Source organism: Phoenix dactylifera, unplaced genomic scaffold (genome assembly GCF_009389715.1).
Source record: "Phoenix dactylifera cultivar Barhee BC4 unplaced genomic scaffold, palm_55x_up_171113_PBpolish2nd_filt_p 000488F, whole genome shotgun sequence".
Classification (NCBI taxonomy): Eukaryota; Viridiplantae; Streptophyta; class Magnoliopsida; order Arecales; family Arecaceae; genus Phoenix; species Phoenix dactylifera.
The window spans coordinates 333415-390218 of record NW_024067908.1 but is presented as its reverse complement, the minus strand read 5'-3'; the positions used below and the strand labels follow the sequence as shown (position 1 = coordinate 390218).

Genomic DNA, 56804 nt, shown 5'->3' with positions numbered 1-56804 from the left:
ACAAATAATCCTGGGCAAAACAACTCTCAGCCTCTGTACCAGTACCTTGGCCACTACTTTGTGCAAAGTCGTGCACAAACTAATAGGCCGAAAGTGGCTCGGCTCTACTGGATCATGTCTCTTCGGGATCAAAGTGATAAAAGTCCGCCTCCACTCCGTAGGCATCGAAGCCGATGCAAAAAACTGCTGAACAGCCTGTAGAAACTCCTGTCTAATGATCTGCCAATACCTCCTAAAGAAAAGTGGGGGAAAGCCATCCGGCCCTGGGGCCTTATCCTCCCCTAGAGACCATAGGGCCTCCTGAATCTCCATATCTGATACTGGTCTGCTCAAAGCTGCATTCTCTCCCTCGGTGATCTGCACCTCTGGAACCAATCCCCACTCATAGCCATCACCATCCAGTCGCTCTGTGTCAGTCCATCTGGCATGAAAAAACTGCAATAGTGTCCTCCTGACAACCTCCATATCCTCTGACTCCTGCCCCACTACTATCCCTGATCCTGCGAATCCTGTTCTGCTGCCTCCGCATGATAGTCGACTGATGAAAAAATCTCGTGTTGCGATCTCCCTCTCGGATCCACTGAACCCTCGATTTCTGTCTCCAGAACACCTCCTGCTGCTTGAGTAGAGAATGGTGCATGGCCAAGAGTCCCCTAAGCTCCCCCTGGTCCTCCTCCGACAATCCTCCACCACTATCCTCTTGGGCCTGCGCCCTAGTAATAGATGCTTCAACTTCCTCCACCCTTCTGAAAAGATTCCCCACTTCCTCCTTATTCCACCGAATCAACCGGCGTCTAGTCAGCTCAAGCTTCCGAGACACCCTGTACATTGCACTCCCACGAACAGGCGTTCTCCAGGCCTCCCTCACTACCTCCCACGACCTCGGGTAGGATAACCATACCTTCTCAAATCGAAATGGAGAATGAGACTGAATAAAATGTGAAGTACTCACCAATATGGGGCTGTGGTCAGAGGCAATCCTAGGCAAACGGCGCACCCAGTAATCTGAGAATCTCTGAATCCATCCAGTCGAGGCAAATACTCGATCGAGCCGCTCCCAAACTCTGGCCTGACCCTGCTGGTTGTTGCACCATGTAAATCTTGGGCCGGTGAATCCAAGATCAGCTAGCCCATTAGACATCAAAAAGTTCTGAAATTCCCTGACCTCAATTTTATTGGTGAATGCCTTACCGCCCCTCTTCTCCACTGGACTGTCAATGCAATTAAAGTCCCCTGCTACCAACACCGGGTGCCCCAGCTGTATAAGGCTTGTGGCCTCCTCCCACAACACTCTCCTCTCCCTATAGTCCGTACTAGCATATACTGCAAGTAAAACCCATGGGGGAGCATTACCCTCTGATATCACTATATTCACCTGCTGCCTACACTGGTGGAAAACATCAATGTTGCACGACCCCATCCTCCACAACACAATAATCCCTCCAGATAGCCCCTGCGCCTCCACTGCATAGGTACCCCAAGATCTCGGGATAACATGTCTGACCCGCTCCAAACTACCTCCCGACAATCTTGTCTCAAATAAGATACAAATCTCGGGATCATGAAGACTAACCAATCTCTGGAAAGCCGGTTTGAAGGACGGCTTCCCCGCCCCCCTACAATTCCACAATAGGACCTTCATAAAAACAGCTGAACAGTGCTTGGTGGAGTCTCAGATGCCTGTGACCCATCCACCACCCGTGGCCCCTTCTCCTCTGTGGACGACCCATCCTCCACCTTCTTTGACAAAGTCTCCCTCATTTGTTTGGCAATCACTGCAAGAGCCGAGCCGCCAGCGTTGCCTCCTCCCCCATCATCCGGACTGACCGATTTCAACTGCACACCGTCGGCCGGCAAGGATCTGTGGTCTCCCGTAACCGTGCTCTCCCCTCCTCCAGAGCAGAGCGAACCATCCACTGGAGGCTCCGCCGGGATCCTGCCGCCGGCCGCCGATGAAGAAGCCGAACTTGAGTTCCCCGGCCGATCCACCGCCTTGACGTCGCGGCCCCCCTTCACCGTACCACCGAACACGGCAACGAAGGCCTTCCCATTAGTTGGCCGGACTCCTCCCACAACCGCCGGCGACAAACTCCGGCTGCGGAAGCTCCGCCGGTCAGCTCCCCGGCCTGCCATCACCAGCCGCGGCACGCTTGGCACGGAAGGGTACCGTGCCAGCCGGGCCGTGCCAGTCGATTTCTTGGTTGGGCTACGAGCCCGTTTCAGCAAAACAGGCCCCGCCTCGGCCCGATGAAAGGCCCGATCCACGTCCAGTGGGCCTGGAGATATGTTCGGCCCGCGAATCTGACTTGGGCCTGGATCTTGGGGTCTGGTTGGCGATTCCGGCACTCAGTCCTGGTGCCGAGTCAGCTCAGTCGTCTGGACTCCCTCCGCCACGCCGGGTTCCGGTTGCCCCGACCCCTTCCCCGGCGACCCTCGCCGGGCGACCTTCTTTGGCTTACGCCACCCCTCAGTGTCCGGTGAAGAGTCAGCCAGATCAACCTCAACCGTCTCCGGGGTCGTCTTCACCAAGCTTGCTCGCCGAGCCGACTCGGCCGCCTCCATCGTCTTCTTCACACCGCCCGGGGCGCCCGTGTTCCTCCAGTGCCTTTGCCGAGGCACCGTCATCCACGGACCAAAAGTCATCTGCGGGGGAGCTTCCGATCCACTAGCAGTCTCGCCCTGCCCTACCCGTCCTCCGCGCCTTGGCCCTCCGCCTCCGTCCCCAAATGCGTTCCCGGAGCCTGGTAACAACAATCACCGGCAAGGTGGTCCAAACGGGCGCAGCGATAGCATAGCCCCGGCAGATCTTCATAGGCGAAGGTCTGCCAGAACCTCGCCTGCACGCCCTGGACAATGGTCCCCGGGATCAGTGGTTGCCGGACGTTGATCTCAACTTTGACCCTGGCATACCCGATGCGCCGCCTCTCATGGGAGAATCGGTCGAGCTCCAGGGGGTTCCCCACCTCCGCCACAATCACCCTGATGGCCTCCATGTCCCAGTACTCAACAGGGAGCCCGGGCAGCCGGACCCAGACTACCGTTCGATTCACCGAATGGGTGCCCGGAATGAAATCGGGAACCCATTTTTTCCATTGCCAAGAGCTGCCCCGCCACCACCCACGGCCCAGCAGCAAGCGCCGCCGCCCGGTCGTCGCCCGATGCAAACCGGATGGTGACGAAGCCCTCCATCATAGGTAATACCTCAACTTCATTCTTCAGCTTTCCCCTGCTTCTGAGCTCCCGTGCCACTAGCTCCGGGGAGACTCTCCGTCCCAGGCTCTTAGCAATCACCGCCGTTTCCCTCCATTGGTTCCTGGCTGCCGCTACCCGCTCCTCCGGGACCACCGCCACCCGAGGGAACCTCCGTTGTAGATCCTCCAGTTCACCCGCAGTGAGACGATGACTGGGTTCCTCCGGCCGACGCACTGCCCCTCTCGCCACCTCCGACCACGTCGGCGTAGTCTTGGCCTGTCCAGGAGCAGTGTATGAGGGTCGGCTCCTACCCGGGTCGCCTGGCACCGCCGTGCCCGGGGTCACCATGGCCGCCCACCGGTTGTTTGAAAGTGCTTTCCCAACACCGTCTAATGCTGCTGAGCTCCCTTCGCTCCCTACACACCTCTCGCTTGCTGCCGGTCTTCCACGCCAGGGCCCTCGCGCCAGCTGCCGCCCCTCGCCGGAACCCTCCTATTAATTCTTCAAAACGGCCTATTTCCGCGTCCTCCAAACTTCGTCGGCATCGAAGCCAAAAGCGCGAGCTCTCTCTCTACAAAACATGTTTACTGTTCAGCAAGTAACAGTTGAATCCCAAATCCAGACTTTACCACCAAAATCTTTTCAGAATGATTTTTTATAAAAAAAACAAAAAGAAATCAGTGATAATCAATTCATCCCCTTAAAACTCATGGCAAGGCATGATGCTTCCAAACCGGAAGTCAGGCATCTTTAGTGAAATTAATATCTGTATGCTTAAAAACCTCATCTTAAAGAAACACGAATCTTGTCGTCTCATTTTGAAACTACTCACACCACTATGAAAAGAAAACCCTTTTTTCCTTTCTAATCAAAACAAAAGGCCCACATACATATCATGCCTTTGGATCTTAGGAAAATGAAGGTTCAAAATAGAGCCATCGAGAACGTTTATTTCTCCAGCCCCCTCGGGCATCGATTCACCAGCATGCTCAAATATCTCTTCGTATGGTTTGATACAGAGATATTTGCATTGCATTCTCGCTCCCTATGGAAGACTTCCGACTTATATTGGATCAGTTCCCTAACTGCGCATGGTCAAAATCATCAAGTACACAATTAATATCTTCATTCTTCCAGTACACAGTTAATATCCTTTAGTACGTAGTTACTAGATATATGTACACACTTAATATACCACCGTACATAATTAATATATCACAATGCACAGTTAATATAACAAGTACATAGTTAATATGCCATAATATGCAATTACTAGATATGCGTGTATGCTTAATGTACCACTGTACATACTTAATATACCATAGTATATAATCAATATACCGTAGTATATACTTACGATACCACAATACACAGTTAGTAGATATTTGTACATAGTTAATTACCACGGTGCATTGAGGATGATAGTGTTATTTTGATGATTAACAAGCAATTATCTAGAGTATGCTATAAGTTAAATTGATACTTCATTTATAAGTTCATTACTCTCAGTATATTTGGTTAATTGAAAATAGATACATGACCTTGTTCATTTGAATGAATCTAACCTTGAGAATGCAGCAAAGTGTGGATTGAGTCGACCCAAAGGTTGATTGGGTCAACCCCGGCACATCAAGAAATCATTTGGCACATTCCTGCAAAAATGGCACAAATGAACAGTGAGTTGGGTCGACCCAAGGTAAGCATGAGTCGACCCAACCTTGAAGAACCTCAAAAACATAACTGAAGAATGTTCTCTGGATTTACTGAGAGGGTCGACCCAAACAGTGGTTGAGTCGACCCAAGCTTGAGTCGACCCAAACCCTGAGAGGGTCGACCCAAAGGCAAGACAGAAAGACAGACAGAAATTGGTTCTCTGGAATTACTGAGAGGGTCGACCCAAGAAGAGGTTGAGTCGACCCAAGTGGACTTTGAGTCGACCCAAAGAATGGTTGGGTCGACCCATGGGAAGGAAGGCTGAAATTGAGGTTTCTGTGGTTTCTGAGAGGGTCGACCCAAGAAATGGTTGAGTCGACCCAAGTGAAGGTTGGGTCGACCCAAGGACAGGTTGAGCCGACCCAAACACGGGCTGAACATAACGGCTAGTTGTGCAGAAATGCTTTTTGGACTCCCAACGGCTATAAACGGCTAGTTTCTTCAATCCAACGGTCAGAAAGGACTATTTGGAGGTTGGAGAAGTATTTAAGAGGGAGTATTCATCAGAGGAAGCAAGCTTTGGGGAAAATACATCAAGTGCATTCAAGAGAGAACCCTAGCAAGACAAGCTTCATCAAGAGCTTCATTCAAGAATCAAAGAAAGGGATTGAGCAGATTCAAAGAGGCATTAAGAGCTCCTTCCCCCATTGAAGAGTGAAGCTTCCTTGACCAAGAAGAGCAAAGCGACTTCAAAGCGATAATTTCTTTCTAACTCTTCTTGTTGTTCATATTGCTTTATATGCTCATCTAGGAGTTTAAATCTTTTCTTTTCATTTGTTAAACACTTTGTAAAGGTTCGTTGGTGAGCCCGCAAAACCAACAAAGGTTTTTGGTGAACCCGGAAAACCAAAGTACAAAGGTTCGTTGGTGAGCCCGCAAAACCAACAAAGGTTTTTGGTGAACCCGGAAAACCAAAGTGTATAGGTTCGTTGGTGAGCCCGTAAAACCAACAAAGGTTTTTGGTGAACCCGAAAAACCAAAGTGTATAGGTTCGTTGGTGAGCCCGTAAAACCAACAAGGTTTTTGGATTGTGAGCCCGGAAAACAATCCAACTGTAATCCGCGAGATTATAGTGAATTCCCAAGGGGACGCTTGGGGAGTGGACGTAGGTGCTAAGGAGAGCACCGAACCACTATATATTGTTGTGTTTGTGTTGTGCTTGTGTTTCCGTTTATTCTTGCATCATCTTCTATCTTTGCACTAGTTTAAATCATTCTAATAGCTTAAGAAAGCATCCACCGCACTTATTTGAGAAAACGTTTAAAGCACCGAAAATTAGAAGAAACCAATTCACCCCCCCTCTTGGCTTGTCACCTTGGGCAACAAGTGGTATCAGAGCAAGGTGCTCTAATAGTACTCATTGATCTCACAATCAAGAGTTAAAGATCATGACAACCCAAGTGGGATGTTCTATGAGTGAGGGACAACTAATTGATAGACCTCCACTATTTGATGGTATAAACTACACATATTGGAAAGCACGCATGCGCATCTTCATTCAAGCACATGACTATGATTTATGGAGTATCATAGTCAATGGACCACACACAAGCACTAATCATGATAAGAAAATGACTCAGCAAAATGCAAAAGCCATGAATGTGCTAGTTTGTGCATTAAATGATAGTGAATTTAATTACATATCTTCTTGCATAACTGCTAAAGACATATGGAATATGCTAGAGATTAAATATGAAAGCACTAACATTTTTAGCAAATCAAAAATTAGCTTTGAAGAAGATGAGAGGCAAGCAGATATTGAAAATCTATGCCTTGTGGGACACAAGAACGAGGTATGTGTTGAAACACAAAGTGTCTCCTCTTCTGAATATGAAGTATATGATAAAACTGAAGATGATTTTACATTCGATGAACTTCATGATGCTTTTTCTGATTTGTATTTAGAACATAAGAAACTTATTTGTAGGAACAAGAACTTGAAGAATGAAAATCAAATTCTAATAGATGAAAAACTAAAACTAAATAATAAAATTGAAATCTTAATTAAAGAAAATAAAGAACTAAATCAGAGAAATCAACTTCTCACTGAAAGCCATGATAAACTTAAGAAAAACAATGGATTGCTTTCAGAAGATAATGAAAAATTAACTAAAGAAGTTGATAATTTGAAACCTACTGTTGAAAGATTCACTCCCAGCTCTGAAAAACTGAATTTAATGATAGAAAACTCAAGAGCTGTATATGACAAAGCTGGATTGGGATATCAACCTTGGTACACTCAAAAATCTTTCGAGAATATATTTCTTAAATCCTCCACTATTCATCCTAAAACGATTTTTCACAAATCTGGTGAAACTAATAAACAAAAACTGAAAACTGAAAATTCATTATCTATTTTTGCTAAATCTATGTTGTTTAAATTTAGCAAGAGTATGCAGAAGTATATTACTTGTACTCCTAAAACCTGCAAACTAATAGACAAAATGGTAATTAAGAGAATATGGGTTCCAAAAGGAACAATTATAGCTAACCTGCAAGGACCCAAAAGAGCTTGGGTTTCTAAGTTGAAAACATGATCATTGTTAGCAAATGTGTCTAGCTACCCAAGATTCCAATGAAAGATGTTATCTGGACAATGGGTTCTCTAGACACGTGTTAAAGAATAGAACTTAAAATATAATTAAGAAGAGTGACCAAAATGGAAGAAATAATGAAATTAGTAATCCTTGCATCCTCTCATATTGAAATTGTAGCTAGTATTAATCATTTCTGTGATATAGGCGATACTCTTGGTATGAAATGAAAATATATCCAAATCACTCCATCTTCCTATATTATGCTTCAGTTATTGATGGATAATTTGCTTAATCAATACTCTTAGAATAACTCTTTGAATTATCTATATGCTTGATTGAGAGTTGTTATCCATGGCATTATCCTTTATTGATCATAAACATAAGAATGTCTACTTGGTATTTTTTTTAAATATATGTATTAAGAATACCAAGATTAAAGAGTCTAGTTTTGGCATATAAAATCAACTCATACTAGTATGGACTTAATCTCAAAAGACCTTGTCATTGGTTCACTTAGATTAATTTTTGCAAGGTCAAAGTTTGCTATGTATGTCATCTAGAAAAACAAACTAGAATCATTTCTAAATCTGAAAATATTGTTTTCACCTTTTAGCCTTTGAAAACTCTTCATAAGAACTTATTTGGATCTCTAGGATTGTGAACCCAGGAGATAAGCTTTCTGATTTTGTAATTGTGGAAAATTTCTCAAAGCTAATATTGGTTTTGTTCTTGGCACTTAAATTAAAATATTTTCTGCATTGGCACAAACTCACAAAAAGGGTTCAAATGAAAAAGGTTTGCAAACTATGAAAATAAAATTGTATCATGGCATAGTTTTGAAAACCAATTTCTTATTGAGTTGTGCACAGAAAATAATATTGAATACAATTGTTTCTACACCAAGAACACCATAAATAAAATAGAGTTGATAGAATCCTTGAAGAAATGAAAAAGACAATGTTGTATGATAGTCATCTACTTAAATGATTTCTGTTAAAAGCTATCATCATTGCTTGTCATACATATGGTTTCTATTAGAAAACTCCTTTTGATCGTCTGAAAAATAGAAAATGATATATTGTATATCTTTTATATTTTTCAGTCATACATGTCATGCTTGATATATTCTTATGAAAATAATGTCAAATCTGGTAAAACAAATATTTCTTTGGATATTACTCTTCAAGCAATGCATATAGAATATTCAATGAAAAGATACTAGTTGTAGAGATATCAATTCATACTATTCTTATTAAAACTAGATCCTTTATTGAGAATATAGTTTATCATTTTGATTCTATGTAACAATCAGAATTTTGATAGACACAACTATTTAAGATAATTTGATTAAAACTTAACTGGTATATCTTATTAATAATTATCTTAAGCAAATAGAATCTAAGCTAAATTGCTTCTGACAATAAGAAATTGATTTGATCTTGATGAATCTTTCTATTGCCTCACATGCTTGTCCTTGAACCATTTTACTTAATGAAGTTATCTCTTTAGTTCAAGTGACTTGTGCTTGCTTATATTTAGGCAATCTCTTGAGTAAAGTGACTCAAATTCAATTATTGTCATGTCTCATGTTGAGTCATCTAGTTAAGAAATATGTTGTATGAATGTTTTTGTATCCTAGAGAACCTAATGAATTGCCTTCAAGAAAAGAAAAAGATTTTGCTAATGATACAGGATTTGTGAGCAAGAAATTTCAACTTGAAGGACACCTCGATGAAAGATACAATAAACATTCCCTTGGAAACAAAAAAAAAAAAGAAGATTTTCTTCAGCCAAGGGAATAAAGAATCTAAAAGGTATTTGGCTTGAAGAATGCTAAATGCACTGGTAATCTAAACTCTTCTCTTGTGAGTTAGTTGAGCAAAATCAATAATCTGAAATTATATGGTAGCATGATTAAACCTTTAATTGCTGATCATCTTGATATCATGCTTCATTCTCATGCTAGTGATGATTGTTTCATGGTGTGATTAAATTGAAGTTTACTTTTTCCTATATAATGCATAACCATGAAATACACAAGTTTATGCCTCAAATCTCTAATTCAAAATAACTTGTGATAAGCTATGAATCATTGGGCATAATGAAAATGCTGTTTGCATGATATATATTTATATGCAGCATATTAGATTAATTCTTTATTCTGCTCTTTCATGTAACTACTTGAAAATAACAAAAAGAGAGAGAGATAAAGAAAAAGAAAATGAACATTGCTCAGAAGAAGTAAAAGCTAAGTAAATACTCCAATCTTAAGTAAAAGCAGCACAAGCATAATATATTCAGCATATTTGTGAGACTTGTGTGAACATTCTTTTGGAAGGGATAAAATTCGTAATTAATTATATTTAAATAGGAAGAGTTTGGAGTGAATATCTTGTTGCTAAAGAGAATAGTTTAACATTTCTACATTGCTCATTATAGGGATGGTGCCAATGGAGAGGCTAGTGGTAGTACCCGGCACTATTTGACCCAACTATTCGGTGCAGGGCATATTAGGGACGGCACAAGAGGGAGGCTAGTGGTAGTACCTCGTGCCCCTTCCAACTCCACCGGATAGGGAGCAAATAGAATATAGAGCATAGAAAAGTAAAACCGAAAAATAAATGAAGATAATCAAAATGTTCATTGAATGGTTAAAGAAAGAAATTAAAAATTTGGGGAATGAATGATAAATAAATAAAAATATATAAGAAGGTTGTGAAAAATCAAATGAAGTTTGAATCACTTGAAAACACACCTTAAGGATAAAATCAGTGCTAAATTGTATTTAAATAAAGGAAATTTTATTTGAAAAGAATTGATTTTGATCCATGACATGCTTGTTATGTTTTGCATATTTTGAATTATGTGTTTTCAATATTCAAATAGCAAAGATCTTTCCTAGATATAACTTGTAATGCTTTATGCCTATAAATTTTGATTGAAACATGTTATTACCAACAACAACATCATTTTGTTTTAATGAATATATTTTGAAAAATAAAATAAAAAATTTAATTTGAATTTGCAAATTAGGCAAAATGGATTGATTCTGACATATCTTTTATCTTGCCTAACATTAGTACATAATATCCTCCAATTTGTACCAAAAATTCAATATGAATTACAAAGATTCTGGATGTGCTCTAATGTTCTTGAAATATGTGTCTTCAATCTTAATAATTTAAGATGAGCTACAATGTAGAAGATGCATATCTCAAATTATAATCCTGAAAGGCTCCTTGAAAATTTTTATGAAATTCAGAATCTGATGTTGTATAAAAGCTTAAACTTAATTTAAAAATGCCTCTATCATTGTATTTTTGTAACCTTCATTATATGCTTCAATGATTGCATCATTTTGGGGAATAACTCAATATGAATTTCTAGATAAAATTACAGCTTAAGAAAAATAGAATAATTCTGATGCCTTGATTGCTTGCCCTGATACGCATCTGAAACATATCATTTCTTATCTTCAAAGTGTACTAATATTGGTCTGAATGATGTGTCTTTTGATGATCTTGATTGCAAACAAATATTTTTTAATATATGATTTTATTTTGATATTGAAAAGATTTATTGTGCTTCATATATACATTGCTGAAAAACCTTGATTAAGAAATTGAGTTCTATAAATACATATACTTCAATGGTCATCTATATATTTTTTTTTTTCCTCTCCTACATTGTTAAAGACTTTCATCAAAATATATATGTATATATATTATTAAAAGAGTGAATGATCTCAAGTCTAGAAATATTTCAGCTCACTCAAATGATTTTTAAAAGAAAGAAAATGTAAATGCTCTTGAAAGAATTTGAGCTTCAAATGAATCATTTTCTGATTAATATTTCAGTACATTTTCTCAAAGATTAAGAGGAAGCATAACTTGTTCTTAAAAGATTAAAAAGAGTGATTGCTATAAATTTTGAATAACTCTAGATCACTCTACATTCTTGATATCATAAAGGTTCAGTTTTATTCACGTTTATCATTAAAATCTGAAATTCAACTAAAGATAAGAGAAAGAATACTAAATGTAAAGTGGTATTAAACTTTGTGCTTCATTGAATATCTTTTGAAAGTTGGATTTTTATCTGTACTTAATTGGTAAATCACTTGTTTTGAAAACTAAGTGAAAAGGATTCCATTTGTCTTAGTATTGGAAATTTACTTTGGAATCTACTAATGAGCTCTTATTGGCTTGCACTTTAGTGTTTCAATCATGAGCCAATTCATTTTAATTGATTTTGATGCTATGATCTTTAAAGGAGTAAAAGAAAGTCTTTAAGAGAGGTTTAAAAGAACTTTCAATGCCCTGAATTTTATATATCCTACATTGCATAAATTCATGTCTTGGTATCTATGCTCCAATACTTTTATATCATGAAAGAACTTTGAAGTCATTAAGAATTAAGGATTCAACATAATCTTATATTTTTTGAGTATATAAGTTTTGATCTTTATCTGCTCTTATACTATACTCTAAAAATTAATTAGATTGCTCTCATGTTGCTATATACTTAATATATTAAAAAAAAAGAGGAGGATATTGGATTTTCATTCGTGCTTTCTTTGAATATTATTCTTGATACTCCTTGAAATAACTTGAAAAAGATTCCATCTACACTTGATTTCAAAACTATCTTTGGAATCTACATTTAGAGATCACTTCTGGCTTACATTCTAAATATCTCATTCCTAAAGCCAAACACATAGAAATAAGATATCATTTTATTAGGGATCATGTGCAAAATGGAAACATATGAGCATATATGCACTGAAAAACAATTAGCCGACATATTCACAAAACCCTTGAGTGAAGATAGATTCTGCACGCTAAGGAGGAAATTAGGCATATGTGATCCGTTTTATTGAAGAGATATAAAAGGAAGCAAGCAGTCTCATGATACATTCCTCCCATTTCTAAAAACCTATGAAACATGAGTCAAACTTGTAATCTATAGATTCCTTACTCATGTATCATTGTCCCAGAAAGAATTTATAAGGATTGGAAGCAAGAAAAATTTTTAGAAGCAAAAAGGAAGAGAAAAGAAAAATTCTGCACTTGGGTCGACCCAACCCAGAATAGGGTCGACCCAACGTTGAGTCGACCCAAGAAAATTCTTGAGTCGACCCAACGTCGGGACCCCACTGTTAAAAGGGGGACCCGTGAGCTATCTAGGGCACTGTTTACCCTTTGTCCTCTTCCGAAAACTCTATTTTCCACTCTCAATTAGAGTCTCCCTAGGCTGATCTTAGCATCTATATTTAGAGCCTAGGCTAGAAATCTAGTTCTCGTATGTATCTTGCCTTTTCTCATATGTATCTTGCTTTTTTCCTTATGAATCTTGTCTTTCCCTTATATCTTTAAATCTTGATTGTGGAACATTGTACTTTTCATCATTTTGAGCATTAATATATGAAAATGTTCCTATTTTGATCAATGAAGTCTGAAGTTTGTTCTTTATTGCATCTTTTCCCATATATATGTTTTTGATGATAACAAAAAGGGGGAGAAGAGAAGGAAAGAGTATATAAAGGAGAAGAGAAGGAAAGAGTATATAAAAGAGAAGAGAAGGAAAGAGTATATAAAGGAGAAGAGAAGGAAAGAGTATATAAAAGAGAAGAGAAGGAAAGAGTATATAAAAGAGAAGAGAAGGAAAGAGTATATAAAGGGAGAAGAAAGAGTATTACTTTTGTGAGAAAGAGTAAGTAAAGAAGTTATGAAAAGAAAAGAGAAATAAATGGGCAAACAAATTGAAAATCATATAAGAAAGCTTACATATCTAAGGGGGAGCAATTTGTAACAATGAAAATCATCAAATCAAAAATTTCTATCATAATTCAGAATTTGGCACATATAAATTCAGAATTTGGCACGCTCCTTTCTCACCCCGATACATAAGCTGAAACTCTTATTTTATCTCAAATTTTTGAAGTTTCATTGCTAATGAATTATAAATGAAAGGGGAAGCAATTCAAAAAGTCAAATTGGCAACATTTGAATGATATAGGGGGAGATTTCACAAGTATATATGAAAAGCTGAAATTCAGCAATTTAATCCCTTTTATAAACTGATTTTAAAGACAAGTATCAATTGACTTATACTCTTTATTTTGTAATCATCAAAAAGGGGGAGATTGAGGATGATAGTGTTATTTTGATGATTAACAAGCAATTATCTAGAGTATGCTATAAGTTAAATTGATACTTCATTTATAAGTTCATTACTCTCAGTATATTTGGTTAATTGAAAATAGATACATGACCTTGTTCATTTGAATGAATCTAACCTTGAGAATGCAGCAAAGTGTGGATTGAGTCGACCCAAAGGTTGATTGGGTCAACCCCGGCACATCAAGAAATCATTTGGCACACTCCTGCAAAAATGGCACAAATGAACAGTGAGTTGGGTCGACCCAAGGTAAGCATGAGTCGACCCAACCTTGAAGAACCTCAAAAACATAACTGAAGAATGTTCTCTGGATTTACTGAGAGGGTCGACCCAAACAGTGGTTGAGTCGACCCAAGCTTGAGTCGACCCAAACCCTGAGAGGGTCGACCCAAAGGCAAGACAGAAAGACAGACAGAAATTGGTTCTCTGGAATTACTGAGAGGGTCGACCCAAGAAGAGGTTGAGTCGACCCAAGTGGACTTTGAGTCGACCCAAAGAATGGTTGGGTCGACCCATGGGAAGGAAGGCTGAAATTGAGGTTTCTGTGGTTTCTGAGAGGGTCGACCCAAGAAATGGTTGAGTCGACCCAAGTGAAGGTTGGGTCGACCCAAGGACAGGTTGAGCCGACCCAAACACGGGCTGAACATAACGGCTAGTTGTGCAGAAATGCTTTTTGGACTCCCAACGGCTATAAACGGCTAGTTTCTTCAATCCAACGGTCAGAAAGGACTATTTGGAGGTTGGAGAAGTATTTAAGAGGGAGTATTCATCAGAGGAAGCAAGCTTTGGGGAAAATACATCAAGTGCATTCAAGAGAGAGCCCTAGCAAGACAAGCTTCATCAAGAGCTTCATTCAAGAATCAAAGAAAGGGATTGAGCAGATTCAAAGAGGCATTAAGAGCTCCTTCCCCCATTGAAGAGTGAAGCTTCCTTGACCAAGAAGAGCAAAGCGACTTCAAAGCGATAATTTCTTTCTAACTCTTCTTGTTGTTCATATTGCTTTATATGCTCATCTAGGAGTTTAAATCTTTTCTTTTCATTTGTTAAACACTTTGTAAAGGTTCGTTGGTGAGCCCGCAAAACCAACAAAGGTTTTTGGTGAACCCGGAAAACCAAAGTACAAAGGTTCGTTGGTGAGCCCGCAAAACCAACAAAGGTTTTTGGTGAACCCGGAAAACCAAAGTGTATAGGTTCGTTGGTGAGCCCGTAAAACCAACAAAGATTTTTGGTGAACCCGGAAAACCAAAGTGTATAGGTTCGTTGGTGAGCCCGTAAAACCAACAAGGTTTTTGGATTGTGAGCCCGGAAAACAATCCAACTGTAATCCGCGAGATTATAGTGAATTCCCAAGGGGACGCTTGGGGAGTGGACGTAGGTGCTAAGGAGAGCACCGAACCACTATATATTGTTGTGTTTGTGTTGTGCTTGTGTTTCCGTTTATTCTTGCATCATCTTCTATCTTTGCACTAGTTTAAATCATTCTAATAGCTTAAGAAAGCATCCACCGCACTTATTTGAGAAAACGTTTAAAGCACCGAAAATTAGAAGAAACCAATTCACCCCCCCTCTTGGCTTGTCACCTTGGGCAACATGCATAATTAATATACCACAGTATACACTTAATATATTGCAGTACAGATGGTTCGCACTTCATATACCATGCGGTACATACTTAATGTACTATAGTACGTACTTAATATACCATAGTACACACTTAATATATCCTAATACATAATTAACATACCACAGCAAACAACTATTATATATGTTGTTGACATAGTTAAAGTAACATGTGACACAATTAATCTCTCTTTCTATATATTTGCATATATTGATTGTACATAGTTAAGATACTAACACACGCATTTATCAAGGCAAAGTATCCTTTTACAGTTAATATACATTTATCAAATAAACATTTGTAACATAAGTGAATCATTCGTCAACATACTATTTGGAACATTATACTCAAAATATATCAATGCAATAATAGACATGAGGGGGGGGGGGGGGCGCAAAATGGATCGTCCTGCTCAAGACAAGGGATCATCCCATTCTAGCCAGGCAGATTTCAGCACCGACTAAGCCAGACCTCGGTCCTGCTAAGAGCCAGTCCAATCTCGGACTTCACCGAAGGCTCAGCCGACTTCGGCCAGATCTCTCTGCTGCTACGACATGTAGCAATCTCTTCTGATTCTTATAATGACATCCCGGGCTCGAGCTCGAAGCGCCCTGCTGCATTGACTGCAAGCCAAAGAGCTCCTTCGACTGTAGGACTATACGACGACGCGCCCCGGCCAAGCTCGGGGCACCCTTATATTCGCCGACGCGCCCCGACCCGAGCTCGGAGCGCTTTTATATTCGCCGACACATCCTAACCCGAGCTCGGGGCGCCTTTATACTCGACAACACGCCCCGGCCGAACTCGGGGCGCCCTTGATATTCGACGATGCGCCCTGGCCAAGTTTGGGGCGCTCTATCCAACAACGTGCCTCGACCCTCGAGCTCGGGGCACCCTACCGAGCAAACTTCAGAATTGGAGAGGCTAGGCCGACCTCAGCACCCGCCAAGCCAACCTCACTAAACATATGCCGCGGCTCCCGAGCGAGCCCGACCTTAATGCCCACTGGGCTGACCTCGCCGAATATATGATGCGACCCCTCATCGAGTTCGACCTCGCCCACGTCCGCATCCACATGCGCACCCACGCCCGCATACGTAGCCGTACATTACCACTTCACCGCGCCATATGGTTTGCTTGCTGGCCAACGACAACCAAAGACGACGCCATGCTGCCCCAGCCATACCCTGCCACATCTACCAATGCCTTACCGTTCATAAGAACGGCCTACGCCGTGCGCCTCAAACAAACTCTAGCTGTACGCTATCTGGCTAAAAGCCATCTCCTCCCATGATGAGGACGGGTCATACCTCCGCCACCTAGCATCTCTATGGAGACTATAAATAGCTCCATCAGGTAACGCCTAAAGAACTTTTGGAGAGGGAGGACCAACTAAGATTCACTCTAACTTGAGCGTCGGAGGATCCTCACTGGAACCACCGGTGAGGCTTTGTGCAGGTACGCTGTCGCACGAGAGGTGGCTCTCCTTTCTCCGCTCCGGCTGGCAGCTTCCTCGACTCCCCCAGCATGGTCACCCTCGGGCCAAATTTGAACCACAACAAGACAAATGAGACATAAAGTTATAATGTTATATTACACAAGATAATCAAACTATTACAATGTCATATTACACAACTAAGATATGAAGTTATAATGCTATCTCATCTGGCATGCTCCAATCTCTCATGCTTGATAAACTCTGCTCATACCATTGCCTAAAAACTATTATAGATAACATAGTGGCCATTAAACAAAATATATGCAGTGATCTCAAGTGCTTTGCTCATTCACGAATTGCTAATCTTATGTTGATAGATGTTCACACAGGTGGGTGGATGAAATAGAAATTTGATGGCATAAGGTTGAAGTGGTTAGCACGTATAAATATTAAATAGCAAGCTAGGAAAGTCAAGCAATTGCAGATTTTGAACAAAATACTTTCTTCATAGCCACCTTTTGGATTTCAATCCAAGCCTACAATACGATTACCAAGCAACCTAACACCACCTTGTTATCATTTATCAATGGCCAACACCAGAGCCACAAGATCTGCTGCCTACCATGTATCTAAGTTGGTTCACAACACATCATCTCGTCCAGAGCCTGATTACCCGCTCCTAGCTCTTGCAATCTGAACAACATCAGTGCTAAGTATCACTATAGTAATGGAGGAAGAGATGCAAGAAGAAAAGAGCAATCTCTTTTATTTGCAAGAGAAAGGAGCAGCAGAAGCAGCTGAAGGTCCCATTTTTGTTCGTAATTTTTTTTTGAAAAGAAGAAGAAGATGATGATGATGATGATGATGATGGCTTTCAGGCAGATGTTCAAGTCTGGGCAAGCCCGTGGAGAAGGTCAAGCAATGGTGCCCGATAAGATTAAAAAAAAGAAAAAAAAAAAGCTCTATACCATATGTCCATATGGCACGATAAGATTGGCGAACTTTTGCTTGCTCCTCGCAATACTAAATGGTTTACGGTGTGAGTTGTGGAGGGCCAATCCTTGCCACTTATGGCGACGGACCTTCGAGGGGTTTCTTCTTTTCTTTTCCCCTCTTTTTAATAATATTATATCCAAGTTTATTTTTTTTTAGTAATCTCTTATATCCAATTTAAATTTATGGATAGTGATAAGAAAGTTGGACCTAATACGATCAAAAATGAGATAACTAGCCAAAGTGAGAATGTAATAAAAAATAATATAACAATAACGATCTAGATAGAAATAAAGAATGGGGAAGAAATGTTTGCATAACTACACTAATTTATACAAGAATGATACCTCAGCAACAACGGTCTATATTAAGAAGAGAGAAGAGAGAAATAAAGTGAGAGAGATAAGTTTGCAAAAAGAAGGGAAGGAGAGGCAACCAAAGCACGAGTCGAAAAAATTTATGGCACAAATAGAAGCAACATTTATACTCTGAGGAAGAGGAGAGACTTAATTGTCATTTTCTTACTTTTGATTTTGTTGGTTGCACCTATGTCCAAGTAGCGCGAGTAGCCGTTGTACCAAAAAAAAAGTATGAATTAAAAAAAAGGGTCAAGATAAGAGATAATAATAGGCGAGAGAGGAATGAAAATTTTCTTTTTTATTATTAAAAATGGTCTCGTATTTTTTTCTCTCTATTTTGATGGCTAAAGGAGAATATCAGCTTCAATTTTTTGACTTGGCCTTTGCTAGTTGAGACACATGTCAATAGTTTGATTTCTTTCTTTCTTATTGTTCATTCTTGTCTTTTTCATGCCAAGCTATAGTTGAGTACCTCACATAATAAAATTAAAAAGATTATTAGAGTGGCTTTCTTCTATATGTTTGTCCTTGTCTAAAGAAAGGAGGACAAAAAATGCGGGATTGGTGCGAAGGGGAAAAAGCTGGCACCATGATTTACGCAGCAAGAAATTGAAGCATGCTCATAAAATAAGGGAGTTCTGATGTAAGTCCATATAGCCTTTTGCTCCATTTCTTAGGTAGTACAAGTTGCTTGGAATACTTATGAATGATTTTTTTTTTTTTTTTTTCTGGCAAAACCACAGAAGAAATTAGTAGGCAGAGTAGCTACATATTTAAAACCAATGGATCTGCAAGCTAGAAGGCCTAGGTTAAATGGATTCACATTCTTCATTTAATTGTATAAGCAGTGTGTGTTACGTTGATAAAAATATAAGACACATCAATTGCACCATAAACCTTCTTTAGAAAGCCATTTATTAAACATTTATGGGACATGTATTTATTTTTTACTTTATTTTATTTTTGATTTATTTATTATTTATTATTTCCAAAAAAATGGTTGAGTCATCATCATATCATCAAGGAAAATGATTAAAAAAACAAAAAAAAGGAAATATATAAAAACAGAGAGGGGGTGCATTGAAGAAGGGATTTATTGTAGGATATCCCATGCTCGAGGTGGCTGAACTGCTGCTATGCAAGCCTATCTTGGCAGGCCATGTAACTGGAAATGGGCATCTTACATTGGATTCGAGTTGTATCTTTCACATAAAAAATTGATTGTTCTTTTTTTTTCTACGTCGATTATTGAATCGCATCCCATGTAGATCTCAAAGTACTCCAAATTATTTTATTCATCTATCTGCATAGATCTTGAAGCGGCTATTGTGTGATCCAACGGTAAATTCATACGAAAGAAGGCAAAAGATACAACCCTCAGGATCTTACATGAGCACAATCAAATCCACTGTTTGAGAATGCTCAAACGGCTACCTCCAGTAAATTACTGTTACGCTTAAATGGGGGCATTTCTTCTCACAATTTGATGGCAGGTATGGAATTTGGACAATTAACCTTTGATGGATGCAACCCAAAATTATGCAAGCCCATTTACTAAGCCCACTTGAGCCCAGACGCGGGCAAGGATGGCGCAAAATTTTTTAAGGCCATCTACTAAGCCCACTTGAACCCATACACGAGCCCGTGCCCTATCAGTTGGTCCAATAAACGACCGCCACATTAACGAAGCGATATGGACCACATGGGAAAATCCGATGTGGCGGTCGCGGGCGACCAGCGAGGCATAAAATGCGACGCCGAACAAAAAAAACCAGTTCCAGGTAAAGGCAATCCGCACCCAACGACATAAACTTCCTGTTTTCTTGGGTCCCACATCTAAGTTCCGCTGTGGTTCCTTTCTCGGTCACTGTAGAACTTACCCAGAAAGCGTGACGACCAGTCGACCGTACGTGGGGAGAAATTTATTTTCTATATAGCGTGCACCACGTGGCCGTAAACCCCATAAGTACAGCAAGTAACGGTGCGCCCAATAAATTTTATAAAAATAAACGGTTGTGATTGACGGCATATCCGGACAGATGGTGCACGCAACGCAGTGCCAGGTATAATTTTCTCGTAAGTGGGGCCGTTTATCAGCGCATGCGAGCCTTATCCTCACTTAGGACCGTAGGATGAGACCCCCGAGTTAGACAATCCGACGGTTGATGATCAAAGAAACAAACCCTAGCGTAGATATGTGTACAATAGGGGCCCCTCGCTCTTTCAGCATTCCTTCCTTGCTCCATTCCCGTTTTCCTTTTCCTTGGTTGCCCCGAAAGCGAGAAAGCGAGAAGAGAATGTCGGACGAGGAGCATCAATTCGAGTCGCAGGCGGACGCTGGGGCTTCCAAGACGTTCCCGCAGCAGGCCGGAACCATTAGGAAGAATGGCTACATCGTCATTAAAGGCAGGCCCTGCAAGGTAGTTGATTGAACCCGGCTAGCTTTGACTCTTGATGTATTTCTTGTTGGACTTGTTCGTAGTTTTCCTAGGTCTGGTCGAGTTCTTGATCTGGGTTTTCTTTCTTGATATGATTATTTGGAAATTTTTATGATTATTCGCTGGTCTTTAGACGACGAGAAGGAGATAGAAAAACTTAGTTGCGTTCCTGAATTTTGGAAGTTGAGATCCTTTATTTTGATAGGAGAATGTGAAAAGGAATTCTTATCTCTAGTTAGATCGATTATCAATTCATTATCGTCTAATGCTGGCTTATGAATTTGCGGAGGCAGTTGCTTCTCACAAAAGGAGGAACCTTGAAGCTATGTATAAGATTGGTCATCTGATATGGACAACAAGCAATCGTTTAAGTTTGATTAATGATGGTGGAATTTGGCATAGATGGATAGATTTGGATGAAGTTTGATTTATGTTGGAAATAGTGTTATCTAGCTTTTGTGCTTTTCTTGATAGGTTTTGTCGTTGCTTATGATTGTTGAAAGGCACTTTGCTTGGTAGAGAAACTTATTCTAAAGTGAATCTGTTTTCCACCACCTTTCGCCTTGGATATGGGGGTTACATGTTGAGGCATTGAAACTGTCAATCATATTCAGTTGATTAACTAATGTTTTTTGAGAACAATTTGGAGAAGTTGGTTCATGTCACCGTCAGTTTTGGAATTTATTCTTAATCGGAGACAAGTTTGAGACTCGTGAATTAGGATTGGTATCAGGAGGTGAGGTTTGTTTAGGCCTCAAGTAGTTAGCGTGGAGAATGAGGAAACGTTCCTTGGGTTCTCAACTGTCTTCCTTTTTCTGATACCTGATCTGCCGGAACTTATCATCTTCTAGGTCACTAAAGAGAGTATTGTTTATCTTGTGTTCGCTAGGGCCTTTTATTTGGTTTAGATGATCTTTATCCATTGTCTACTCAACTTTCTGTAATAGCTTGGACTGATGATTGTTTGTGTATCAGGAATATAGTATAGATCAAGGAGTTGATAATTTTCTGATGCTTTTATTAACACATGCAATGAGTGGCTCTCATTCTTGAGTTCAAAATTGTGAGAAAAATTATAGTTGATCTTGTAGAAATTTCTGCTACAGTTTACTTCACAAAAAGTTATGGATCAGTGCTACACTTCTTTATGCAAATAAATTTCTGTTTAGGCCTTATCCGCAGGTATATGTCTTGCAGCTTTAGTATATGCTTATAGGATTGAGTGTTAACCAAAAGGGTTGGCATGAGGTGTTAAGCTAGCTGTAAGATCTACTCAATTCTTTCATGGAGCCTACTTTACTTACAGCTGTTCTTTGTAGATGACCCGGTATTTATTGGGAAAAGACTGGGATGATGATGGTGATAATAATTACAATTCTTTTTTGATCTCCTGATATTTCCTGTCGATTTTGCAACCTATATGCTTAATAACCCAACAGTTGAACCGGAGAACAACAAACAAAAAGAAAAATTCTAACTTCTACTTCATTAATAAGATTCATATTTCGCAAATTGTTATTTTTCATCTTTTAATAGGTATACTCTATTGGACCCCAAAGGCCTTGATCCTGAATGCATCGTGTATGTGGCCAAATTCCAGCTTGTTGGAAAAAATAACAAAGACAGTAGGTTTTAGACATGTTTTGCTATTACTTGTTTTAGTTTCTTCTCTATTTCGGCTTAGATTAATGTTTTGGGACCATTCTACCATTATGTTGAGATTATTGTTTTGATACTATTATGCATGAACTATTGTTATTACTATTTGTTTAAGCTGCATGTTGGTATTCTACCATCTTCTTGATGATTTAAGTTTTATTTTATAGTTTCTATTGATGAGGTGAATGGTGGTTGTTTGGTTGGCTCATTGTCAATGTGTTAGCTATTATCCACAAGTTGCTAATGGAGAACAAACCTTACTTGAATAAAAAATCATTCAAATACATTCTCTCTCCTTTTTCTATTTTGCTGAATATTAATCCTAGAATGAATTTTGTTGTAGGTTGTTGAGGTTTCAACCTCTAAAACAGGCAAGCATGGTCATGCCAAGTGCCACTTCGTTGCAATTGATATCTTCAATTCCAAAAAGCTTGAGGATATTGTTCCTTCATCCCATAACTGCGATGTAATCCATTTTCTCATTGTCACCCTTCACAGAAGTATGGAAATCATTCTAAGATTGAGTTTTAAATCCTTTGTTTGTTGATTTGTGCAGGCTCCTCATGTTACTCGCACTGACTATCAACTCATTGATATATCTGAAGATGGTTTTGTATGCTCATTCACTACCTTTCAATCTCCATTTTGAGATTCATACAATACATGGATTTGTTGAACCTTGTTCGTGTTGTGAACCAGTTGGGCTGAGTTCTTATCTTGCAGGTGAGTCTTCTGATGGAGAATGGGAACACAAAGGATGACCTGAGGCTTCCAACCGATGAGACTTTGCTTGCCCAGGTTTTTATCTTTGGCCACGTCTTTTTACAAATTACACCTTATAATAAGGAGTCATCTTTTAACACTAACCAAGTCAAATGGGATCCATGTAATTTGTCAATTTGTATGACAATTCAATTTTTAGAAGAAAAAAAGTGGTTCACTTGATTGGGTTCTAATTGTCAGGCAATATTTGTTAGAGTTTGTTTTAAATTTCTAATCCTTTTGTTTTTTTTGATTGCTACAACACTGATGTGCGACTTATCAAGTTTATCAGATCTGCTTTGGGCCCTACAATCTGTACTTATATTAAAGATGTTGATCCTTCAGAGTTCACTGTACTCCACAAAGTAGTGGCTAGTATGTGTCTACTCTCATTTGTCTTGTTTTTATTTCTTTATGGATCTGACCTCTGGTCGGTGGGATTCACTTATTTTAACTGGTTAATGGATGGGGTGCAATTTCTTTGGGTCAAGACTCTGATTGTTGGCTATTTTCCTGTAGCTCCATATATTCAGCAGTCAGCACATTTTGCCACCTTATTTTTTCTTTTTCTCTCATCTGTCTACTTTCACCACAGCCTTATGACTCAATCTGCTTGTTATCTCATTTTTCCTAGAGCCTCAAACTTCACTCACAAATTTGCTCCATCTTGTCCATGGTGAATTATGTTTTCACTTCATGTATTCTTTTTTCCCACATAATCCTTCTTGCTGAATGATGATCTTTACCTGGTGCACCCTTTGATTAGTTGGAATAATATTTTTTCTTAACCTTTTCATTTGGCATATGAATATTATCTCCTTGACAAATTTGGTCCTCTAATAGAGCCACCGTTAATTTTCTCACTCCTTATACTTAGTCACAATATGTCACAACTGCCCAACTTGTCCTGTATGTTCTAGGACTAATGCTTTGCCATCCATTTGCTTATCGTACTTGCATTTTACACAAGGAAAACACCATATCCTGACACTATTTTTCTTTTTTTATTAGACATGCACAATTGTAGGACAAATTTCTATAATTTCAAGCATATCATCTTTTTATCCATTGCTTCTTTTAGGACTTAACTCCATCGTTATATGATTCTTGCGATGAGACTTTACTACTGCACTTGCATACTATGATTAGTACCAAGGTTCGCTAAACTGGTGCTGTGACCCCTATTGGTTGACTACTAGTATGGTATGGCACGGGTTTGTACCGTGCCATGCTGGAGCATACCGAAACAGAGAGAGAGGGGGAGAGGGAGGAGCGAAGAATGAGAGAGAGGGGAAGGGAGAGGGAGAGGGGGAGAGGAAGAAGGAGACGAAGGGAGAGAGAGGGGGCATGCAGGAGACCTGAGAGAGAGAGAGAGATGTTGTCAGGGAGCATGGTGAAGGCGAGGGTGATGATGTCATCGACAAGGACGAGGTCATGGAGTAATCACATGTGGATCGGCATCGAGATGAGACTTGAGATGAGGGAGTTGTCGAAGGGGTGGATCTAAAGGAAAGGGAGGGGAAGGAGGTGGAGATGGTGGCATTGGAATAATTCATAGCCAATGGCGAGCAGGATGTGATGGAGGAGGGATCGTGAGGTGGAGAGAGCAGAGAGAAAATCTCGAAGGCTCTTAAAGAGGCGACCAAGGTCGGCGGCGGTTCTACCCGTTCCGAACCGTACCGGTGGCTCACGGGTACGGTTTTGGCTGTAGAAACGAGAGACATGCTAGAGCCGGTGAAGGAAAAGGAAAGAGAAAGCGAGCAGGGGAGGGAGAGGGAGAGGCGGCGGGGGCCGTCGGAGGCCGCAGGGGGCGAGGCCGCAGCCGGTTCTTCTATTTCGAATGAAGCAGAGGTCCGGCCACGGCTAAAAAGTTTTGGATTTTTAAATGAAGTCAGCAAATCGGCCCCCACCGGCCCCTTGTGGCCGTCCACTGGCGTCCACCACCCTCCAGCAGCCTCTCTCCCCCTTCTCTCTCTCTCTCTCTCTTTTCCTCTCTCCCACAGTACTGTGCCCTCGTTGGTACAGGCCCGGCATGACTTGTACTGACTCGAGCCGCCGGAGAATCGGTACGGTGCCCGATACCGGTTCCTCCGACTTTGGAGGCGACAAATGTCTCAACAAAAAAAAAGGCAACAGAGCGATTTATAACCCGAACCGACCCACACAGCTGAATTGTCCCAAGTGGCATTGGTTCGGATTAGTTTGACATTCCTTGATTAGTGCTAATGGTTCATCTCTTGCATATCATGTCAATTTCCAACATCATCTTTTTCTAATGGAGGAATACTGCTGCTTATGGAATCTCCTTGTACCTTGTTGCTAGCAGGTGTTGCTACTTTGCAGTTCTACATTGTTTGATTTCAGAATTTTAAGAGGCCTACTTGGTTGTTTGCTCATTATTCAGGCCTCCTTTACAGCTTGTCCTTTATCCCCATATACAATTCTATGTTGATTATCTATGCTCCTGTGGTGAGGTGAACTTTTGATAGAGGATCTGCCTCGTCACAGGACCATACTTTTCATTCATGGCATAGGTGCTTCCTCATGATAGGAGCCTCATCAGGGTCATGAGTACCAAGCTTCTTTGTGTTTATCAATTAGTAAATCTGCTGCAACCTTATACTTCATTTTTTTTCTTGAGGGAAACACCTGTATATGAACCCTTCATGATTGAGGGAAATTTATGAGAAAGTTGATGCAGTAATTTACAAATTTAAATTTTATATGATCTCCATCATTTTGTTTATGATCTTTTACTATATCGTACATATATTTACATGGGCTTCTTGTATACGGCTCTATGTCATGTTAATAAGAACTGCATTGACTCAAAACCTTGCTTAAAAATAAGCTTCTCCTCATGAATTGTACCTTGATTTTTTGGTGTCAATTGTTGTTTATTATAGCTAGTTTTAATTTTTAAGTAATCAAGCAGAGGATGGGAATAGGTTTCAATTGGTTTTATCTGCTAAGGAAGCTGAAGATGATTTATGGAAAATTGACTGCTCATGGATTGATTTTTTTTTTGAGGGAATATAAATTTATTAAAACTGGGAGAAGCAAATCTAGTTGTCAAAAGAGAACTAGAATGATTGAAGGACTTCATATTTTATATTAACCAATATATATGCATGAATTAATGGGGAAGGGGGGAAACACATTTAAGGAAGTAGCAAGTATTATTTAATTTAGGTGGTTGGTACGGATGAGATAAGAGGGTAGCAGGGAAATGTGAGTCATTTCGGGGGTGACTTTTTTATTCTTCTCCTAATTATTATCACTGATTAGGGAAGAAATGAAGCTATCTCAACTTTGATGGTAGTTCATTTGGAATTGAAAACATCACGTTTATCCCTTCAAAACTACCCATCTTTACTTTGACTTTCCCACTTCTCGCTGGAGGGATTCTTTTTTGACTATTTTTTTGAAGTGTGAACAATGACACTATAGCCTTAACTGCTTTTCTGATGCTAGTTGCATTTACATGATTTTAATCGTGAATGTCCACTAGGAGGTAAATTGTATGGTAAACTACTCTTTTCCTGATGGGGTAGTAAGAATTTTTCATTGTCAGACAGCCTAAGCTTCCAAGCAATTCTCTCGTCTCTTGCAATTCTTTAAAATATCACTAATTACCAAGAGAAAAAAATGGAGACAGAATGAACTGTGGCTTTCCTTGAAAAGTCAACTAGAAGAAGGAAAATGATTAATATGGTATTAAATTGCACAATAAATGCCTGAAACTATTTTAGTGAGGACTTTGGTTCAAAGGTGTTAGTTTGGATGGAGGTAGTCCAATGGGCAGGACAAATTGGTAGATTTTAATCTAAAGCAAACATAGTTAGAAAATCAAGTAGATTGTATGGGACTGCTTGGATCCAATTCAAGTTTGCTTAATCTGAATTTCAAGTTGGCTGGATCAATTTTTTTTGATCATCGAGGAAAGGATTGACGGAAATGGTCTGGCAAATGTTGATGAAGTCCTCATTATGGAGGCCTGACCTTTTGATATGGGCAACTGGTAAAACAAGACTGACAAAGGAAACAGGAGCAGGTGAGAGATAAAGCTATTGATCATATCTATTGTACTGGCATGCATTCTATAATTATTTAATTTGGACTATATCCTCTGGTAACCACTATCCACCATCTCTGGACATCAAGGAGACTATTGTTTCTTATCATTTGACAGGTGCAGGGCATTTAGGCTAAGACATTTTGTGCATCTAACCCTCAGGCTATCAGATGTTTGCTCCCGTGTTGCTACTGACATGGTTGAAATGTTATAAAATATTCACTTGAGACTTGAGAGCAAAGATATGTTTTGTAATAGCAAGCAATTTATCACACATGTTTCACTTATAATAACTTTGCACTTTAATCAACTTTTCTTAATTTTTAGCTTGTGGTGCACCTATTCTTTTCGCGCTTCTAGTTTTTCCTTGTTAAGATATTGTTGTCTCCTGAGATACCTTTTGGCCCCAAAGAGTTGGAGGCTTGGCGATTGGCAAGCCAAGTAAGCTAATTAAAATCTTGTCCATGAAATTCAGTTTCATGATATTCATGAAGCAGAGGAAAAACTTGCAATCCATGGAAGCTCTCACCATCTCTTTTCTTTTATTATTTCCTTCTTGTTCAATCCATGGAAGCTCTCACCATTTCTTTTCCTTTATTGTTTCCTTCATATTCTTTGTGAGCGTTAATTGTATCTGTTCTTTTATTGTTTAAATGTTGCAGATCAAAGATGGTTTTGCTGAAGGGAAGGATCTGGTGGTGACTGTCATGTCTGCCATGGGAGAGGAGCAGATCTGTGCTCTAAAGGACATTGGGCCCAAATAAGTTTAATTGGGACACGTTAATTATGGTTCTTAGAACAATGTCAGTTTGGTGACAATGTAAACAAAAACCATTAAGAAATGGGACTTTGTCTAAGATTTTTGTGGGTTTGTGCAAGTAAAGAAGTGTTGATTCTCCCACAGGGACCTTGGAGCCCTTGGTTCCTTGTGGGCTTGATATAGGAATGACAAATTCTGGTGCAAGGTATCCCTATATTCTCTATGTTAAAAACCATTTTTTTTATTTTTTTATAAAACTATCAAACATAAGCATGTGCATGGATATCTATTTTAAGTATCTGCTCCAAAAGGTAAATCCCTTGCTTTACTGTGTCTCTGTCTATATCTCGTCGTGCTGGAGATCCAGAATGCATCAACTTCTGATGACCATGATTCATAGATTTCTGAAGCCAGATTGAGTTTGCTAAGGAAGCAACATTTCTGAAAAGCATGGAAACAATTTTTGTATTTCTGAATGATTGGTTAAATGATTCATCTTTTTCACGCTATGCTCATAAATTCCTTCGTAGCTACGTTTTTCAGAATTTTATTCTCAATTCTATTTTTGTTTCTACCATGCTCTATCGTTACCGGTGGGTGCAGCGATGGTGGTAGCGTTGCAGGTATCATCATACTTGTTTTTCGAGTAATCTTTTTCTTTGCTTTCGAAACTCTTCTTTGCGTTGAACATACTATTGGCAAACTGAAGCATGTGACTGCCAGCTACTCCAGTCCCAAGCGTACCACATGCATCTCAAGGTCTTCTTCAAATGATAACCAGGTAAAGTTTCAACTCTTCATTGCCGTGAGACACTGGAAAGGATTGTGGCCAGACTACCTGTTTAGACCGCAGTTATTGTTTGAGGGCCTGATTTTAGGGCGATGTTTCATTTTGATGTGATTGCAAATTGATAGCCGGCCTGAGGGATTTTTATTTATTTATTTATTTTTCTTTTTTGGAGGGTGGATCTTGTTGCCAAGTTTGAAAACATCGAAACAATCTTTCTATATGGTTGCCTATTTCTTTGGACCATTCAATGTCTTGCAGTTGTATTCTAGGATTTTTTTTTCTTTTTTCCCTCTTCTGTGAGAAGCTGACCTGAAATTTGCTTGGAAATTTCTTTCCATTATATCACGCCTTTTTTTTCCTTTTTTTGCTATGGGAGGAAGCGGATTCCCTCCTCAAATCCGGAGTAGCGAGGGTCCCTTGCAACGGAATGTTTTTTCCATTTCTGTCAGGCTACGTTTTTCTTTTTCTTTTTTTGTTCTTTCTGCGACATGCTGACTTGGAGCTAGCTTCATTATGGAAGAGGGAAGATCTCTTTCCCTCCTCCTGGCGGGAGCTAGACATGCCTTTTTCTTTTCTTTTCTTTTTTCTTTTCTTTTTTCTGTTGCATTTTTTTAAAAAAATTTCTGGGATAAGCTCATTACTATGAGAGAAACAGGGAAGATCTGTTTCCCTTCCCACATCTTGCATTGGCGAGGAGCTATGGCCTATGGGAGGCAGAGGGAAGATCTCTTTGGGGCCCAAAGGAAGATAAAGTATAGCTGGAGCGTTGAAGTCTCTGGTAAAGAAGGATCACGGCGGAAGGTGAGCGTGCTTTTGGATAAGAGTGGGAAAAGGCTTCTTTTCCTAAGCTGGAAGATTGTGACTCAAGTTAAAAGTCAGAGTTTTGGCGTTCTAGATGCAGTTGGGCCGGACACGAGCCGTTCATTGATTCAACTCATTCCTTTTGTCAAACGCTCCTATGATTTAATCTCTGCCTTTTTCCCTTAGTAAAGTTGGGGTCGCATCTGAGTTTTGGATCGTCTAATTCTCGCTAGTGTAAGATGGAACCTTAATAAGAAGGCTTGCTTGATTGAGATGCACCAACACCGGTACTTGGTTGGCCTATCTTGTCTGAGGATTTCTTTATTTGTTTTTCCAAATTTCTGGAAATAACATTATAGCTAAATAGCTATTCTGCAGCAGTATCCAGGGCAAGTGCCATGGCTAGTGCCATGAATTCTTTTTGAGAACAGTGTCATGACTGCATCGAAACCGGAAGGCTCGAGGCATGAATAATGAGTGCAAAATGGTAATCTATGGTTTTCCTAAATTTGACTTTCCAAGATATTAAAAAAATAAATAAAAAACAATGCATGAAAGCATTGACCAAATCATATTCTGCAATCATTTTGCACGTGTGCAGGGTTTTTTCTCAACTTTGTGTATTAAATATTATAATTCCTTAGGAAATTATTAGTCAAGAAGAATAGCAACATAAATTTCATAATAAAACGCTGGAGATGATTAATATTAAGATAAGTCCGACAACCCTTGGTTGTTGGTAGGTGGAAATTTTTTTTTTTAAGCTTTTGACCATTCAATCGGGCTAGAATGCATATGTTTTATTTGAACATGCTCCATGTTATATGTCTAATTAATCTATCAACAGTCTTGATGAGACTGGAACTTGTTCATTAATCCCCTTGCAAGTTTTTTTTTTTTGGAGTGAAAATCATTTTTTTCTTTCAATCATTAATAACACAGCCCATTTAAGTAATGTCCTTGTCTGATGTGCATGTGAATGGCCGACAAGATGACACCCTAAAGGCCTGTTCTTTAGGAGATAAAAAATTTATCTAAAAAATTATTTTTTTTAGATAAATATTTTTGAGACAATATTTAGACAAAAATTTAATTTATGTAGGTTTTTTTATGCATTAGAAAGTTTCTTCAAAATTTCTTTTGCATTACTACTTTTTTGAATAAGTTGCTAAAATTTATCCATATTTTCTATAATATCTTTATTATATAAATCTTATTATACATAATAGTAATCATATATTATATTATATCATATTATATATTTTGTAATATGTTATAACATATATTATATATTATTTTAGAAACAAAATAAAAATATTATTTTATCAATTGATGGGAAAATAATTTATCCATGTTTTAGATGGGTAAGGGTTTTTCCATATTCATGAAAAAATTACTTAGCAATCGTAAAGTAGCATAACAATGTAAGTAAGTTAATCAATAAAAAGTTGACTATTTTTTTATAATATTTATGTATTAAAGGACCAGCCTTAAAAAAAAAAATAAAGTAAAGTAAAGCGGCGAGAAACGATTGAACTGGTCCATCTGGCCCATCTAACAAGTTCTCCATTAAAAGTCCTGAAGAAGGCGGCCGCAGGCGGCGAAGTTGGTTGGTGCATGCACCAGAGAACGAGATCCGGCTTCATTCGCTGACTTTGCTTCTCCTCCTCCTTCCTCAACTGTTAACGTTCGGCAGAATTTAAAACTAACCGAACAAACAATCACTTCCAACCACAAAGACCAAAAAAAAATCAACGGAAAGCATGCAAGCTGACCTTCCAAGAATGCGAGCCTCCGCCGGCAGCGGATGCCTTTCGCTTTCGGAGTGGACTTTCAAAGCCCCAAGAAGCTTAAAAGACACCCCTCGGTCCGCAATAGCTTCTACTCCTCCAGGTTTCTTCATTTTCTCTCTCTGGCAATGGCTTCTTCTCCTACTACTCCGTCCTCTATGTTTCCTCGTTTCCTCTCCTTTGCTTACGGTGTGCTCATCTTCTCTTCTTTCTGCCATTGTCGGCGTCTCCAGGATTCACTGAAAGGACTGACGCTCGACTCGGTGAGAGATTTCCTCACCAGGGAGGAGGACACGATTGTGTTCAGCCTCATTGAGAGGGCCAAATACCCATACAATTCCCCGACTTACGATCCCTCCTATCTCCATGGGAAGTTCTCACTCGTCGAAATCTTTGTCAGGGAGACACAGGCTGTTCAGGCCAAGGTGCGATCTTTTTTCTCTTCTCTCATTCTCACTTTGTCTTCTTTTGTGCTATGAATTTTGGTTGATATTTCCGAGTTTTATGGCTGCGACTCCCAATGAAAGTTGTTCTGCTCACTTTTGTTTGTTATTTTGTGAATCGGGTACTGTAATCAATAGCTCCGGTTTGACTTATGTTTGTCAAACGCCAACTGAATTGCTTTATCTTACTTATTTGTGTCAAAAACTAATCTAATTACTGTATGGTATCCGAGTTACATCAGGAGTAGTTCCTACATTTATGAAGTTGGTATCGTATAGAGACTTCTTCCCCGCTTAAGACGTTTGTGGAAAATATTTTCTTCCAGTAGGGATTTATTTGGGAGAGTGTACAAATGATGTGTACAGTACGATTGATTATTTCAAAAAAAAAAAAAAGCATATCAACAATATAATTAGATTATGGTTTGGTATAGTATATATCCTCGAAAATATTTTGATTGTTGGGTGCAGTTGTTGGTATTTTATTGTATCTTCCAAATAAAAGTTGTTCTCGTCACTTTTGTCGAGAAATTATATCCTACGCCCGATGTACTAGCTCAACAGTACGCTAGGCCAATTCTTTTCCACCATGCGTCTGTCTGGCTACTTTAGCATCAGAAAAAAAAGGAAAATGAGCTTTCCACCTCTTCTATCGAGCGAACGGAACCCTAGCCACCCCCTCTCTTGAGCGCCAACTGTCGACCGCTCCACCCTCCATCCTTCTCACAAGCATTTATGTTTGTCTAAGTACCTCAATAAAAGGAATAACCGGAGAGGCCCATGCGAGCAAGATTGATGTTAGTGATGGTGCCCTTGGGGGAGGAATTGCCAAAGCTCCAGGAGGAGAGGGCAGTGGTCTTGATGAAGGATTGCTTCAGAAAGAGTAGGGTATTGACCTTGAAATATGTGGCCAGCTCCAGCGGTGAGGACTCAAAGATGACTGGTGGGAGGAGGGAAAGGTTAGTGCAATGGATGGGAGTGGAAATTAGGGATTGCTCGTTTTTTTTTTTTCTTTCCCTTGTTTTTTCTTATAGTTCTCTTCTATATTGATGAGAGGAGGGAGGGATACATGGTAGAAAATAATTATCCCGATGTACCATTGAGCTGGTACACTAGGCGTAGGATATAATTACGTTATTTTCCTTTTGTATTTTATGAATTGGGTACCTCACTTACTTTTAACATATAAATGGCATCTTGTGCAAAATCATTTTAACTGTGATGATTGCACATTCATGCAATGACTTGCGTGTTACTTGCATTGGTTTAATTCCATCCATAGCAAACTAGTAGGTTGTAAAAATTGAGCATCGTTGCATCCAATACTCAAGGCCAACGACAAAGTTCAGCAGAAATAATTAGTGTCATGTCTCTTTATTCTCCATATCAATCTTGGGACAGCTCTATATCCTTATTTATTGCAGTATTTTTCATTACATGAAGAGTTATATGATCTAACAACATTTTATAGGCTGGACGATATCAAAACCCAGAGGAGATCCCCTTCTTCCCCAATAATTTACCATTGTCGACTTTAGCACCTCCTTACAAGTTCCCACAGGTAATTGACCCACTCCAACATTTCGCTCCACATTTTCAGCATTTATACTTCTAATGTTCTCAATTCTATTCCAAGTGCAGGTGTTGTATCCAGCAGCAGCATCTGTTAATGTGACCAAGACCATTTGGACTATGTATTTTAATGACTTGTTATCACTGTTCACCACAAGGGGAAATGATGGTAACTATGCACTAACAGCAGCATCAGATCTTGTATGTTTGCAGGTAACAATTGTTAAGTCTGATATCATTGTCCTCATAACTAAATGCTGATTCTGAATAGCATTCTATTTTTCTCAGGCCCTCTCAAGAAGAATCCACTACGGAAGATTTGTAGCAGAAGCGAAGTACAGAGATGCCCCGCAAGACTATAATCCTGCAATTCGTGCTCAGGTCTTCCTTCACCCTTACATTTCTCATACTACTCCATCTAGCTTAATGTGCTAACTTCATCACCCTCTATGAACTTTCCCCAAGTTTGATAATTATTATATATCCCTTTTATTCAGGATAAGGATGCTTTGATGAAACTATTGACATCTGAAAGTCAAGAAGAATTGGTGAAGAGAAGAGTGAAAAAGAAGGCCATGGTGTTTGGGCAAGACATAACCTTGGATGAGAATGATACAGGTGACAGTAACAGTAACCGGACCAACTATAAGGTTGATCCCTCAATAGCCTATCATCTTTATGGAGATTGGGTTATACCTCTGACCAAGCTTGTTGAAGTTGAATATCTTCTCCACCGTCTTGATTGACAGCATTGGTTGTATCTTATTCTGTGATGGTGGCTTTGGATGGTTAGGAAGTCACGAGAGTAGCTTCCCCATTGTCTCCATGCTCCGCGGTACTAGTTCTATTTTTTTCTTTTTTTTTCCGAAACTAAGAACTAACAGATAAATATATAGTATATTTAGGATGTTTGATTCGTCCTACGAATCTTCGAAGTTTGACATATTTATTTTCTCTCCTCGAATCATGTACAGAGTCGACTAGCAGAGCTTGTTTGCTCCGTATAGCAACTCGTTTAATAATTAATTGTCCACAGAAGGACTATTTTTTAACATGTAGTAGCAGTAGCATTCATCAATATATTGTTTTTTGAGAAGAATTCATCAATATATTATTTCTCCATTATTTTCTAATGTGAGGCTTAATGTCTACCATTTATCTATGTGAAGGTGCGATTTCTTTTAATGTCTACCATCTATAGTGGTTCTCCATGTAAATAATTAAGGTAAGACAATGTAACATAGAGTGGAAAAAGGATAAAAGTAATTACTATTGGGGCTTGAATTAAGTTTAAAATGGATTGATAATGATAACAATGAAAGATAATCAGAAAAGGGGTAGATAAAATCTAGTAGCAAAAGGAATTTGGAGAAGATGCAACACCAAAATTTAAGTTTTCGGTACTAAGCCAGAAACTCATGAAAATCTTTATTTGACATGTGGAAACATAATTTCTTGGAACGAGCCTCTGGTTCCCCTTATAACTCTTCCCTATATCCTCCCCAAGCTCCACGAGATTGGGATCTACCTGTTGGAAATTTTTTGCCTAAAAACTGCAATATCTTTATTTTATAAAAATTTTATAAAGGAATAATCTACTAGAATAAAATCATAAGATTAAAAAGAGCTTGCCTGGATCGAGGTGCGTGATATACACTGTCCTAAAAAAATGATTCGCTCTCTACGTACAAGTCTGCAGCGATCTCATCCTCAAGGTATAACAAACCGGCTTAGCCCGATCCTTTTCTAATGAGCACGATCGCTGTAAAGGTTTGACCCTACCAACTCCCTTAGATGCTTAGAAAATAAAAAAATAGAAAGCAGAAAGTTGAAGGGTAAAAAAACTCTCTGTCTATAGAAGAAACTCTCGAAAGACACAGTACCAGTGAGAAAGAAAGAGATCAGATTATTTTTAGATTAATTCCGGATGAGTCTATTTATAAATTCTATCCAGAAGACTGAAGAGATGCGATGGTTTCAGAAACACCATATTTTTTTGGAAACCAGCATTCTCTTTTGAAGAGTCCCAACCATTCTAAAAGAGACATCTTACAAAAAGATATTTCAAAACATTTAAAACAACTACAGTTTGGAGGATTAATTAGAACTCCAAAAATTCTCCATACAAGATTTAAATTTTTAAAAATTATAAAGTAGAATATCTGGGCAACTTATGCTATGTAATTGGTGAAGTGTCCTGTAGACTTAAACCTCACTTAGTGTTGATAGTAGTTCTGAAAGAAACATAGTGGATTAAATCTTGAACTAGGTCCTTTGACTCAGACTTTTACTTATCACACACAATGTATGGATCAATTGGGTCTTTATGCGATCAACGCCGTTTAAAAGCCTTGCGCTTTGGACCTTGATTTTTTATGAGAATTTTATTAGGGTTAGCCTAAACCCTTAGTCGCGGACTATACGACACTTCTCACATAGGTAAGTCCTCCAAGAGTATTTGTGACTTAATACCCTGTAGATTTTTTTATCTTAAACTCATTAAGAGTATAACTCAACATTTTCAATATCTTTTTGTCATTGATAAGAGTACTCATTACAGGGATGGAAGGAGATATACTTCGAAAAATGTGCCATGATGCAATCACTTAATCAACTTCATTTCTACTACATTGAATCTCCTTCATGAAATCTCCAATCACAGAGGTTGGATATCTACTGTCGATGACCAAATGGTAGGCTTAAGCCCCATCCTCCTCGAAGAATCTAGAACTCCATTTCTAGATAAACTCTTGGTTAATTCATTTGCCCAAGTTTCTTTCTTATTTAACAAATTTCAAGAAAATGATATTACTCTTTTATAACTAATCCAGATATGTCGATTCATCTTTTATTAGTACTCTTTTGATTCGTTAGGTTACGAGTTATTTCTAGATTTTTGAAAAAAAAGCAATAAAGAGTAGTAATATCAATAAAATCAAGTAACCACAATAAGAAATATAAGAAATAATTGAACTTTATAAGTTTGCACATTTTTCAAAGCAGAAGTACGTTTTTTGAGAACAGCTAATAATATGCACAGTTTTTAAAAGCAACAATAATTTTTGTTCAGCTTTTAAAAATGCACAAGTTTTTTACATAAATTTTAAAGATGCAGAAAATTCTTCACAAAAATTAAAGATTCCAGAAAATAGATTGCACATAATTTAATGCTGTAGAAAATTTACACAGATTTTAAAGATGCAATAATTTTCTATACAAATTTTTAATCTACAGAAAATTTTTGCACGGACTTTAAAGTTGTAGAAAAATTCTGCAAATATTTTTAATTTGCAGAAAATTTTTGTATGATTTTTATAGTTGCAAAAAGTCTATTTGCACAATTTTTTAGTGCAATATAAATTTCTAAAAGGACTAATTTTATAAAAAACAAAATTTTACAGCTTTTTAATTTTATATAATTAAAATCAAATTTAGTCCTATGCAATTAAACTAAATTTGATAAATGATTAAATAGCAATTTCTAGTGTAATCAAAATAACGTTCTTAGACTATTGGAAATATTTTTTCCAAAAATTGTTATATCTTTATTTTATAATTTTTTTTTAAAGAAATAGTCTATTAGAATAAAATTAGAAGATTGAAAAAAGCTTGCCTAGATTGAGGTGTGTGATATACACTATCTTAAGATCGTGATTCGGCCCCTACGTACAGGTTTATGACGATATCATCTCCAAGGTACGACAACCCGGCTTATCTCGATCCTCCTCTAACAAATATGATCACTATGGAGGCTTAACTCGACTAACTCCTTCAGATGGACAGGAAAAAAAAGATAGAAGGGTGGAAAAACTCTCTATCTGTAGAAGAAACTCTCAGAAGACAGTACTAATGAGAAAAAAAGATGCATTGATTTCGAAGATACGTCATGTTTCGAAAATACTGTATCTTTTCGAAAACCAGTATTCCCTTTCGAACAGTCACAATTCTTCTAAAGAGACATCTCACAAAAAGATATTTTAAAACATTTAAAACAACTAAAGTTTAGAAGATAAATTTTTTTAAAAAATTAAAACTCTAGCAATTCAGTTGTCTAAATGAAAAAAAAACTTGAATGAGGTTTGGAAGAAGAGAAAAAGAAAAAGGAAAGAAGAATTTTCTATTTCATCTTATGAAGCAGAGTAGTAATGTGGATTGAGACTGAAGAGCCTATTTATAGGCTCTGTTCCGTAACCGATATGGTGTTGAAAATGCGATGTTTCTAAAACATTACATTCCTAAGAAAATCAGAACCAACATCCTTCTGAAGAAAAAGATAAGAGTTTTAAAGTTTTTAAACCATCTAAAATTTAGAAAATAAAACTAGTACATTTATTTTTTAAAATCAATTTTTTTAAGTTAAAAAAAATATTCTTCGAAAAAGAACATTGGTTTTTGAAAAAATACGGTGTTTCCGAAACATGACGTATTTTCGGAACCATCGCATATCTTCGGTCTTCTGGATAGAGTTTATAAATAGATTCCTCTGAGATTAATCTTGTCACGCCCCCGCTTGTACGGGGCACGTGAGGTACCCAGTGCCCACGTGGGGCCACATGAGGGAGGAATACGGGGCTCTCCTGCCAGATATTGTCCGGTTTCGGGACCTGCACGCGCGCGCACACACCGCTAAGACTCCTCTCTGATTTTGTTTGCCATTCAAAATGCGTCTGCAGGATTTGGAAACACCCGCCTCGTATGCCCAGGCTCTGAAGCGAGTTTAGCCGATATGACATCTTTCATTCACCCACTCTCGGACTAGAGCCGTCCTCGGCTCTGATACCAAATGTCACGTTTCTGCCTGCGCGGGGCACGTGAGGCACCTAGTGCCCACGTGGGAGCCACATGAGGGGGGAACACAGGGCTCTCCTGCCAGATATTGTCTGGTTTCGGGGCCCACACGCCGCTCAGACCCCTCTCTAGTTTTGTTTTCCATCAACATTACCTCATATACCCAGGCTCTGAAACAAGTCTAGCCATTGTGGGATCTTTCAAATCTAAAAACAATTCGATCTCTCTCTTTTTCACTGATACTTTGTCTTTCGAGAGTTTCTTCTACAGACAGAGAGTTTTTTCACCCTTCAACCTTCAGCTTCTATCTTTTTTAGATAAAGGAGTTTGTCAAGTCAAAACTTCACTGCTCGTTAGAGGAGGATTGGGCTAAGCGGGATTGTTGTACCTTAGAAATGACATCGCCGCAGACATGCATGTAAGAAGCAAATCACATTCTTACGACAGTATGCATCATATGCCTTGATTCAAACAAGCACTTTTCAATCTCTTAATTTTATTCTAATAAATTATTTCTTTATAAAAATTTTATAAAATAAAAATATAGCAGGTAAAATATTTTCAACACCACCTTCCGTCGGGTTTTGGCGTGTAGAAGCAGGTTGAAAAGGCCACATTGCTCTTCCATTCTTGCAACACTGCTATAGCCATTGTTAGTGCTCTTTCTTTGACCAAAAGGCCGCATAGCTGTTCCGTTCTTTTAGCTCATTTGCCACCGTTGTCTTGCTCTTTTTTTTTTGTTCCTTCTCTTTTTCTTTTCTTTCTTCTAATACCGCTATTGAACTTTTCTTTACTCTCTCCTCTTTTATTATCTCTCTTTTAAATATTTCCAAATCCCTACATTTCCTTAGTTTTCGGTCTTAATAAATTTGATGTGGGAGCATGTCTTCAGTTTCCTTTCATAAAAAAAAAAGACAAATGTCAAATCATGATAAGATGAGACAGGTAAGGATAACATGAGGTAGGATTTTTTATTTTCTAATATCCGACCTATTCCGGATTTAATAGAATTGATTTAATAAAATCCTATAATTTTTTTAAAAAAATAAAATTTAAAATCAAAACTCATTGAGATTTGAAAAAAGCTTGAAATTTAATCATTGGCTACCCACTACTTGAACTCGATTATATATAATATATATATATATATATAATATAAAATTTTACAAAATATAGAAAAAATAGAGGTGCAAAGGGATTATGAACTTAAATTAATATTATGAATTATGGTTGTTTATTTAAATTTGAATTGGATGTTCGATATTTTATTGATTTTTACTTAATATTAGTTAAGTTCATGTCATTATGCAAAAATCTTTCTCTTTGTCCTTCCTCCTCTTTATTATTTTTTTTAAATTTTAGGTCACGTACTCAACCAACCTAAATAACCCGATCGAAATAAAGTTTAATCAGACAGGTCAGTATCCAATGAATTTACTATTTTTTATAAGATGGGTTTGAAATTTTTTAATGAATCTGTAATCGGATTTGTGATATGTTTAAATTGTAGGATTCTGAACGGGTTCAGATGTGAATATGGCAAATTTTGCAAGATACTTTATCCATTATCATTCCTAGAAACAAGCTCACAATCTTTTATCTTCTTTGATTGGTTTTCATTCTCCAGTGATGGACGAATTAAACTTTAACTAATATTTGTTGACTTGCTTCAACAAGGAAAAAAAGAATAAAAAAAAAAATCCTATGATTCATGCTTTTCCATCTCTAGTAGGTTGAACTTATGCTCTAGTTCCCTGCAATTATGATATCAGTGGTAGAGCCGCTAGCATTGTTGGCTTCTGCTGGGCTTTTAATATTTATAGTAGAATATTTTCAGCCTTGGGCATGCATAAAATCTATCTCAAGTTGGCATTTCGTTGTTAATAAAATCCAAAAACTATGTTTCGAGGTCTGGCATATTGCTAACCTTCCAAGAATTTGGCAAAGGCCTTATCTCGATTAGCATTCAAAGTACCATATCTTGCGGTGAGTGAACAAAGAACACATTATCAACTGTCTATTAATTGCAAGAGTACTCAACTGCTTTTAGTAAAAACTTGAGTTCAGCAAGCAAGAATTGCTTCTTGGTAGCTATAAAGGATGCAACCAAAGTTAAAAAGCACAGTAAACATAGTTCATGATGTCAAAGAACGATACTAAAAAGATAATAACTAATAAAGAAAATTAATAAAATCGAGTTTCTGACAAGACACAAGGTGTTCATGAAAAGGAAGAGCGGGAACAGATAGGGAGCAAATCTTGCACTTGAGCAAGGAAGAGGTGATTTGATCCAGTCTTTCAAAATGGTAGAAAGGCTTCGAGTTGGATCAAATGTGAGTCCCAGAAGGAGCATGACCAATTGCAACGAAGCTACGATCTCTATAGATTGATAAACAACTTGGCTCCGAGTCATATGTGTTGGTTACTAAACTTAGTTTTAATATTTAGTAACTTATTGTTTTGTTTTCAATAATTGTATGGTGAGGAGTTATATGTCTTTTGGGTTTTTGGTCATGTGGGAGTTATATGGAGTTATAAGAAATTTATTTAGAGGAAGTTATTTGAGATTTATTTGAGGTTATGAATGGTGTAATGACTAATTCAATTAGGGAGGTTAAAAGACCATCTAAAGTCCCTATAAATATCTATGTATTCTAATTGTTTTTTATGTGAGTTGAATGAAAATTATTTTTCTTCCAAACTTTCTTCTTGAGTGTTCTTCCTAATATTTTCTTATCTAACAGAGTGGCATCAGAGCTAGATTGATCTAATGGCCAACAATACAATGGCATTTTCAATTCCTCAACTCACCAAAGACAACTATGAAAATTGGTGCATCAAAATGAAGGCACTTCTTGGCTCGCAAGATGCATGGGAATGGTTGAAAAAGGCTATGTAGAGCCTGAAGACGAGGCGACTTTGACGGAGAATCAAAGGCAATCGCTAAGGGAGACAAGAAGGCTCTTTTCTTGATTTATCAAGGGTTAGATGAAGCCACCTTTGAGATTGTTTGAGCTGCTACAATATCAAGACAAGCTTAGGAATTTCTTCAAAAAGCATACAAGGGTATTGATAAGGTAAAGAAGATTCGTCTTCAAAGCCTTAGAAGTGATTTTGAATCTTTTCAAATGAAAGATTCAGAATCTATTGCTGATTATTTTGCAAGAGTTATGGTGATTGTTATTCAATTAAGGAGAAATGGTGAAACTCTAACCAATGTTCGAGTGGTGGAAAAGGTGTTGCGGTCTTTGGACCCGAAATTTGATTTTATTGTTGCAGCCATAGAAGAATCCAAAGATTTGAAGGAAGTGACAATTGAAAAAATTATGGGCTCTTTGCAAGTTCATGAGAAAAAGCTTAACAAAAGTAAGAAAGAAAAGCCATTGGAACAAGTTCTACAAAAGAAGCTTACTACAAAAGAAAATTATGGGAGAACTCAAGAAAGAGCCCGAGGACGAGGTCGAGGCCGTGGCCGAGGATGAGGAAGAGGAAGAATCAATCGTGGCTCATCAAGCAATAAAGAGAAGGAGCAAGGTTCAAATCCTATAAGAGGAAGAGGACGTGGTAGAGGAAGGCCATATGAAAGAAAGTGGTATGATAGATCTAATATTCAATGTTATAATTGCAAGAAGTTTGGGCACTACTCTTCAAATTGTTGGAGTGCTACTAATCAAATTGATGAGAAGGTTAATTATGGTGGAAAGAGAAATGAAGAAGAAGAGCCATTTCTATTATTATTAGCATATAAAGGAGAACAAAGCAACAAAGAGGAAGCATGGTATCTTGATACTAGAGCGAGCAATCACATGTGTGGCAAAAGAAGCTTATTTGCGGAGCTTGATGAATCAGTCGGTGGTCAAGTTACTTTTGGAGATTCTTCTAAAATTCTGGTAAGGGGCAAAGGCACTATTTTGATTCGTTTGAAGAATGGCACTCATACATTTATTTCTAATGCTTTCTATGTGCCAAATATGAAAAATAATATTTTGAGCCTGGGGCAACTTTTGGAAAAAGATTACAATATTCAAATGCAAAATCGTACTCTTTCTATAAGAGATTCAAGAAATAGATTGATTGCAAATATTGAAATGACAAAGAATAGAATGTTTCTTCTAAACATTTAAAGTGAAGTTGCTATGTCTTTGAAGGCATGTTTTAAAGATTCATCATGGCTTTGGCATTTGAGATATGGTCATCTTAACTTTGGTGCTTTAAAGCTTTTATCTAAGCATGATTTGGTGAAGGTATTGCCATTCATAGAAGATTCAAAGCAGCTTTGTGAAGGTTGTCTTCTCGGCAAGCATCATAGAAGGAGCTTTCCAAATGAAGCAACATATCGAGCATGGGAGCCACTAGGACTTGTGCACATAGATGTTTGTGGGCCAATTGTTCCTAGCTCTTTTGGTGAGCACAAATATTTTCTCACTTTTACTGATGATTTCAGTAGAAAAATATGGATTTATTTCTTAAAAAACAAATCTAAAGCTTTTAGTACTTTCAAAAGATTCAAGATATATGTTAAGAAAGAAAGTGGTTATACTATTAAATCCTTGAGATCCGATAGAGGTGGAGAATTTACTTCTAAAGAATTTGAAGCTTATTGTGAAGAGAATGGAATTCGTAGACTTTGATGGTTTCATACTCTCCACAACAAAATGGAGTTGTAGAAAGAAGAAATAGAGTACTTTTCTTGATATGGTGAGATGCATGTTGAAAAGCAAAGGTATGCCGAAGCAATTTTGGGCCGAAGTAGCAAATTATGCCGTTTACATCTTGAATAGATGCCCCACAAAAGGCTTACGAAATATCACACCACAAGAAGCATGGTCCGGTAAGAAGCCTATTGTTTCTCATTTAAGAGTTTTTGGAAGTATTGCTTATGCTCATTTACCAGAAGAAAAGAGAACTAAACTTGATGATAGAAGTACTAAATATGTTTTCATTGGTTATGATGCTCGCTCAAAGGGGTATAAATTATATAATCTATGTAATGGAAAAGTTGTTGTTAGTAGAGATGTTGAATTTGATGAAGAAGGCACATGGGATTGAAGTTCTCAAGAAGAAAAAAGGCAATCCGGCACATTTATTGAAGAAGAGTAACCAAGAAATGAAGAGTTACAAGCAACTACACCATCTTCATCTTTATTCCCAGCAGAACCAAGTTCAAAGCCAAGCAAAATGAGAAGACTAAGTGAAATATATGAGGTAACAAAGAATGAAAATAATCTAACTCTTGTTTGTCTTCTTGCCAATTGTGAGCCTATAGATTTTGAAGAAGCCATTAAAGATCACAAATGGAAGAAGGCTATGGATGAAGAAATCAAGGCTATTGAGAAAAATGACACATGGAAGTTAGCTACTTTACCACATGGGTAAAATTGGAGTAAAATGGGTATACAAGATGAAGAAGAATGCACAAGGTGATGTAGAAAAGTACAAAGCAAGGTTGGTGGCCAAAGGATATAGTCAAAGGTAAGGTATTGATTATAAAGAGGTATTTGCTCCCGTTGCTCGTATGGAAACAATTAGATTGATAATTTCTTTGGCGGCTCAATTTAAATGGCAAATATTTCAAATGGATGTAAAATCGGCATTTTTTTGAATGGTTTTCTTGATGAAGAAATATATGTTGAACGACCACAAGGTTATATCAAAAAAGGAGAAGAGGAGAAAGTTCTCAAGCTAAATAAGGCTTTATATGGCTTAAAGCAGGCTCCAAGAGCGTGGAACCAAAGAATTGATTCTTACTTCCTTGAAAATAATTTTATGAAGTGTCCTTATGAGCATGCACTCTATAGTAAGGTGAATGAAAATGGAGATATATTTCTTGTTTGCTTGTATGTTAGGGCAGGGCTATGAGAGAGAAGGGGCATTCCCGGTCAAAGCTCTCTACCTCTATAGATTGACAAAGCAGCCTAATAATGTCTTTCTTACCGTTCTGCCTTATATATTCTTCCAACCAAGCAAGTTTCTTTTCTTATTTATGTTATGGTGTGTGAAGAAAGAAGTGCCTAAGGATGCCTAACCGCCGCACCGATCATTCGGGGGGGGGGGGGGGGGGGGGTGCCTCTGCTTCTTTCGCCGCGCCGCTAGCCGGGATAGGATCCCGATGTAAAGCTACAGAATAACCTGCTCAATTCACTGCTGCCGGGGGACATGGAACTGCTCGTGCAACTTCAACGTTTCCATCCGGCTTTTCATTTGATGAAGTGATGAAATGTGGAAATTTGATGAATAGCTCAGTAAGGTGCGGGAGCCGGTTCAAGTCAGTATTGTCGGGCGAGTAGAAAGACATTGCAAGGAGAACCACCTTGTGCGGTGGAGGGCTTGTGAACATTGGAATCTGATTGATGTGAGGAGGAAAGGCTTGAAGGCGGATCGTCCAAAGCCTGTGTTTTCGACTTCACGATCACCCACAGGTAAAAAAGCGAGATTGTCCTACTTCCGTCATTGTCTTTGGAAACATAGATGCCCATTCGACGATTCTTTGTCGACCACTGCCCCTTCTGATGTTGAGGTTGCACCATTGGATTGACCGACCCCTTTCCAAATCAGTTGCCAATTTATCCACAGGAGTCCCAAACAGGAAGAAGGAAGTCTTAAAAAAACTGCTAGGTATCACAAAGACATCGCCAATGCAGTCCTACTTGGATGACTTGATCTTCACAGGAAGCAATCCAAACATGTTTATGCAATTCAAGAAATCTATAATTCGAAAGTTTGAAATGACAGACATTGGCCTTATGTCTTACTTTTTGGGCATAGAAGTGAAGCAAAATGAAAATGGCATTTTCATTTTACAAGAAGGATATGCAAAGGCAATATTAAAGAAGTTCAAGATGGAAGATTGTAATCCAGCAAACACTCCGGTGGAATGTGGCACAAAATTAACGAAGTATGGTGATACAGAAAAGATTGATCCTACTATGTTCAAGAGCCTAGTTGGAAGTCTTCGTTACTTGACATGCACAAGGCCGGATATATTATATGGAGTTGGATTTGTGAGTCGTTATATGGAGGAGCCAAAATCATATCACTTGAAGGCCGCTAAAAGAATCCTTCGATACATCAAAGGTACTATTGGACAAGGCTTATTTTATTCTTCTTTCAAAGATTTTTGTCTTGTAGGTTACTCGGATAACGATTGAGGAGGAGACTTAGATGACAGAAAAAGTACTTTTGGCTATGTATTTTACTTGGGAGACACTGCATTCACATGGTGTTCGAAGAAGCAGCCAATTGTTACACTTTCTACATGTGAAGTCGAATATGTAGCTGCCCCCTCCGATGTTTGTCATACAATTTGGCTAAGAAAGCTACTAAAGGAGATACAATTTCCACAAAAACAACCTACAAGATTATTCATTGACAACAAATCTGTCATATCACTAGCCAAGAACCCCATCTATCATGAAAGAAGCAAGCACATTGATACTCGATATCATTTTATAAAAGAGCACGTGAAGGACAAGGAGATTGAGCTTGTACATGTCAAATCTCAAGATCAAGTAACAGATATATTAACTAAACCTCTTAGGGAGTGAAATTTTTTGCAAGTTAAGGAGTTTGATTGGAGTTGCAAAACCAAGTTTAAGGAGGGGTGTTGGTTACTAAACTTAGTTTTTAATATTTAGTAACTTATGGTTTTATTTTCAATAATTGCATATTAGTATGGTGAGGAGTTACATGTCTTTTGGATTTTTGGTCATGTGGGAGTTACATAGAGTTATAAGGAATTTATTTAGAGAAAATTATTTGAGATTTATTTGGAGTTATGAATGGTGTAAGGACTAATTCAATTAGGGATTGTTTATCTAACAATATGAAGGTTGGAGTAGAGAGATTGTGGCTGAAGGAAAAGCATCGAACAAAAACTCGGGAGTAGACCGCAACCCAACTAAGAACCACAGTGCACCCTGATACCATGGCAAATACTGGTGGAAATCAGAAAAATCTGATATTATATTGTATTTTTTAGTATAATACAAGTTATATAATATATGATACATGGATAGATAAGGAAGTAATTATGATCAGCTATCAAAGACAACATTTCAAGCTAAATAAAGCAAAAAGGATCGGCTATAAATGTCATCATATCAAGCTAAATAAAATAAGAGGGGTCAGCTATAAATGGTAGCATATCAAGCTAAATAAGGTGATGCAAATATGGAAGATAACCGCATGCTAACGTAGAAGATAACCATGCAGCTAGATTTCAGAATTTAAAACGAGCCAACTAATTAATTATTTCCAATTAGAGAGAACAAAAACAACGAAGTGGATGCAGATTGATGCTGCAGAATGCGAGCCTCCGCCAGCAGAGGTTTCTTCATTCTCTCTCTCTCAATGGCTTCTTCTCCTAGTACTCCGTCTTTCTCTATGTTTCCTCGTTTCCTCTCCTTTGCTTATGGTGTACTCATCTTCTCTTCTTTCTGCCATTGTCGGGGTCTCCAAGATTCTCTGGAAGGACCGACGCTCGACTCGGTGAGAGCTTTCCTCACCAGGGAGGAGGACACGATTGTGTTCAGCCTCATAGAGAGGGCCAAATACCCGTACAATTCCCCGACTTACGATCCCTCCTATCTCCATGGTAAGATCTCCCTTGCCGAGCTCTTTGTCGGGGAGACGGAGGCTGTTCACGCCAAGGTGTGATCTTTTTTCTCTTCTATCATTCTCAGCTTATCTTCTTTCGTGCTATGAATTTTGGTTGATCGTTCCGGGTTTTATGGCTGCGATTCCAAATGACTCGCTAGCTCCGGTCTGACTTATTTATGGCAAACGCCAACCGATTTACTTTATCTCTATCTTATTTGCGTCAAATACTAATCTAATTACTCTATAGCATCCAAGTTATTACATCAGGAATTCATCACCACTTAAAACGTTTGTGAAAAATATTTTTTTCCGATAGGGATTTATTTGGGAGAGCGTACAAATGATGATCATTTTAAAGGAGAGCAGCAGCATCTGAAACATGGACAATATGAGATTGTGGTTTGGCATAGGATATATTCTCAGAAATATTTTGATTGTTGGATGCGGTTGTGGGCGTTGTATAGTTGTTCTTGAGAGCTCGGTATTCACATTATGTCTGATTACCTATCCTTTTGCTCTTCGGTGTACCATTAATGGTTTCTAAACGGTAAGATATGAATTATCTGAGGGATATATACATCTTAGGTTCCTTTGTTTCAGAATATTTCCATTCATCTCTTAGGTTTACTGTTTTACTCACGTATGCTTATCCAACAAGGATGGATCGAGCTCATGTTTTGCTTTCTCTCAACTCTTATTCAGTTCGGATGGTTCTTGAGTTGGAGGACCTCACCCAACAATGGGCTATTTCTCCTTGTGAGGATATTCAGTTATTATGGCCTTGAATCCTACCATTAGAAATCTTGGTTTGCCAATTTATAATTTAATTGTGTTGGGAAAAAACATGTTGTGAAAAAAGATGGAAGAATAAATGAATAAAAAACCATAAAAGGAAGATGAAATTCAGTTACTCTGCACTTGAATCCTCCCAATAAAAGTCTCAGTTTGTCAATTCTTAAGTTAATTATGTTGCAGAAACATGTTGTGCGATGTGACAGATGAATAAGAAGCCATAATAGAGAGATAAACGTGGTTTGGAGTAGTTGCCCATCTTCTAGCTTTTACTTTGCCTAACCATATGAAACATTCAGGCATCGTTGCTATGCTTTCCCATCAACATCTCCTCAGACATATCTTAAAGCATTGCCTCAAGCCATAAGTTATATATGTAGTCTCGTGGTTTTGGACACTTCTTGGAACATTTACTTTACAAAGCAGTATAATTAACTGGAGAAAATTATTTTGGCAAACATGTTTGAAAATAAGTACCACGGTTGATTTGCAACACTTCACATTAATGAACAAAATGATGGTCTGATCTCCCAAGAACCAGAGTTAACAGTTTTCGCAGCCTACAACTGTTGGATATAAAATTACAAACAAATTTACAAACTATCTGCACAATGTAGATGCATGGTGATGGATACTTCTGACAATACAAAATTCTCTTGCTATTCATATCCATTCTGTCGATTTAAGGTGCTTTCGATAATTCACTCATGGGTATGAAGTGCATCTTGTGCAAAAATTGCATGATACTTGCATTGGTTTAATTCAATCTATAGCATGCTAGTAGATTGTAAAAAGTGAGCATCATTTCTTCCTGTTCTCAAGGCCAATGCACAAAGTTCAGCAGAAATAATTAGTGTCTTGTCTCCTTATCCCCATAGAGATTGGGTTGTTGCTCTATATCCTTATTTATCATAATATTTTTCATTACATGAAGAATTTTAAGATCTGGTAAACATTTTATAGGCTGGACGGTATCGAAACCCAGAGGAGGTTCCCTTCTTCCCCAATAATCTGCCATCGTCTTCAGTTCCTCCTTACAAGTTCCCACAGGTAATTGGCCCAGTCCAACATTTGGCTCCACATTTTCAGCATTTGTTTCTGAAGTGTTCTCTATTCTATTCCAAGTGCAGGTGTTGCATCCGGCAGCTGCTTCTGTTAATGTGACCAAGGCCATAGAGTATATGTATTTTAATGACTTGCTTCCACTGTTCACCACAAGGGGAAATGATGGTAACTATGCACTAACAGCAGCAAAAGATCTTGTATGTTTGCAGGTAACGGTTGTTAAATCTGAATGGTTTATCCTTATAACTAAATGCTGGTTCTGAGCAGCATTTTATTTTTCTCAGGCCCTCTCAAGAAGAATTCACTATGGAAGATTTGTAGCAGAAGCAAAGTACAAAGAGGCCCCGCAAGACTATGATCCTGCAATCCGTGCTCAGGTCCACCATCACCCTTAAAATTCTAATACTGCTGTTCCATTTAGCTTAATGTGCTGATTTCGTCACCCTCTGTACAAACTTTCTGCGAGTTCAATAGTTATTATATATCCCTTTTATACAGGACAAGGATGCTTTGATGAAATTGTTAACATCTGAAAGCCAAGAAGAATTGGTCAAGAGAAGAGTGAAGAAGAAGGCCATGGTGTTTGGACAAGACATAAACTTGGATAAGAAGATCGATACAGGTGACGGTGACAGTAACCGGACCAACTATAAGGTTGATCCCTCGGTGGTTTATCGTCTTTATGGAGATTGGGTTATACCTCTGACCAAGATTGTTGAAGTTGAATATCTTCTCCACCGTCTTGATTGACAACATTGGTTGTATCTTATTCTGCGATGGTGGATTTGGATAGTTGGGAAGTCACAAAAGTAGCTATCTCATGTATCTCCATGCTCTGCCACACAAGTATGTTTCTAATTTTTTTCGAAATAAAGAAATAGATAGTATACTGAGACTGAGGATGTTTGATTCGTCCTCCAAGTCTTTCATGTTTGACATGTTTATTTTCTCTCTTCATATCATGTGCAGAGTCGAATAGCAGAGCCTATTTTTTTCTTGTAGGAGCTTGTTTAATGATCAATTGCCCATAAAAGAAGCTATCTATGAAGATGAGGTGGTAGCATTCATCAATATATTGATTTTTAAGAAGAATTCAACATTATATTGTTAGGAAACAGGAGTGTGGCTTCCACATGCAATGAACCGAGTGGAAATCAACAGCACAAGATCCTCCAAATCATTCACAGGGATATAGTAATTCATGATTTTTTAGTTGGTCAAGATAATACCTTCATATGGTTCACGAATCACCAACCATTGCATTGTTTACAAATCCTGCAAGTCGAAAAATTATTCATGATGTATTAAGTAATCACAAATTTATCATATCCTCAGTGTTACCTGCTGTTGCTGCTTTTACCACAGCTTGTTGTCTTTCCATGCATTTGTATATATTCATAGTTATTAAATTGTTCTCTACTTTTTAAGCTTTTGCTGTTTCTTCTATTTTCTTTGTTCGCCTAATGCATGTTCTTGTTAAATAAAACCCAAATGCCAATTCCATTGATGTAAGTTGAATCATGATCTTTTGTCCTTGCTGTGTACTAGATGGCATTGCAGATCAATCTATGGAATCATTTCCATCTGAGAATGCAAGAAATTGCTGCAAAATATGAACATGAGAGAGTCTGAAATTAATCATTCTCCTCCAACAAACTAGGAAGTCATTCCTGTCACAGTTAAAACTGCCCGTTCCAAAGCATCTAAATCATGTTTTTTAATCCGTCTGGACATTTGGTTCAGTTGCCTATGAGGCAATAGGCATAGTAAAACTTCCACAAAACATCTAAAAAGAAAACCCAGAGGAAATCTTTGGAGAATATGATCGAACATTTGGAAAACAACTAGGGAGTACCGAAAACTAGTTTCTTAATCATATTAACTCTTTATATGTTTTCCTTGTGTTTCACTTTTAACTTTTGTGACCAAACAAGGTTGCACCATTCTCATGCATACGAATGTTTCTCCATAACCCCCGGTATTCTCCAAGTTACTTTGCGATTCCGCCATTTATCTTCGTGAAGGTTGTGATTTCTTAATCGACGCATGAGGGAAAAAAAATAGAATTAGGATAGATCGCTGCCTTGCCAATCTCATGTTTTAAGATATCGAAATCCATTTAAAAGGGTGTTCTTGTATCCCGAAAATCTCTTATTTGTATAATTCACGGACTCTCAATCTCTCGAACTGTTTATTTGTAATTCTATAGTCAATCTGAGAGAGAATGATAAATGCCGAGACATGCCCTGAGGATGCAAGGGTAGATTGGTTTTCTTTCACACCTAATTCAATTCGGGCTGGGCTATCCAAATTCAGATCCATGAGTTAGCTACAGGTAGGCTTATTAACGAGCCGAGCTGCTCAGGCTTGGCTTGGGTTCGGCCCGATAAAAGCTCGGCTCGAGCTCGGCTCGTTAGTCAAAAGAGACCGAGCTCGGGCCCGAGCAGCTCACGAGCCCAAAAGGAGCTCGTGACTTAACACTGCCCACTGACGACCAAATGAAAGGGCGGCTTTAGGATCCGACGGTCGAGATCACGCCATCAATGGAACCGTGGGCAGCCAGATCTAGATCGATCTTGAAAACTCTGCGTCCAAGTCCAACCCAAGGGCCAAGGCCCTCCTCTCCTACCCCTCCTCTCCAACCCAAGGTAGATCTGGATTTGCCACGTTGGGGCACCGCTCGTCTAGAGGCTCCTCCTCTCCTACCCCTGCGTCCAACCCAAGGCCCCAGAACTTAGCAGCAGAGAAGCTAGGGTTTCTTCGGTGCCTCTCTTCTTCTATCAAGTTTTCTTTGTCTTTTATCGAGCTCGAGCTCGGGCATGAGTTGGTAATTGAAATGAGCTTTACGAGCTCAAGCTCGAGCCTTTACTTTGGCAAGCAAGCCCGAGTTCGAGCTTAATATAGAGCTCGATACCAAGCCCGAGATTCTGTGAAACGAGTCGAGCCCGAGACTCTCCGCTCGACTCGTTAATAGGCCTAGCTACAGATTCCAAAAGAAGATGAAGATTTTAAATAATTTAGATCCACGTTTTCTTTTTTAAAAAAGGATACGGTTTTTTGAAATTGGAGCCGATTACACGCAGATTATTGAATCTGATTCCGTAGACTAGCTTAATCTGGATGGAACCATGCTTTGGTTGCGTCAAGCACCAAAACTTGACAAAACTCTAGTTACTTAAATATCATGGCTCAGCAGCCCCGGCCCTTCCATTGGCATGTCGGATTTTCCTCAAATATTCCGTCAAAAATTTTTTTTTTTGGGGTACAACGGCAACTCACACATAACGAATGTAGATACAATCCATAAGATCAAAAATAATGAGAGAATACAAGAAAGACAGAACCAAGGCATGGTTGTCCTAAATGAAACCCCCGGAATGCTGAGCCACAAAGGATGCCACTCGGTCAACTGCACTATTTGCCTTTTTATTGGCATGAGTAGTCCAATGGGAAGTGCACGCACCGAAAAGTCGGTAGTTGTTGTGAATCAATCGCATTTTGTTCTAGATCCACTCGATCATCGTGGCAAAATCTCCCTCAAGGACGATACAGTCCGTGCCCAGCACTCACCTCGCATAGGAGACACCCTCCCATAGTTTGCTTAAAGATCCATCGACCTCTGGCCGCCACGGATCTGGCCTCCTGATCTTTGATGACAAATCCGGCATCTCCGCTACTTTCTCCCCCGCTGATGCTGTCATCGAAGTTTACCTTGAAAAAACTAGAAGGTGGAGGCTCCTAGAATATGAATATAGTCTTGGGTGCTACAAGAGCAGAGTGGGAGCCCCAAATTTCCTAACTGGCCCAAAAGACGACGACGTGGTAATGCCAAAAACCTCGGCCGCATGATTAAGAGCTTGGTTCATCACCAACCTTGGATGTGCATTTTTGTTTTTAAAGACTCGAACATTCATATCTAGCCAATAACGATAAACTAGATAAGCTCTCCTACTTTTCTGCTATAGGTAAGCCTTGGAAGAAATCCCACAGGAAGGTCTCTGTTGTTGCCCACCTCTTTGTCAGACCGAAGAAAGCTGCCATGCGTTCTCAAATCTAAACAGCTCGCTGTAACTAAAAAAAATTAGGAATGATAGCTTCCTCCATCAGCCGACGGGCCCAGCACCATGGGGAATACCAATTCCGCAAGCCAGCACTCCCTTGGCAGGCAGGCATCCCCAGATTCGCGAGCGTTTACTTCTCTCTCGGTCTTCTTGCTCGGGGATATCGGTCTTCTCGCTCTTCCCCGAGCAAGCAAAGAGAAGGGAGAGAGAAGGAGAGAGAAGGAGAGAGGAGAAAATCCTCCGCCTAGTGGCTCATCTTCCTCCGAAAACTCCACCAATTTCATCCAATTAATCTCGAATTCTAGCTTTCTAATGGCGGAAGCCGCGGCCGTGTCCGCCCTTCTGAGAGTAGTAATCGGGAAGCTGGCCACCGGTTCGTGGAAGGAGCTTGCCCCGCTAAAGAAAGTCCGGAGAGACATCAAAAAGCTCCAGAGCGCTCTCTCCACCATCCAAGACGTCCTCGAAGACGCCGAGGAGCGATCACCCCGCGAGAAAGCTCTCCACAACTGGCTGCGCAAGCTCAAGGATGCAGCCTACGATGCTGACGACGTGGTCGACAAATTCCACATCGTAGCTCTCCGGCGAAGGCGGCGACACGGAAAAGTAAGCAGACTCTTCTCACTTCCCCTTCCTCTTGCATTTCGCTTTCGGATGGCTAGGGAAATCAAGAAGATTACGAAGAGATTGGATGAGATTGCAGCTGAGAGAATCAAGTTTCATTTGAGAGAGGGGCCTGTCTCGGATAGGCGGGTGGAAATCGGCCATCGGCACACGAGTTCGGCGGTAGATGAGTTTGAGGTTATTGGAAGAGACGGGGACAGGGAGAAATTGGTTGATTTGTTGGTTGATACCGGTAGCGACAAGGATGTCGTTATAGTTTCGGTAGTCGGCATGGGGGGTCTCGGCAAGACCACTCTTGTCAAATTAGTTTATAATGATGAAAGGATTAAGAGCGACTTTGAGCTTCGGATTTGGATCTGCGTCTCCGAAGATTTTGACATAAGGAGGCTGACAAGGGCGATGATAGAATGCGTCACTCAAGAGGATTGCCGCCTATGTGAATTGGAACCCATGCAGCTCCATCTCCGATCGCTGCTCCGAGCGAGGAAATTCTTGCTTGTTCTCGACGATGTTTGGAACGAGAACGCAGAGAAGTGGGATGATTTCAAGTGCTTGCTGAGAGGCAGCGCAGCTGGAAGCAAAGTCATTGTAACCACGCGGAACGAGAGAATTGCGATGATGATGGGTAGCATTGCTCCCGTCCAATTAAAAGTTTTAGCAGATGATGACTGTTGGACTCTGTTCAAGCATAAGGCTTTTGGAATGGAGAGAGTGAAGGAGACTCCAAGTTTAGAAGCAATTGGAAAGGAGATTGTCCAGAAATGTGGAGGGGTGCCTTTAGCGGTGAAGGCTCTCGGAAGCCTAATGAGCACTAAAAGAGATGAAGCAGAGTGGTTAGCTATCAGAGATAGTGAAATTTGGAGATTATCACAGGAAAGAACTAAAATAATTCCTGCCCTAAGGTTGAGTTATGATCATTTACCATCTCGGTTGAAGCAGTGTTTTGCGTATTGTTCATTGTTCCCGAAAAATTATGAAATTAGGAAACATGTGCTAATTGAGATGTGGGTAGCAGAAGGTTTCATTTCGCCAACTGATGAAGGGATGCCTGAGGAGGATGCTGGTAATGAGTATTTCAACGTGTTGCTTTGGAGTTCCTTTTTCCAAGAAGTCACAGAGTATTTATATGGTAGTGTGATAACATGTAAGATGCATGATCTAGTCCATGACCTTGCTCAATCAATTGCAGGTGAAGAATGCTTGACCATGGAAGTTGGAGGCCAGAAAAATATTCCTGAAAGATGCCACTATTCATCATTAATTTGTAATGAGATGTCATTAACAATTTGAAAGTTCTCTTCTGAGGCAAAAAAGCTGAGGTCATTCCTTGTGCTGCAACCAGGTGACTATTTCTCCCACAGTCGCAGTCCTGCAGAGGTTCCTAAAAATATGCTATCTACTCTAACTCATTTGCGGGTTCTCGATTTGAGTGGGTGTAGAATTATAAAGCTTCCTAATGCAATTGGCAAGCTGGAACATCTGAGGTTTCTTGACCTGTCAAGGACTGAGGTTGAAACTTTACCGAACTCTATCACTCATCTCCATAACCTGCAAACACTGAACCTTCGAAGCTGCAGAGAACTGCGTCAGTTACCTAAAGGAATAAAAAACTTGAGCAACCTTAGGCATCTGGATATAAGTGGATGCAAATTGTTGGAACGAATGCCCTCGGGAATGGGGCAATTACGTAATCTTCAGACATTAACAATGTTCACCGTGGGTGAGGATTGTGGAAGTACCTTTGCTGAGCTGCAAGGCCTGAACCTAATAAGAGGTTATCTCGAAGTCAATAATCTCCAACATTTGAAGAATCCTGAGGAAGCTGTGGAAGCTGAGTTGAAGGCAAAAAGGGGGCTGCGAATGTTGCAATTAAACTGGAAAAGAGAGGCAGATTCAGTGCCAGGCGAAAATGTGGAGAATGTTCTAGAAGGCCTCAAACCGCATAGTAATCTGGAGCAGCTGGAGATAAAAGAGTATGGGGGCATCAATTTTCCAGTATGGATGACAGCAATAGAACCATTGTCATCTTATACAAGTCTGGTCCGAATCAATCTATCTAATTTTGAAAGATGCACACGTCTTCCACCACTTGCACAACTTCCATCACTTAAAGTTCTAATTTTAATCAGGTTTTCTGCTTTAAGGAACATCAACAGAGAGTTCTATGGTGACACAGGCACTTTTCCCTCACTTGAAAGTCTTCAATTCATGAACATACCTAATTTGGAGGAATTGCTGCTTGCAATACCTGGAAGAGAGACATTCCCTCGCCTCACTTTTTTCAGAGCCGTAGGCTGTCCCAATTTGACAGTGCAACCATCCATTCCATCCTCAATCACGAGTTTGAATATACAGAAATGCAAAATGGAGCTATTGTTAGCTGGTGACAGAATCAATCTGGGTTCATCATCATTTTCACACCTCAAGAAACTGGTCATTTATAATTGTAGAGCACCATCACCATCCTGGTGGAACAGGCTGCAGTACTTCACAGCCCTTGAGGATTTAAGAATTGATGGATGTGAAGATCTAACTTGTTTGCCAGAAGGTATTGTGCAGCACTTCTCTTCACTTCGGAACATGACCATTGGCAATCACCCAAATTTGAGCTCTTTAGGGGAAGGAGGGCCGCAGCAGTGTCTTCTTACTTCACTCCGTCGTCTAAAGATTTACAGATGTGCCAGCTTGTCTGCTTTACCCGAATGGCTGGGTGGCCTCACATCACTCCGGTGTCTGGAAATTATAAATTGTCGCAATCTGGCAAGCTTGCCTGATGGGATGCGGCTGCTTACGACGCTTCAGGATCTCAGCATCAGACATTGTCCTCTTTTGGAGCGTCGATGTGAGAGGGAGATAGGCGAGGATTGGGACAAGATTGCACATATTCCACGCATTGATATAAGGTTAACAGGTGCTTCAACTATGTAAATAGGTGCATCATGATCACCACATATTGTTGTCCTCTGACAAGCTCTTCACCTCACATCATTCTTGTCTGCAAAGGTAATCTGTTTCTTGAGTGTTGGACACCTAGCAAGTTCATTGAATGATGGTGGGATAAGTTCATAAGAGAACTTCTTGAATGATTCTGCTTTGGGCTTTGTGACCATGGGCATTGAACATCTTTAATTGGGTTCTTGTTGTTGCTATATCAGCTTCATTGAGTTCTTATGTTTTACTAGTTTAATCTCTTTTGCAATCTGTTTAATTTGTTGGAGTATCATTGCTTGGTAAAATCCGCCAAACTCAAGATTAAGTTCTATTATCAGAATAATCTTTCATGCTATTTTTATGTAGTTGGATTTATTTTTGAAGTCTGAACTGCATTTCTCAAAATAGTTTCATTTGGTTTATACTCTATGCAGTGATTATACTGTGTAACAAATCAACTGATGGATTGTTCTTTCCTTGAATTATTAAATAGCTTGTATTTACTAGGCTGTAATGCTGTGTCATAGGTAATGTTTGAAACCTATTGACAACTATTTGTTTTTTAACCTGTCAGTTTCCAATAACTATTGATGTTTTCACAGTTTACTGCTATGTGATGGAATAATATATTATATCTGCTTAAATTCATTTTTGTGCTGGCAAAAGAGACAGTATTATTGCTGCCATACTAGTGCTCCTTGCTTTTGTAAGCACAGCCGGGCTGAAGATCAACTTCCATAAAGGTTCCATTCTTTGTATAAACATGGATGACCGTGAAGCAACCAAAATTGCGACTATGATGTACTGCAGGAAAGGTAAACTCCT

The 56804-nt window shown here is 39.0% G+C and overlaps 2 protein-coding genes, 1 long non-coding RNA gene and 1 pseudogene across 4 annotated transcripts; all 4 read left to right on the top strand.

The window, feature by feature from the left end:
• The first annotated feature begins 20255 nt into the window (after positions 1-20255).
• On the top strand, positions 20256-28025 carry LOC120106196 (eukaryotic translation initiation factor 5A-2-like). Its single transcript, XM_039119105.1, has 5 exons — positions 20256-20453; positions 22474-22596; positions 22687-22743; positions 22854-22928; positions 27630-28025. The coding sequence occupies exons 1-5, from the start codon at positions 20331-20333 to the stop codon at positions 27729-27731; spliced, it is 480 nt and encodes a 159-aa protein (XP_038975033.1). The 5' UTR covers positions 20256-20330; the 3' UTR covers positions 27732-28025.
• Positions 28026-31215: 3190 nt separating this feature from the next.
• On the top strand, positions 31216-34222 carry LOC120106198 (chorismate mutase 2-like). The gene is made up of 5 exons (XM_039119107.1): positions 31216-31533; positions 33023-33112; positions 33193-33336; positions 33412-33504; positions 33621-34222. The coding sequence occupies exons 1-5, from the start codon at positions 31237-31239 to the stop codon at positions 33867-33869; spliced, it is 873 nt and encodes a 290-aa protein (XP_038975035.1). The 5' UTR covers positions 31216-31236; the 3' UTR covers positions 33870-34222.
• A 14485-nt stretch (positions 34223-48707) lies between these two features.
• On the top strand, positions 48708-49439 carry LOC120106195. 2 transcript variants are annotated; one of them, XR_005508407.1, is made up of 3 exons: positions 48708-48743; positions 48865-49212; positions 49336-49439. It is a non-coding gene; the product is annotated as an uncharacterized LOC120106195 (long non-coding RNA). The 2 variants fall into 2 exon arrangements; XR_005508406.1 differs by having other exon boundaries at positions 48865-49439.
• A 2876-nt stretch (positions 49440-52315) lies between these two features.
• LOC103717202 lies at positions 52316-56343 on the top strand (annotated as a pseudogene).
• Positions 56344-56804: the final 461 nt, after the last annotated feature.

Coding starts and splice junctions, on each gene's coding strand:
- LOC120106196 (XM_039119105.1), top strand. CDS start 20,331: ATGTCGGACGAGGAGCATCAATTCGAGTCGCAGGCGGACGCTGGGGCT. Junction 22,597..22,686: donor CTTCATCCCATAACTGCGAT/GTAATCCATTTT, acceptor TGATTTGTGCAG/GCTCCTCATGTTACTCGCAC. Junction 22,929..27,629: donor ATGAGACTTTGCTTGCCCAG/GTTTTTATCTTT, acceptor TAAATGTTGCAG/ATCAAAGATGGTTTTGCTGA.
- LOC120106198 (XM_039119107.1), top strand. CDS start 31,237: ATGGCTTCTTCTCCTACTACTCCGTCCTCTATGTTTCCTCGTTTCCTC. Junction 33,337..33,411: donor CAGATCTTGTATGTTTGCAG/GTAACAATTGTT, acceptor TATTTTTCTCAG/GCCCTCTCAAGAAGAATCCA. Junction 33,505..33,620: donor ATCCTGCAATTCGTGCTCAG/GTCTTCCTTCAC, acceptor CCTTTTATTCAG/GATAAGGATGCTTTGATGAA.